This window comes from Medicago truncatula, chromosome 8 (genome assembly GCF_003473485.1).
Source record: "Medicago truncatula cultivar Jemalong A17 chromosome 8, MtrunA17r5.0-ANR, whole genome shotgun sequence".
Taxonomy (NCBI): Eukaryota; Viridiplantae; Streptophyta; class Magnoliopsida; order Fabales; family Fabaceae; genus Medicago; species Medicago truncatula.
The window spans coordinates 8,006,690-8,078,291 of record NC_053049.1 but is presented as its reverse complement, the minus strand read 5'-3'; the positions used below and the strand labels follow the sequence as shown (position 1 = coordinate 8,078,291).

General features: G+C 31.6%; 7 protein-coding genes across 10 annotated transcripts in view; 4 read left to right on the top strand and 3 right to left on the bottom strand.

Moving 5' to 3' along the window:
* Positions 1–2,617, top strand: part of LOC11444630 (ethylene-responsive transcription factor RAP2-2) — a 3,072-nt gene extending 455 nt beyond the window's left edge. The window contains exons 2-3 of the mRNA XM_003627371.4: positions 1,344–2,241; positions 2,336–2,617. Coding sequence (XP_003627419.1) covers positions 1,344–2,203 — 860 coding nt within the window. The 3' untranslated portion in view covers positions 2,204–2,241; positions 2,336–2,617. The remainder of the gene's footprint in view (positions 1–1,343; positions 2,242–2,335) is intronic.
* Positions 2,618–10,917: 8,300 nt separating this feature from the next.
* Positions 10,918–14,511, top strand: LOC11446154 (GDSL esterase/lipase 5). Of its 2 annotated transcripts, none has more exons than XM_013589033.3 (5): positions 10,918–11,247; positions 11,827–11,948; positions 12,708–12,938; positions 13,555–13,651; positions 14,052–14,511. In XM_013589033.3, the coding sequence occupies exons 1-5, from the start codon at positions 10,968–10,970 to the stop codon at positions 14,294–14,296; spliced, it is 975 nt and encodes a 324-aa protein (XP_013444487.1). In that variant the 5' UTR covers positions 10,918–10,967; the 3' UTR covers positions 14,297–14,511. The 2 variants fall into 2 exon arrangements, with proteins under 2 accessions (XP_013444487.1, XP_003627418.1); XM_003627370.3 differs by having other exon boundaries at positions 10,920–11,247; positions 13,555–13,810.
* A 4,360-nt stretch (positions 14,512–18,871) lies between these two features.
* LOC11445921 (GDSL esterase/lipase 1) lies at positions 18,872–21,204 on the top strand. Its single transcript, XM_003627369.3, has 5 exons — positions 18,872–19,247; positions 19,912–20,033; positions 20,150–20,380; positions 20,477–20,735; positions 20,837–21,204. The coding sequence occupies exons 1-5, from the start codon at positions 18,980–18,982 to the stop codon at positions 21,040–21,042; spliced, it is 1,086 nt and encodes a 361-aa protein (XP_003627417.1). The 5' UTR covers positions 18,872–18,979; the 3' UTR covers positions 21,043–21,204.
* Positions 21,205–22,875: 1,671 nt separating this feature from the next.
* LOC11440382 (54S ribosomal protein L51, mitochondrial) lies at positions 22,876–25,705 on the bottom strand. Its single transcript, XM_003627367.4, has 3 exons — positions 25,494–25,705; positions 23,365–23,471; positions 22,876–23,281 (listed from the first exon to the last, which is right to left on the bottom strand). The coding sequence occupies exons 1-3, from the start codon at positions 25,571–25,573 to the stop codon at positions 23,109–23,111; spliced, it is 360 nt and encodes a 119-aa protein (XP_003627415.1). The 5' UTR covers positions 25,574–25,705; the 3' UTR covers positions 22,876–23,108.
* A 15,935-nt stretch (positions 25,706–41,640) lies between these two features.
* On the top strand, positions 41,641–53,012 carry LOC11446910 (phosphoinositide phosphatase SAC2). Of its 3 annotated transcripts, none has more exons than XM_024773799.2 (16): positions 41,641–42,214; positions 43,785–43,989; positions 44,120–44,285; positions 44,964–45,189; positions 45,424–45,500; positions 45,789–45,976; positions 46,385–46,482; positions 46,595–46,728; positions 46,816–46,944; positions 47,129–47,498; positions 48,201–48,322; positions 48,465–48,578; positions 49,123–49,293; positions 49,421–49,573; positions 51,238–51,319; positions 52,525–53,012. In XM_024773799.2, the coding sequence occupies exons 1-16, from the start codon at positions 42,089–42,091 to the stop codon at positions 52,615–52,617; spliced, it is 2,454 nt and encodes an 817-aa protein (XP_024629567.1). In that variant the 5' UTR covers positions 41,641–42,088; the 3' UTR covers positions 52,618–53,012. The 3 variants fall into 3 exon arrangements, with proteins under 3 accessions (XP_024629567.1, XP_003627412.3, XP_024629568.1); XM_003627364.4 differs by having other exon boundaries at positions 46,813–46,944; positions 52,525–53,005; XM_024773800.2 differs by lacking the exons at positions 41,641–42,214; positions 43,785–43,989; positions 44,120–44,285 and adding an exon at positions 44,578–44,598 and having other exon boundaries at positions 46,813–46,944.
* Positions 53,013–54,967: 1,955 nt separating this feature from the next.
* LOC11446909 (F-box protein At2g27310) lies at positions 54,968–55,804 on the bottom strand. The gene has a single exon (XM_003627363.2). It carries the CDS (start codon positions 55,802–55,804, stop codon positions 54,968–54,970), a length of 837 nt encoding a protein of 278 aa, XP_003627411.1.
* A 946-nt stretch (positions 55,805–56,750) lies between these two features.
* Positions 56,751–57,685, bottom strand: LOC11443379 (17.4 kDa class III heat shock protein). The gene is made up of 2 exons (XM_003627362.3): positions 57,382–57,685; positions 56,751–57,287 (listed from the first exon to the last, which is right to left on the bottom strand). The coding sequence occupies exons 1-2, from the start codon at positions 57,574–57,576 to the stop codon at positions 57,030–57,032; spliced, it is 453 nt and encodes a 150-aa protein (XP_003627410.1). The 5' UTR covers positions 57,577–57,685; the 3' UTR covers positions 56,751–57,029.
* Positions 57,686–71,602: the final 13,917 nt, after the last annotated feature.

Here is a 71,602-nt window from a genome sequence, read left to right as displayed (position 1 = left end):
ATTATTAATCTTTTTTTTTTTTTTTTTTTTTGTGTGTCTGAATTTAATCTTTTTGGGTTTTAATGTTCACATGCATTTGTTATTTTGATGGCCCGCATTTTATTATGTTTTTAGTTGATGGAAAAATTATATTTTTAATTAAAAAAATTAATTTTGCCAAATTTAAGGAATTATTGAGATTTTTTAGTATGATTTATGATTTTGTGGTTGGTTATTTTTATTTATGTGATTTAATTTTATAGGGTTTGTATTGAACATGAAATTGTATTGATGGTTTTTTAGATCTTGAAAACTTCTTGAGTTTTTTTTTTTTTTTTTTTTTTTTTGCTTTGTGATTTATTTTTCTGGTTGATTGAAAAAGATGAATGATCCTTTGTATATCTTTTTATGTAATTTTTGTGGATTGGTGTTTATGAGCTTTGAATGATTTTTCAGATCCAATTTAGATTGGTAATAATAAAAAAAAAAAAAAAATCCAATTTAGATTGGTTGTAATTATTGGAATGATTTTATAGATCCAATTGAAGTTGGTTTAAGTTGCTTGTTAATTATTAAATTATCATAAATAAAGTTAGTTTAAGTTGCTTGTTAGTAATTGTTAAATTATCATAAATAAAGTTAGTTTAAGTTGCTTGTTAATTAATTGTTAAATTATCATAAATAAAGTTGGTTTAAGTTGCTTCTTAATTGTTAAATTATCATAAATAAAGTTGGTTTAAGTTGCTTCTTAATTGTTAAATTATCATAAATAAAGTTGTAACCTTCAATTTTTCTTGGGTTCTTGGTGTTAATACTTATTTTTTTTGTTCAGTCAAGTTGAACTTTCCTCTATTTTGCTGGTTGATAAAAAACATGTTTGTTCCTTTGGCTTTGCCTGATTTTTTTTTTTACTTTTAGTTCATAACCAATCACCACATGTGTTCGGTGATTCATTTCCATGTGATTTTTGAACTAATTTCGTGTTATTTAACTACATGCTTTAACTTCAATTCTGTAAATCCAGTGATTGTTGTATATTTGCATGAATTGGTGATCATTATGTTTGATTAACCTATCATTATGGTGATCTAATGGAACCAGTCTTTGTTTAATTGATCTGAACTTTTAAAAATTTGAGGACCATAATTGAACTTTTATCGTCTGTTTCATTAATTGTAAACAAATTGTTCATACGTAGGTGGTGATTTGGTGTTTGTTACATTAAATTTTGCTAGTCTTTTGCTTCTGATTTGGTTATAAATCCAACATGTATTTCATGAGATAAACAATGTTACCTGTGCTAAATTGCTCATTAATAATAACAAATTGCTCATTTATACTAACTAACTTTGAACGTGTTGTAGGATCAAGTGCTGCAAAATCTGTTGCTTTGAATTCAAACCAGCAAGCTGAAAAGGATTCGAAGAGAAAGAGAAAGAATCAGTATAGGGGTATCCGTCAACGTCCATGGGGAAAATGGGCAGCTGAGATCCGTGACCCAAGGAAAGGAGTCCGTGTCTGGCTCGGAACTTTCAACACTGCTGAAGAAGCTGCAAGAGCTTATGATGCTGAAGCTAGGAGAATCCGTGGCAATAAAGCCAAGGTGAATTTCCCTGAAGAGGCTCCGGTTGCTTCCTCAAAACGTCTCAAGAAAAATCCTGAGATGCAGCTGTTGAATGATAATCTAAACTCTTTCAAGCCGAACGGAAACCAAATGTTCAATTTCAGTGAAAATATGGAGAACTACTATTCTCCTATGGATCAGGTGGAACAGAAACCATTGGTTAACAACCAATATGCTGACATCGGAGCCTTCTCCGGAAACGGAGTGCAGCTTACATCTGCTGATGTTAATGCTTATTTCAGTTCAGAGCATTCAAGCAATTCATTTGATTATTCTGATCTATGTTGGGGTGAACAAGGCGCAAAAACACCTGAGATTTCGTCTGTGTTTTCTGCTGCTGCTCCTATGGAAGGTGAATCTCAGAAGAACATGCTGTCTGACAACACTCAGGATATGCTGCCTATGCAAAATGATTCTGCAAAGACCCTCTCTGAAGAGCTCGCAGATATCGAATCCCAGCTGAAGTTCTTCGAGAACGATAACTGGAGTGATGCTTCATTGGCTGCTTTGCTTAGTGGAGATACAACTCAGGATGGTGGAAACACAATGAACCTTTGGAACTTCGATGACCTGCCTTCCATCGCAGGCGGAGTTTTCTAAACAACGTCACCTGGCCGGTTATGTAAATAAAGCTACAAGTTAGTAACTTTTATTTTACATTCGGTTTTGGTTTCGTTAATTTTGTTTCTATAAGGTGGATAGTTGTTTAACCATACTATGAATCATTTTCAGGATTGTTGGTTTTTTTAATATTGTTGATGGAATCAGAACAAGAAGAAGTTACCAGCTTTAAGTAAAGCGTGGAGTTTTATTTTCTTGTGGCCAATAAATTATTTATAGATTCTTAGGTAATCCTTTTGTCTTGTCAAAAACCTTTTGAGGATTTTTAAGTTTGATGTTTATAAGGTTTATGTTTATGGATGATATAATTGTAAACTTGGTTGTTCTTCATTATGACAATTTTATCATGACTGACAAATTTTTCTCCCTTTGTTTGGTGGGGATGATTTCATATATCACATGAATGATTTTGCTTTATGGTGTGGTTGTGAAATAATTATCCTGGAATCATGAATAGATGATTTAGAGTTTTAGACATTTAGCTTGTTATAATTAACTATTTCTATGAGCTCTCACTATCAATCTGAGTGTTAATGATAATAGATAAGTTAAAATCAGTCAATTTAAACAGGCTTCAATATCACAAGATTTGGAATGTTGTGTTTATTGTCACTGTTTTTAGCTTCATGTTGGTTCTTTTTCTAGCTTTTGTTCTGAATAACTTCTTTTTTATAAGAGTAGAAAATAAATCTAGCAAATAGGAAATTTAAATAGAGACTTAGCGAGCAACAGTAAGACATAGTTTAACCGACAATGTTGATATTTTATAGATTGAACACCTTCACTTGGGTTTGATACCGGAACTTTAGAGTTGTGTGTGTTAGTTTCAGTTGTATTTGCCGCTTTGTCTCTCAAGACAAAAATAAAATAAAAAATAAAAAGAGATGAATGAGCAATACAACTTGGCATGCAATTAGGGATGGGAAGAGGTCAGGTCATTCGTCAGAGGTCTATGGTCCAGTCTACTGAAAGTTCGGTCCAACCGAGCTCATTTAAAATAGATCAAGCATGAACTTTTTAAAAAACCTATTAATTTAAATGGGTTAAGCTTAAGCTTATAAAAAAAGTCAATCAGATCTATCAGGTTGGCCCGTAATGAGTATATTATATTTTTTCACATTTATTATTTATATTGTAATACAAAAAAATAAAAACAGTTCCTTCAAATTCTCATATTAAGTTGGTGATTTTTATATCACATCGAAGATTTTATGCATTTTGTCCTGCTTAAGTGTTGAATTAGTTTTCAGTTTCTTCCTATTTAAAAGCTTGTTAAGTTATCATACTAATATGTTTAAAGTTAAGTATGGTTATCATTGAATATCCATCTATAAATTTTACGATTGTGTTTTATTAGTTTAATGTGTATCTAATTAATGTTTACCTATACATTAGTATGTTGCACAATTGAAAAGAAAGAAAAATGGATGAATAAACTCTATTTTAAATATGTAACATAAACTAGGCTTTTAGACAGATTAATAGGTCAGTTCAGACTTTTAAAAAAACTAGGCCAAGCTTAAAATAAAGCCTTTGACCGGTAAAAGGCCAAAGCTTAGGCCTTAGTTTTTTCAACTCGGTCCGACTTATTCTCACCCCTACATGCAATGGAAATAGAGAAATGATATTTGAACAGCTATTTTATTACAATTTTTGGAGAACTATCTTTGTCTCTATCATCTCTCTTCATTTTTCTCTTTCTAATGTTTTAGCTAATAAAAAAAATTGTCACAAAAATTATTGTTAAATGGTTGTATAAATATCATTAAGAGCATAGTCCTATTTGACTGCACCTGTTTTCACCCTCTACGTAGGACACCTCAAAGTTTTCACCTCTATGTTATGACAAAGTCCAAACCATGCAAAGAATTCGCAATAAACATGTCATTGTCAAAGGTAATATAGAGACTGCATAACAACCGAAAAAAGTAAAACGATGCACAGCAAAATGGTAAAATCAAACTTCAGTTCAAGAATTTTATTTTAGGTCTCTTTGATGTCTCCCAGGCCCCAAAAAAAATTGGGAGATAATTCCCATAATGTTTTTTTATTTTTATTTTGAAGTTTTAACACCTTTCTGCTCAAAAAAAAAAAAAAAAAGTTTTAACACATTTGCTAAATAAATTTTGAAGTTATAGCTCATTTAGGTTGGTTTGGTCGCATTGACTTGGATCTTTGGAATGTGTTCCTCTTCAAAGGAATCAAGGGTAAAAAACACTTTGCAATCAAGAAAGAGTGAAGAACAAGGTTTTGCATCAATGGAGGATGAAGAACAATGATGAAGTCGCAACATAAAACGGTTAGAAGAAAAAACGGTTAGGATCATAAAAGAAAGGAAACTGATACCATATGAGTGAATGAAACAATGATTCAATATTGAGAATACAGTTGCTATTTATACATGAGTTTTGTTAACGAGTGCATTCGGGGCACTCTTTAAGCATTCTAAAATAAACAAGTTATTCATTAAAAAAGTTAAATATTTTGATTTTGGATATATTGATTACACACATTTTCATAAATACTTTCTACTTATAATCCTTAAAAAAGTGCTCCGAAGACACTCCTTAACATTTCTCTTTATATATATATATATATATATATATATATATATAAGTGAAGTTCTACTCTAGCTTACGATACAATAACTTCACAAGATTGCTATATACTCCAAGCTTTAATATTGTTTTATGGGTGAGGGGGCACCACTTAAGGAGATAAAAGAGAAAATTTTAAATTAAAAATGTCACATTTTATACTTTTAAGACCTTGAATGCATAAGTTTCAATGTAGCATTACTACATTTGGTTTCCTTAACTGGTGCATCGGGAACACTGATTAACATTTCCCTTGTTTTATTCGTTATCACCTACTCCATCCGTTCCATAATATATGCAAAAAAACACTCATTTTCTTTGTCCCAAAATATAAGCAAAAAAAGACAAATTTTTATCTTATTTAATCTTGTTTTTTTAAAAAATATCTTTTCCAAGAATTTTTTTTTTTTATTCTCATAAAATTAAATGCAAATTACATTCAATTTTCTCTCTCTTTCATTTATCCATAACCAATAGCCAATGAAAATTGTTTTTACATCATATTGTAAAACTTTTTTCAAAGAAAATACAAAAAAACTATACTCCAAATTCTTATATTTTAATTTTTTTAATAAATGTAATTTTTTTTTATAATTTGGGATGGAGGGAGTGAATTTGTTGCTATAATTGTGAAAAATTAGAATAGTCTGACATATCGTAGAAAATAGTCCATCAAAGTTATGTAAAAAATGAAAAGTGATGTCGGCTCCAACATTTAGGCATGTTCAAGTTACGAAGTTTAGATCAACTATGGAGAGTGTGACACATAGAAATCCATGAATTGAAAAAAGTACTCCCTTCCTTCAAAATTAGTCACACTTTTTTTTGAGCAAAAAATGAGTGCAACTTTATATAAAAAAAATGTGACATTCATTTCGAATAATTTTATGAATGTCACTTTACATTTTCAATACAACTTTAATTTTTTTTTTTAAATTTTATTCTCTCCAACTTTTCTCTCAGACAATTTTCAATAGAACTTTAAATTTGTCTTTTTCTTACTCCCCCGGTCCTTTATACAAGAAACAAAAGACATAAAACATCAAGACCAAGGAAATACATTGAAAATAGTCCTCTTCATTTAATACACTTCTACATTTAAAAAAAATTCATGAATACCCCTAAATTAATTCCTCTTTATTCCACTAACTTATTTACTTTTAATTTTCTATCTCATAATAAATAAGGACACAAATGAAATTTAGTTTCAAACATACTTGAAACTTGGTCAATCTTCTTATAAAAAGGATCAAAAAAATTCTCATTTTTGTTTCTAATAAAAAGGACCGGAGGCAGTTTAATAAAAGTGCTATGTCTAATGATTATTTCATTTCATTCTTTAATTTGTGTGCAATTGACTAAATCGATACTCATTTTAAAATGGAGGGAGTACTTCTAGCAACAACTGAATACAAATTAAAAAGAATGAAAATATTTTGCTTTGGATTCAACAAAAAAGAATATATTTTGTTTTTGACGAATGACAATTATGGATAACCGAAATGATCCTCTTAAAAGATAATTTTTTCCTTTCATGTTGTTTATCGATTGTTATCAATCTCATTATGATTAAATGAAAAATAGTGAGGCGAGATATTTTTTATTGATATAAAAAATGAGAGTAAATAAATTTGATTGCGGAATTGGTAACAATTGAGAGGGACATAAATGAAAAAAATTGAGATGATACTTAACATATGAATCAAGATCCTCTGATTGAAAAATGAAACTGGAAAATAGTGTAAAGATTGTTACCATTGATAACATGAAGATCAATTATAAGATCTCCACATTATATAATTACAAAATTTGAATTGAGAGAATCCATTTTCATAGCACCCAGATAGATTAGGTTAAATGCATGCATGTTATTATACTGGATTTGTCGAAATTACACCTGAGTATAAACATAAATAATAGCAGTAAAAAATTCGATGTGTTTTCATGCGATCCTGTCCGATAATTTCATTATATTTTTTAGCTGTATGAGTTTGTTATATATATATATATATATATATATATATATGGGCTTATCAAGCTTTGATTTATGAGAAATAATAAGGGTTAATACCTCTTTTGGTCATTGCAATATGAGCGAATTCCAGTTTTAGTCCCTCTAAAAAAATGTTTAGATTTCGTCCCTATCATTTCAGATTCCTCCACTATTGATCCCTCACTTAAACTAGTCGGCAGAATCTGCTGACGTGTCTTGCTGACTGTGTACTTATATTTTTTTTTTCATTTTTTTTTTCATTTTGATACAGATGCCACTTGGATATTTAATCTATAAACAATTTATTTAAATGATAAAAATCAGAAAATAACGAAAAAAAATCAAAATATAAATAAAAAAATCAATAGGTTCATCATTTTCTTCAACGAGCCCAAAAACATTCATATCTATCTATGCCTCTTCTACAAAACATTCAGATCTAAAAAAAAAGAAAGGTTAATGACTTTTTAGATCCAAAAGCAAATCGAAAAAGAAAGAGTACAAATGAATCACCACTAATCTTCATCTTAAACTCAGTTTTGATAAAATGAAGTAATGGACCTACAAAGACACCATTCAACTTCATTGAATCTGCTACAAAATCCACATAAATGAGAGACCTACATGAACTATCTTCTCCACTTTCCTTTCCATACAATAGTGGCGAATGTGAGGTTGATTGAGAGGAAACTAAGATTTTGATTTTGATTACTCAGAGACACACAACAAGATTGAGAAAGAGGTTTTGATTTGAGTTTCATTGATTTTCTGGGTTTCCATATTAAATGAAGAACACGAAGAGGATGAGAGAATTAAGATGAACACATGGATTGGGGAGTAAGGATTGGGAAAAGGAAAACGAAATTAGGGATTCTGGACTGTAATAATTGAAACTTGAGGGGAAGAAAATTGAATCCGAATTTAAAAGGTTATATTCTGAATTTTGGAGGGGAAGAAAATTAGGGTTTAAAATTAAAGTTTGGGGCTTCTGATTTACAACATAAATTGTCTAAGTAAGATGGTGGTGGTGACTGAGGAGGAAGGTGTGGTGATTGATTGACGAGGGAGAGATGACGATGGAAAGGAGAGATGGGGAAGAGGAACAAAGAGATGATAGTGGAGGGTGCAGAAGGAGATGGAGAACGAGAGTGGTGGATGGTGGTGTGCTGCGATGATGAACAGCGTGATGGACGACAGGTGAGATGGTGGTTGGAGGTAAGAAAGACGGAGGGAGAAGAAGCTCGAAGAGAGATGAGGTGCTAGAATTCTGAAAATGTTTTTGTTTTTATTTACTTTTTTAATTTATGTTTTAGAATTTTAAATGGTGAAATTAATTATAAATTTTAAGTAGATTAAAAAAATATTAAAATCACATAGTCATCATGACATATCAGCATATTCTACTGACATGTTTAAATGAGGGATCAAAAGTGGAGGAATCTAAAATGATAGAGACCAAATCTAAACTTTTTTTTTACAGTGATTAAAACTGAAACTCGCTCATATTGCAGGGACCAAAAGATTTAGTAACCCAAATAATAATAACTCTCTATAATGCTCTTTAAAAATTATATGTGGAAAGTTTATATGCAGTAAAACTTAAATAGTTGGTTTGTTAAAGAATAGTTTTTTGATTTGAAATTTTAAAGAGTATCATGAGACACTCTTTTGTAAGTACTTCCTCCGTTTTAAAATATAAGTAAAAATAACTTTTTAGGTTCATTTATTTAATGATGTATGTGGTCCATATTTAAGAACGGATATAAGTAAAAACAAATAAGAATCTCAAATGAGTAAACCATCAATCGGTCATTTACTTTGCAAAACATTCTATTTGTTAATACTCTAAAATGATAGTTATCTTTGTCAAATGTTTCTCGGTATCCATTAATATTCATTATATAACAAAACATAAAAGACCTTAATCTCAAACTTGTGACAAGACTATTTTAAAATATTAATTTAATCAAGAACAAATTTAAAAGTGGTATACATAGAGATATAGACCAATTTAATGGTTTAATCAATCTCAAATTTAATCCAGCTGCTCAATGTAGCTAGCATAGAACAGAGTCCATCAACTAAAACTAAACTCTTTTTGCTGACATGAAATCCAATAATGCAGCAAATCACATAAGCAACACAACTCCAACTATTCACGGTTCCACGCCCCATCATACATGACGACTGCATTCTAAACAAAAATGACAATTTCTACTATCAATTTGTGATAATTTTTATGATAATTTTATCTCTCATCTTCACATTATAATTTTACTTTCTCTCCTTATCGCTTTGATTTTTATATCAATATTTATTTTTCTTTGTAAACTTATGTTTGTCTCATAAATTATCATGGAAAAGAATTGATTTTTTGTTGTTCAAATAACACACCTCTTTCTATAAATACTGTTTAGAAAATAATTGATTTTTTGATTTTGGGAGAGGAGAAGAGAGAATGATAGAGAGTTGGGAGAAGACACGGACCAAACAAAAATGGGGTCATCTTTATACGTACAAATTTGACGATAGATTTATCGTGCACGATAGCATTTTCTAAAATATAATTACAACAGCTCTATTGTTGGTCACATGCGTAAACACAATTGGCCGAACTTCATTAGCAAACATTTCACGTTCATTGTTTGTATATATCGTTTTGTTAATTCTTATGCACTAAATTGCTGTTCTAACATAAAACAATTGTTGTTCTAAGTTCTAACGATAACATGAACTAACCTCAGTGAACTCCTAAAGTCTGTAACCTCAAAGAATACCCACTTTCTAGAATAGTGGATCGGCTTCCATCACCATAAAATTGCATACAAAATCTCTTGAAGCTGTTTTTCATAGACTCAACAACAATGTTGTACCTCTAAAAGTAGATATTGAATAACCCCCATAATTGTGAGAGAAATTTATATTATTACAAGTTTACACAAATAGACAAAACCAAAAAAAGTAACGATAAGAAAATATTTCATGGAAAACGTCCTTAGCAAATCAATCTCCCCAAAAATTGTTATAATTCACTTATCCAACCTATTATAAAAAGAATAGTTCAACTTTTTGCGCATGGGGCAGGTAAGGTCATTAGTTCATCGACCCGGAAACGGTTTTCAGGCAATAGGCTCTGTAAATGAAAAGAGGCCTATAATAAAATAAAAATGTATTTTTTTCTTAAAATAATAATGTTATATTTAAATTTTTTAAAAGATAAATACAAGGTGCAGTATATATGCGGTACACCTAAAGGTGAAAATCATTACCGTATACATGAGGAACCTCAAACCCTCTTAAAAAAAACATCCACCTAACACCAAAAGCAAGAGGACCCAATTCTAATAGGCCTAATTTTTTTTTGAGGTCGATACATTGGGGAGACCCAGTTCTATTGAGCTCCTTGCACAAACCAAGGTCCAACCCTGAGGAGATGCTGCGTTTGTGATTATGAAAGACTTTTTCGCTCTAAATGGTATGTTCCTAGTGTGAAACATAAGTGACATAGAAAGTGAAAGGCCAAAACAAATTGTTCTTTAAAGGAGATTTGGCTAATATATTTACATGATTGAAGTGTATAAAATAAGTCTTTTTAAGTGATGTAGGAGAACTTACTGCACGAATTGAAGACGAAGTTACACGTAAGAAAGGTTCGACTAGAACATTTGGTTGTTTAAAAAGATCAAAAACTTTTAAATAGGAATATCATGTCGAGCATCACTACTTTTTGGGCAACACCCAAATTAGCAAGTCATGGTAGGTAAATGAATGTGAAAGCAAACACTCACCAATTTATAGGCAAATTGATCATTAGAGTGCAATTTGGTCGGCCAATTTAAAGCATTGCATACTCACCAAATTCAACCAATGTGTCAATTTTCAGCTTAATGGACAAAAATATCAGATATTGCAATCCAAAATATATTTTATTTGTAAGCATATATATAGGTAATCACCTTTAACTTAGACCACACATGCTTATTACAAATATATTAAATGAAGTAACATTTCAACCAATCAAACCGTGTTGACCAGTCCAAATATATATAATAAACATATGCTATTTGAATAGACTTACATATGTATAGAAATCAAGTCATCATATATATAAATATGGGTCAGATATGGCCTATTTGAGATTGAAACTGAATATATGAAGATGAAATTCATTGTGCAAAATCTTGGAGTCTCTATTTTCTTCAAAGTTTTCCTTATTATAGCTATTATATCTCAAACCTTTGGAAGCAAAACAGATTATTATAGAAGCAACAAAGCCTTGTTCATTTTTGGGGATTCATTCTTAGATGCTGGCAATAACAATTACATAAACACTACAACCTTTGACCAAGCAAATTTCTTGCCCTATGGAGAAACTTACTTCAACTTCCCAACAGGTCGATTCTCTGATGGCCGTTTGATATCAGATTTTATTGGTAAGATTTATATCATTATACTTATAATGAACTAATTATTTTGATATTTTCTGTCTCCCATCACAAAAGTAAAAATATCTAATGTGGTCATGAAAAAAAAAGTAACAAAGAAATACTTGACCGTTAAGAAGAAGGAAAATTATGTATGTTGTTAGTTAAGGGATATTAAATGTGGGTAATTTTTTAAGATATTTTAGTTCCTAGCCATTAGGATTATTAAAATTTAGACCAGGCAATTGTGTCCGAGTTTTAGGTTATATTTATCATTTCGTCTATGGAAAAAAACATGAATTAAAATTTGCTTAATATTTTCATTTCTTATAAACTAAAAAGCCATGTCTAAAGTTCCGTGAATTTATCTCAAATTTGTAGAAAAATTATATTATATATGCATGCGTCTGAGTTTGAAACTCAACCATCTATTTATTCAGTTTAAAAAGATAAGATGAATTTATAATTTATAATCACTAGACTACATAAACGAAAAAATCTATGTCCACGTAGTTTAATGGAAATCAATTTAATTATTTAAAAGAAGATTCTCTACTCATGTCTTTTGTCATACATTTTGTTTTCTAGCTGAATACGTAAATATTCCACTGGTTCCACCATTTCTACAACCTGACAATAACAAATATTACAATGGAGTGAATTTTGCATCTGGTGGAGCAGGTGCACTTGTTGAAACTTTCCAAGGCTCGGTATGTCTATTTCATTCACATTATAATTAGTCCTTTGTTTAATGCCACTTTTAACTAGTAAGATGTTTTGGAGAGATATATATAAAATGACTAAGTATATAGTGATTAATTTTTCGTCAAAAAAATGTATATAGCAATTACTCAATTATACTCATGATGTCTTTGCCAAAAAAATAAATTATATTCGTGTCAACTTTAGTAGGCTATGCGCATAGCATGGTTCCCACGTTAATGTCGGTGAAGCATTAATAATCTTAACTGAGGAGGAAGCAGTGCTATATTTTATTAGATTTTTTTTTTCTTTTCAAATAGTTTAATTAGAAATTCTATTTTTAAGTTAATAAGTGAAGTGTCTCAAATCAAAACCTTATATATATTATACAATATTCATTTTCAACTGTGTTAAATTCACGGACACATACTAGTAAATTAATTAGATATACTACATACACTATATTTCCCAACACCAACAACTTGTTACATCCAACAACTTGTTACATCTATTATATTATTTTCTTTTATTTTTTCTTCGTAGGTGTTTACCCTATGAGCAAACATTTTCCTTCTTTAATTATGTCCACAAGTTTATTGAGGTAGTTAGTAAATAAGTACTTAAAACAACAAACCAATAGTATATGATGAGTGAGAAGTCCTATATTAGATGAAAATGTAAATGTTAAACGATACATCACTGAGATAACTCATATATGTTAACTTAATTGTTAGGCAAAATCATGGATTTGTATGTCGATTTTTCAGGTAATACCTTTCAAAACACAAGCAATAAACTTCAAGAAAGTAACAACTTGGTTGAGGCACAAGTTAGGCAGTTCTGATTCCAAAACATTGTTATCAAATGCTGTCTACATGTTTAGCATCGGATCTAATGATTATCTTAGCCCATTTTTGACAAATTCTGATGTTCTAAAACATTATTCTCATACAGAATATGTTGCCATGGTGATTGGTAACTTCACTTCTACTATCAAGGTATAATGCAAATCTTCCTATTTACATACATTTTTTTTTTTAAATAGTCACTATTAAAAGAAAAAATTATTAAAATTAGAGATGAAAAAAATGTTCTCGCTAAGTTATTGCGAATCTCTAACTACGTGTTACAACCGAAATTCTATGTGTCAATATTTTGGATAAAAAGAGGATGATCGATTTGGGTTTCGTGTTTGATGTATCATCCTTGTTCCTCGTTGTGATCCTGCTCGTGGCCTACCAACTCGGATAATTGTTACCCCATATCCCCCACCTTCCTATCGTGCTCATTTTAGGTATGAATGAGTAAACACACATGTGACACCTTTTCGTTTGAGTGCGTGGTTGTTTTTGGTTTATGGGCTTTGCTACCCGGTGATGGACTTAGATGATAGGGGTGAGCTAATGTTAATAAATATGACGGTCCACAACCCTACAATCACGAGGCATGTAAAGGAAAAGTGTTTGATTCTATATTTTTAATCTTTATGTTAGTCCAATATCTAATTCCTTTCTTATTAAATATCGGACAAAATCAATGATATATTTCAATTTTTTCTCTCAATTTTTACTAATAGTGTATTCATAAGTGATTTTTTTTTTTTCCATATTTCAGGAAATACATAAGAGAGGGGCTAAAAAATTTGTGATTTTAAACTTACCACCCTTGGGATGTCTTCCAGGAACTAGAATAATTCAATCACAAGGAAAAGGTAGCTGCTTAGAAGAGCTTTCATCACTTGCAAGTATACATAATCAAGCACTCTATGAGGTTCTCTTAGAATTGCAAAAGCAACTAAGGGGCTTTAAATTCTCTCTCTATGATTTTAACTCAGATCTTTCTCATATGATCAACCATCCCTTAAAATATGGTACTCTCCCTCTCATTTCAAGTTTCCTTTTTCCTTTTTGGATCGAACCCTAAGCCTTAGGTTCAAGTCTTGCTAACATTTTTGTAAAATAGATTGTCTTATCTTACAAATGAGTATAATTAACATTTCATAGTACAACTAAAATAAGATTAAATTACACCTTCATATTCAAATTACTTTTTCTAAAATATGTAATTTTGTAAATTAATATGTGAAAATTGTGGTTATAAATTTGATGCAGGCTTTAAGGAAGGAAAATCAGCATGTTGTGGGAGTGGACCATTTAGAGGAGAGTATAGTTGTGGTGGAAAAAGAGGAGAGAAACACTTTGAATTATGTGACAAACCCAATGAAAGTGTATTTTGGGATTCTTACCATCTTACAGAAAGTGCTTACAAACAATTGGCAGCTCAAATGTGGAGTCCTACTGGAAACTCTCATACTATTGGGTCTTACACTATTAGAGATTTCTTTCAAGCAATGTGATTTGCTTCATGATTTATTATTATTCTCCCATATTTATAACATAAATAAAAATAGTTAATCTCTAGTATAACTTAATTGTGTGCATAAAATGGATGTAGCACCAGTGCTGCGAGCAAACTGGATTGTGTAACACCATAATTTTTCTTATAATGTACGTATGAACATATTTGAAAATAGTAGTCATAGTTGTGGTAATTTAGAGTATGTTTGTTTTAGATAATAGTGCTTTAAAAAAAAGTACCTTCCTTCAAAAAAATTAAAATACCTGACTATTTATTTGTTTTTATAAAATATTTAGTTTTGAAGTATTTTGGAAATTATATTTTGTTAATAGATGTGTTAAAAAAAATAAAAATTAATGTGAACTTAGCTCGGTTTGTAATGTTATTGGTTAATAAATGCAAGGACTTATATATGTTACGGTAAGAGAATGTAGAACGTTACAATTTTTTAATGTGTAAAGAATGTTGGTGATATTAATGCAACAATTGGATTAAGATTGGATTGTGTTACTAGATGAAACTCCACTTTTATAATGCTTCAGAGTGCGATTAATTATCGTCGTGCTTTTTATAGCTTAAGTTTTTGCGATTTCAATTTTAAGTGTTGTCCTACAAGTGATGAGTGAAGAAGGGTTGAAATAATGTGTGAGATTTTGAAGCCATTTTACAATATCACAAGCTTGATATCCCCGTCTTCTTATCCTGCATCAAATTTGTATTTTGGAGAAATATGGAAGATAGAGTGTATTGTAAGATCTTATTTGATAAGTGAGGATTTGTTGATTCAAAACATGGCTAGAACTATGAAGGAAAAATTTGACAAGTATATATTGAACTATAGTATGGTCGTGGCATCTGTGGCTATACATGATGCAACCAAAAAACTTAACTTTTTGAAATTTGCATATTAAAAACTTATCCTCTCAAGAAGTTGAAAATGTTTAAGACGACTTTGGAGAAGCTTTTTGTCGAGTATGTCAAACATGAGATTCCTTCTTCTAATCCAAGATCTTCACAAGTGCAACCTAGCTATGGAGAAGGAACTCGAATTATGTCATCCTGATATGATGTAAGTTCATATATTCTTTCTTTCTTTTTTAATTATTTTGTTGTTGTTGTTGTATGAATATTTTGCAATATGGTTAGGTCATTTGAAGAATTTAAAAGCCAAGTAAGTACCAACACCCAAAAATATCAACTTGATACTTATTTAGATGAGTTGTAGATGCCTCCATTGGTGGAATTTGATATCTTTGCTTATTGGAAGGAAAGAAGTCGTAGAAGTCCTAATCTTACAAGGATGACTTGCGATATATTGAGTATTCCAATAACAACGGTGGCATCAGAATATGGTTTTAGTATTGGCTCTCGAGTTCTGAATAAGTATAGTAGTTCAATGAAAGATGAATTGGTTCCATCTGTCTTTTGCACACGTAGTTAGTTACATGGTTTTAAAGGTACCATTTTTAATGTTCTATCATTTTTTAAATGGTTATATAGTTTATATATTTTTAACAACCAAATTTCTTATTTTGTAGAATTAGATGATGACAACAATGCTGATCAAGATGATGAAACTCGTGGAAGTGTACAAGCATCCAACAAAATAGTGAATGAAGGTGTTGTGATCAGATTATTTTAAAAATTATTTTACTTAAAACTTACATATTAAAATATAAAATTTAATTCTAAATAGAAAAAAAAAGCTCAAATTTTCCTCTTTAAATCATGTTCCTCCATTCTAAAAATTTATCATTTCATATTTAAAATATAACCTTTCTTAATAAAAAATAAAAAAAAAAAAAAAAACCTATTACAATTGTTTCATCCAAAATTTATCATCAAATCTCAAATATTTTAATAAAAAAAATAGACTTTAAAGGTTTCAGTGAAAGAAAATCGACTGAAGGAGTATAAATATTTGTTTTTAAATAGATAAACTTTTTTGACAAAAAATATAATAGATAAACTTGATCGGCTCGAAAACAATCCAATATCAAATGCGTACATAGTTCAAACTTAAGAATAAAAAACATAATTAAGTTAGGCTTAATACATCCCCTAGTCCCTTAACTTATTTTATTTTTTCAGTTTAGTCTCTTAACTATTAAGCGTCTTAATTTGGTCTCATAACTCTTTTACCGTTTACTATTTTGGTCCTCTCCGTCAACTCCATGTTCACATGTCATTTAAGATTGGTGATCAATGGCTGGATTTAGAAAGCACGCAAATATACAATAAACTCGCAACACATGATCATTTCTATTGAATTTCCTACAAATAAAAATTAAAAAAGAAATTAAAAAAAATTATCTTCTCTTCTATTCTCTGTGTTCCCTTCGTCCTCTTCTTTCTTCCTCTTCTCATGTGCATTCTCTTCCCTCTTTGTTCATGTTCACTTCTTCCAATCTTTCATAAAAAACTCTTTTTCGAATTACAATCCTTCATCATCAACATCAATCCTTTCATATTCCAATCTAAATCCATTTTTGGATCTAATCTAAACTCTTCCAAATCCCAATCTAAACCCTTTTATTTATGAACAGCAACCCCATTTTGTTGTTGTTGTGGTGTTGTTGGGGAGCAGATTTGGACCGGGTTAAAAGGGAAAAATGGGTTTAAACCTCTGATTCCTGATGCATTGTTGTTGCTGCGTTTTTGTTCTTGAAAAATTAATTTCAATCCAATTTTGCTGCACTGTTGTTCCTTTAGTTCAGCTGCGTTGTTGTTCCTTTTGTTATGCTGCACTGTTGTTCCTTCTGTTCTTTCCAGATTTACCAATTCAATTCTAGTTTGTTTTTTAATATTAATAATGGGTTTCAATTCATTTGAGATTTTGGTGAAGGATTTAATTAATTTTTCTGGGTTTATAAGAACATGGTATTTAAGATGATGAAGATCATGAGAAAGAAAAGAGAAGGAGAATGAGAATGTTTTTTTTAAGATGAATGTTAAGGAAAATGAAATGAAGATAATGATGATTCTGGTAGTATTTTTGATTTTCTTATTTTTTCTTTCTTTTAAGATGATGAATAAATTTGAGAGTTTTATTTGGGGATGATTTTGGGAAGAAGATGGAGGAAAAAATTAGGTGTTTGTGGTTTATTATAACCTACAATAGATCTCTCTTTGATCCAACGGTCTCCATTTGAAGAAAAAAAATCAAATGGTTAAAGATACAAGATTTAATAAGGTATATGGTGCATCACCTATAAAGTTGGTTCACCTTAGACATTTAAGATTAAAAACTAACGGAAAGGACCAAAATAGTAAACGACAAAAGAGTAATGGGACCAAATTGAGACACTTAATAGTTAAGGGACCAAACTGAGAAAATAAAATAAGTTAAGGGACCGGGGATGTATTAAGCCATTAAATTATTATGACACAAATGCCTTAGAAAATATTTTTGTTAAATAAGGCATGATTTTTAAATTCAGCATAGAATCTCAAAATGCATAAAATAAGTTTCCTTACAAACGAAGTATGTTGTGTGTGAATTTCTTTGTTCTTAGTCTTGATTTGATTTCGTGTTTGTGTTTTGTCTTATGCGTGTTGAAGAATGGGACAGAAGGTAGGGAAAATGGCTTTGTTTTTAGTATGCTTTTATACATTTGGCAAGAAAGAGTATCGAAGGTAACTATAAAGACTAGACAATTTAATCAAGGAGTAATTTTTTATTAAAAATAGCGTAGTTATTACTTAATCAAAAAGTCAAAACTTATAATTTCAAGATAAAATTGTTGTTTTCGTGTAGTTTTATCATATTATTTGTAGCATTTTGTCGTTTATGCTATTAACCTGGATGTTATGAGTTTGTTAGCAGATTCACCCTTTACGTTTTCAACGATGTTGATTCTGATATATTCTAGGCTAAAATATGGTTTTAGTCCTTGCAAATATGCCTCGTTTTGGTTTTAGTCCCCGGTAAAAAAAAAATTTGTTTTTGGTTCCTGCAAAATTTTGTTTTTGAAAAAAGTCCCTGGAGGGACTATTTTCAAAAACAAAAAAATTTGAAGGGACCTTTTTTAAAAACAAAATATTTTGCAGGGACCAAAAACTATAAAATTGGTTCAGTTATAATGTGTCACGTATGCAAATCATCACAAAAATGGGGTCAGGGACTATTTTCAAAAACAAAAAATTTTGCAGGGACCAAAAACGAATTTTTTTTTTACCAGGGACTAAAACCAAAACGAGACATATTTGCAGAGACTAAAACCATATTTTAGCCTATATTCTATCAATTCGAATAAATGAATATCGTTTTATTTTTGTAAAAAAATAAAACTTGATGTCATACAAAGAGTCTAAAGAGACTAGTCTACGAAAGGAAAAAGTCTCGTGAGTTAAGTACATTAAGCAATCTTACTATATACTAGCCTCATTTCTTGACAAAATCATATACTATTAATCCAATGTAAAAAAATTCTTTTGTTGAATAGTCCAAAATTAGAATGTTGTTATAATTAATTTTATTTTATTTATTGAGACGCTGACTACTGAGACTTGTTGAAAGAATTTGGTAATGAAGTGAGCTGCATAGCCAGATGTATAATATACCATAACTTGTATATAAATAACACTCACGAACTCACCACCAAGCTATAAATTGAATTAGCAATATTAATTACATATACCAAAGTGAAGCATAGGATTAATTAAGTTAAAGCTTGCAAACATGGGGGGTTTAATGTATCTGTTGGTATTGTGTTTGGGTATTATTATGCAAATTAATCACTGCCTTAGCAATAGCATGATCATGAAGTGCTTGCCTAAGAAACATGGTGCACTATTCATATTTGGAGATTCACTATTTGATAATGGAAACAACAATTACATCAATACAACCATTGGTAACCAGGCAAATTATCCTCCCTATGGACAAACTTTCTTTAGGTACCCTTCTGGTAGATTTTCTGACGGACGCATGATACCAGATTTTGTAGGTACGAGATTTTTCCAAAAAAAATTCAAAACCTATGTTTATTTTTTTAGGGAAAACATATGCTTATTTTGTTCTGTTAGTTAGTATATAGATTCAAATTATCCTCCCTACATAATTGATAGGAGTCTGGGGGAGCTTTGGGAGAAACAACGAATCAATATGTCTGGATAACAAGGGAGAGAAAAAGAGAGATCACACGTCTCTACTCAAAATTTTGCTCCATTCATAAGAGAGAGGGTGCCACATATTCTCCCAAAGTCTAAGATAATTTTTCATTCCGTCACATTTTTTCTTGAGGAGTTCTCATTCCGTCGCATGATGTAGAGATTACATAGATCGTAAACATTTTCATTTAACGTGTCACATGATGTTGTCTAATAGCGGAATTTAGCAAATGGACCATTTTTTATTAAAGGGTTACAATTTTGTAGACAAGATTGTTAATTCGTAAAAGTGAAAAACAAATTTGATGACAATTATAATTTCAAGAAAAAGGAAAATACAAGTAAATTTCGTCGCTAAATTCAGCTATGAGAAACAACATATGCACTATATGATGATTGTCAAAAGACCTGAACAGGATTTGTCTTATCGACTCATACTATTGTGTCCTTGATTTCTAAAAAAAAAACAAAACATAACAAATAATTGTCTAATTTTTTCAGCTGAGTATGCCAAGTTGCCTCTACTTCCACCATATTTGCATCCAGGTCATCCTGAATATATCTATGGAGTTAATTTTGCATCAGGAGGGTCTGGTGCACTCTCTCAAACATCTCAAGGAAGTGTAAGCTCATCTTTAAATTCATTGAATATCTTTTTCTACCTTTAAAATTAAAAAAACTATATACAGTATATACTAATATAAACATTATCTGAATTCTTATTGTTGTTAACATATAGGTGATAGACCTGAAAACTCAGTTGAGTTATTTAAAAAAGGTAAAGAATTTATTCAGGGAGAAATTGGGACATGAAAAAACAAAGGAATTGTTGTCCAAATCTGTATACTTATTTAGTGTTGGAAGCAATGACTATGGTAGTCTTCTGGATCCAAACTCTGGTAGTCTTCTACCTGTTGATCATCAACAATTTGTTGATATTGTCATTGGAAACCTCACAAATGTCATCAAAGTATGTAAAGTTTTATAAGCCTTGATTTTTTGTGCCAACAATATATATAAGATATTTCTTTTGTGCTAACAATATATATGATATGTTTATTTATAGGAAATTTATGACCTAGGTGGAAGAAAATTTGGGTTGCTTAATTTGGGTCCTTTTGGCTGCTATCCTAGCATAAGAATGTTAGTCAATAATGGAACAGAAGGTGAATGCATAGATGAAATTTCAGCAGTGGCAAGACTACACAACAATAAACTAACAAAAATGCTTCAAAAGCTAGAGAACCAGCTAAAGGGATTCAAATATTCAATCAATGATTTCTACAGTGCATTTTCTGAAGTGATGAAGTATCCTTTAAACTATGGTACACATTCATGAAAACTATTAATTATTATGTAGTGAGTTTTATGTGTGAGCATATATACTAATCATTGTTAATTTTATGTTTCATAAATTTTTGGGAAGGCTTTAAAGAAGCAAGTGTAGCATGTTGTGGAAGTGGCTGTGGAGGGAACAAAGAATATGAGTTATGTGACAATGTGAATGAACATGTATTCTTTGACACTCATCATCCTACAGAGAAAGCTAATCAGTATTTTGCCAAATTGATATGGAATGGAAATGGCAGTGTCACATGGCCTTACAATCTAAAACAACTATTTGAAATTTGAGTGTTCTACCATACAAAACAATGTGGATTAGCTTCTGTGTTCTACCATATATGTTTAAGTTATTATTGTTTAGAGATTGAGGTTTTAATAAATTTGTGCTTGGATTTAGGACTTTCTCTTTTTCTTTTGCCCTTATATAATAGATTTGAATTCCATTACTAAGGGAAACAATATCTGCATATATGGTACGTTTATATAGTTTGTGATCAACATCATGCTATTTTAATGTACTTCACTAAATTCTAATTAAATCTTTCATCTTAACAATTATCATTGACACAACTACGGATTAGGTGCTTAAGTGGCTCCCTATATCCACATCACTCATTAAAACCAATTTCATTTATTGATCTCTGCATGAAATTGAAGTGGCCAGCACTGTGACCAAAAGTAATAGCAATCCACAGAAGGTACTCTTTCAAACCATGATTAACTGAAGCTTAGAAAACTACAGAAAGATGTAAGAACTGATAACACAGCAGATTCTGACAAGTTTGAACACTGTGTTGCGCACTATGCTGCTAAGCTTAACAAAGGGAAGCAACACCATTACCTCGTTGATTTCCAGGATTCACTTTTGATCCTGGACATTATCATTCACTTTGATATTTCTTTTAAGTTGTTACATCTAAATTAGAAAACACATAGATGCTTATTACTGACTAATGTATCATCGATTGCAGCTCAATTTGTAAATTTGTAAATTCGCCTATACTTGCAACAAACCTGCAACATGGTGGTTTACTGATAGGACTAGTTTTGCATCAGCTGGAGAAAGAGTTCTCACTTACATCAATCCAAAACTAGTAAATGAAACTTCACCAGATAAATCTTCCCATTTGTGTCGCGTATATTTCATTTCTGATTTAATTTGCATTCTACTGATGCATAAATTGTTTCTACAACCGAAGGAAACTTTGCACATGACCTTTATAAGATATTTATAACAAGTTCTTCTAAACCCTTTAGAAGTGCTCATGAGATAAGAAAACCCACAATAAGTCCACTGGACGCCACTGTAGGCTTGCAAATGGGCACTTGATGATTATTTCCCTTTTCATATAAATCTTCCAAACCCAATTGAGCCATTACAAGGATGCAGTGAAGGCATTAAAGCAAACATTGGGTGATAAAAAAAACCAAGAGGGATTTGAACAATGGCGTATACTTGTTAAGTATTAGAGCCAGAGGCAGCGATTACTTTCTAGGAGGCAGGAAAATTGGTTTCAAAATGCAGGGCTTTTGGGTTGTGTCCCAAAAGCTAGAGCAATGAAGGCTCAACTGAGATGAATAGTGTCAGTAAGAGAACACAACAGAGCTCTTTCTATAGCACTAAAGAAGTTAAAAAGCACATTACCAGGATACAATATTCAACTACTATACTGCAGTTCTAGACAAAATCAACAAGCCTTTCCAATATGGTAGGTCATGGCTAATTTTAAACCCTAACTCAATACTGTGGTTTGAGTCTATTTTGATATTGTTGTCCACACACTGTAGATAATTTAAGCAAAGACAGCCTGAGGTGGAACTGGAGTATATAGAGCATCTGGGTGTAGAAGGATTAACTGGAATAGAAATTTTTTAGGTATGCAGTAACCCTGCTGAATATATATGGTCTGACGGATCTCATACAACTGAGAAAGCAAATCGCCATTTAGAAGAGCTAATAATGTTGAACTGGCCACCAACAATTATATGGCCTTGTACTGAGAAGCAGCTATTTGGATAAGGGGTTTTACAATATTTGTTGATTAATACATATTCCATTATATGAATAATTTTTCTTTGGCGAGTAAAGTATAGCATGGTTCTCTAACAAGATAAAAAAAGTATGAAGGCAAAATAATTTCAGAACTCTGATTAATCTGATAGCTATTATTACAAACTAACAATATATAAGGGAGTAAACAAACTCGGTTTCTTAGCCACAACCACCTGATAATAAATCAATCAAACACTTAGCCAACATGAGAACTTAAGCTCACTAGTTCACAAATATTTGACTAACTGACCAGAGAAAAGGATTGACTTAGCACTACTAGGGTAACTTTCTTTTTTTCATCCTAATATTTCAAAGCAGTTGTCCATGTACCTTGCACGCTAGGGTGTTTGGTTACATGTCTTGTCCTCAACTTAATTACTTTCCTTCCCAATGCATTCCTTAGCCTGGTTGCATGCAGAAGTATCTCTTCCGGATCCATATTCTTCACACACACCACTCGGTCATTATGGTTCTCTGTTTTCCACAAGAGAATCATCAATTACAATAACGAAAAAAATTCTTTGTAACAAAGTTAAGAGTGAGCCCAAGAATCTTACTGTAAAAAGCCTTTAGATGTGGATGCTGACCACGAATCATTTCAGTGTCCACCTCTAACTGAGGGTTCGCCTCCTTAAACGCTGGCAAATGTGACTCCATAAATGCCCTATCAAATATTTAAAACTAAAGGTAAGTATCCCCTATTCAAAATAGGTGAGAATATGAAAAAGATTATTCATAGCATATTGTTCCAACTTCCAAGCCTTTAGTACTACGTAAAATTCAAAGACAATCAAAAGTAGCTTTGTGGTTATCATAACTTAGATTAAATTTAAACCTTCTCTCGAACTTGATTGTCAAAAAGTTGTGATTTTGAAGTGACATGAAGTCACGGCCAATCAGGCAAAAGGAAAAATACAGGCCATCTACAACGTCATTCTTAGCATTGTTCTTAAACCATAAAAACAGTTTTAAAAAAAAAAAAAAAAACAATCTGCATCAGATTCAGAGTGTAATTACATGGCATTGACTTGTAGAACCGTTGCCACATCAGAATTGTTCTGGACCATTTTTTTCAACGTCCCTGATAGTCAAAGCAACTGAAAGATGGGTCCATTCAGGTCTCAAGTGGCTTCAGCAAAAACTATTTTCATAAATGTTTAGAACGCCATTTTGGTTCTAGCAATGAAGTCACAACTTGCTCTAAGAAGTCAGTAAAACCAAGGAAAAAAGCAATACTTTTGTAATTCATAAAACTTACTTAGTCTGAAGCAAATATGTTGAAACTCAAATCAATATGAAGTTCAGTTATTATGCTATGCTATCATATTAGCTAGACATTTAGAAGTAGCAACAAGCCAGGATTGATTTGAATGCAACAAATGCATAAACTAAATATCCATGACACCTAAATCACTAATATGTGCTAGTTTTTTCGATGATTGACTCCCAGACCCTAAGCCTTATTACGCTAGCAAATGCGACTCCATAAATTCCCAATCAAATATTTAAAACTAAGAGCAACAATCTCCTATTCAAAACAGGAGAGAATATGAAAATGATTATTCATAGCATATTGTTCCAGGCCTTTAGTACAAAAGGTGAAATGCAAAAACCAGCAGGAGTGTTGTGGTTATCAAAACTTAGATTAAATTTCAACCTTCTCTCAGACTTGATTGTTCAAAGATTTTGCTTTGAAGTAACCTGAAGTCACAGCCAATCAGGCAACAAGAAAAATACAAACCAACTACAATGCCGTTATTAGCATTGTCCTCAAACCATAAAAACAGTTTTTTAAAAATTTCTGCATCGGATTCGGAGTGTAGAACCATTGCAACAGCAGAATTATTCTTGACCATTTTATTCAATATCCCTATCAGTCAAAGCAACTGAAAGATGGGTCCATTCAGATTTTAAATGATTTCAAAACTCCAGGGAAAAAAGAAACTATTTCCATAAATGTTTAGAACACCGTTTTAGTCCTAGCAATCGAGTTGAAATTTGCTCTAAGAAAAAATCACCAATATTATAATTCATAAAATTTTCTCAGTCTGAAGCTATGTAGTACCGGCACTTCTGATCGAAGGTATGTCACCAATATTATATCTGTTTGATTTTTCTCAAATTAGTACCGGTGTCAATGTCGGTGTTTAATAGGTCTGAAAAGAATAGGTTTTTCTCGATATGAAGTTCAGTTATTAACCTATTCTATCATATCACCTAGACATTTAGAATTAGAAAAAAGCACAGTAATTCGAGTTTATTCTGACAGAAACCTTGTAACCAGTAACAAAAACAACCATATAAGACTGTAATCAATCTCAGTGTTGTTAAATAGCGCCGCTGGAGCGCTATAACATAGTCAAAACAGAATTTGAACAAATCGTTATTGTTCGGTAATACACTATTCAGTACAAAATATTGTCGTAATAGCTATAGCATTGCAATGTCACAGAATTCAAACAAACCGCTATTTTCCGCGATCCACTATCGGTAACACTGATCAAACTCAATCATTATGTACCACTATTTGAATAAAAGCTAGAAAATTGAAGCATAAAACCACGATAATTCAACAAACTAGAATACCCAAATAAAAAAATGACAACTTTAGGGTTTAAGAAAGCATAAACCAATGAAATTGAGATTGAAAATTGAAGAATGTAAAGGGATTGTTGTGTATGTATACCTAATGCCTCTGCTACTTCCACCCCAATCGCTAAAGCTAACAACGAGCTTCTTCAGTTGCCAAACTCCTCGCAATGCCATCTGATTAACGGCGGTTGTTGGACGGCTGACGGTGATCGGAGACGGAGACTCTGTGAGCTGTGCGGCGTTAGGGTTTCAATTTTTCGGTGTTGTGATTTTGAGAAATTCACAATCGGAGAAAACTAACGTGGGGTTCTTTTTTTCCCAACTATTTTAATTAAAAATAAATTTAAATTTATTTATTTTTTAACGATAAAATTTTATTCATTTCGAGTCATATAATAATAAAAGTTCTCGTGAGCTTAGCTTGGTTAGTTGCGACAATACACGTAAGATTTGGGATTCAAACTCCGACCACTACATAAAAAAAATATTATATGGAAGAGAAAAAAAAACACAAATAATTCCTTTTTTTAATAGAAAACACAAATCATTCTTTGAAATTATAAAAATTGTGACACATTAATCCATTTGTCAAACACTATTGTATAGAGTGAATGGACTTTTTTTATCCTTCAATTTACATGCATCTATCAATTTCATTCTCAAATTATTTGAAAGAACCAATACACTCTTGAATTTGGTTAATTTCAATCAATTTAGTCCTTCTGTCAGATTGATTCGTTAATGGTGATGATGTGTAACGTTAAACGTTTACATGGATTTTCAACTCAGATGTCACATATACAAAAACGAAATTATCAAAAAATTTGAAGTTTTTTTTACTTTTCTTTTGTAATGAAAGTCATTACAAATTACCTAAAAGAATCTGTTTATCTCTTATTCATTACCTTTTGCATGTTTGAAATGAAGTTTCATTCATGTTAATTACCTCCACAATCTTCATGCAAATGTGCTGAACATTACAAATTCTTAGTTTTCTACATCCATAATCATACCATATAATAAACCACATGCAACCTTGGCTAACAGCATGAGAAGAATACGCGGTGAAAATCTAAAATATATGAGTTATTGATATAAAAAAAAAAAAAACTTAGTAGATAGTTCATATAAATAATATTCCAATGATTATTGATGGGCACACAAAATATAAAGGAAATGCTGACATGTAGAGGATTTAGGCGTTGTAATAATATTCCAAGCAAGGAGATGTGACGTTGATATGCTCCCTAATTTTTTTAGTTTCCATTTTTTTCTAATCCAAATCAATAATTGAGTTGTGTACACTCATGAGGGAAGAAAAGTGTATGTGTAAAAGATACATATGCAACTTAAAAGAAGTAGAAAAAGGACAATTTAATTAAAAAAATTGGTGGACAATTTAAATTTACCTTGAATGAAATATACAATTTTACGGTAACTTATTGATTTATGAGATAAACTCACATCTCAGTTACCTTAGATATTGTCTTTTCATTAGGACCCATAAAAATTTGAAAGGGAGGATAAGAAATACATTCTGGAAAATGATGTTATTCTAATTTGTTTGGATTTTCATGTAACATATGTAAGACTAGGATCCTTTTAAATTTGCATATACATTGCATGTAAATTATTCATTAATGTGGATTATCTAATATAATTTTATCTTGTATTTTTATTTTTTTATTTGTATTTACTTATATGGGTTACACATTAATGCATACTCTATCTCGAACAGTTAACGTGTCTTCTTCTCATGCCGCTAGCCACATTTTTAAATAGTGAAGAGTTCTTCCATCTCCTCATTGTACTATCAAATCACTAACTGCCCTTCAATCACTAAGATTGGAGCTTCTTTAGGGCTTTCATATGCAAAATTACGTTTATAATATCATATGCCTGTGGACGTAGAAAACAGAATTTGAAATGATTTTTTTACACTTTTGCATGAAGACATTGGACGCTACATTAAGCATGAATGAAACATTATTTCAAACATCCAAAAGATAGTAAATAATAGTTAAACACATTTTTTAGGTTTTTAGCATTTATTTGACAATATCAGATATCAGTTCGATAGTTAAGATAAATAATTTAATGATCGATTTGATAGTGAGTGACATAATTCATGGACCATCTTGATTTTTAATGAGTAATCCAGTGATCGATTTGAAAATATAATAATTCGTAATGTCTTTCATTTAAAAAAAATCAAATTTCTGATCAACTTCATCTATGAGTATGTGGCATCAGAGTTGACAATCCACGTTAGCGTTTAAAGTAACATGTCATCACTGTTCCGTGAGACTTGATGGAGGAATCAATTTGATAGACGTTTCTAAAATTCAAAGACGTTTTAACTATTTCAAATAATTTGAAGACTCTATGCAAATTGAATGACCTTGTTAACATTTTTATTAAGGACCTTGTCAAAGAAAAAAAATCCTTAGAGACACATGGTAAATACAATTGAGAATTGAGATGGTAAAAAATTATAGATATGATCGATTCTTTTTTTTAAAGAAATATATGATTGATGTGTGAGTTGGAACTCATTATTTTTCTCTTCTGCACTGGTCTCGAACCGAGTACCTCTAGATTGAAGCATAAACATTCAAGCAAGAGATCTAACGTCGATGGATGTGTTAAGATTGATTACGAAATGTCATCTAAGTCTATAATCGTATATTGTATCATTGTTACGTCATTAATGATAATATCACATCATTTGCCGGAAAAAAAAATCTCAAAATTAAGTGGAGGTGAAAAACTTTGAAAGTTATAGAAAAAAAAACTCAATTTTAAAAATGATGGGGCCTAAAACATTAATTAATTTTAACATGGTTGGCATGAAACCAAACATAGCAATGCTGCTTAAGACATGTATGCTTGTAGGGGAAAGGAGTGTCACACAAAATACATGACACGTGGAGTACACATTTTTTTAACACGATTCTATATTAAACCGTATATTAAAGCATAATGTATGAATTTTAGTCCATTATTCAAAATTAAAAGCTTAGTCAAATAATAAAACTATAAACATGAACAGCCACAAGAATAAATATGAGACGCTTGTGGCTTGATTTATTTTGGAAGAAGTTAAATTAGTTCACCTGACCAACTGAATTGGATTTCTTGTGGCTTGGATGCTATCATAAACTCTTAGAAATCGTGGTTGGACCTAACACAACCTCACAAAACTGGTTTGTGAGGTGAGGTTTACCCCCACTTATAAATACATTGTTAGGCCATGTCTTGTTCGATGTGGGACTCTTAACACACCCCCTCACGACCAGCACTATTGGGCTTGGTTCGTGGACATAAATGGTGGGTGATCCAATAGCGAAAACCTGATAGCATGTGGCCCAATGGATCTTGGAGAGGCTCTGATACCATCTTAGAAATCGTGGTTGGGTCTAACACAACTCCGCAAAACCAGCTTGTGAGGTGAGGATTGCCCCCACTTATAAATACATTGTCAGACTATGTCCTGTCCGATGTGGGACTTTTTAACGTAGACCACAAGATATATAGCTTGTTTAGTCTTTCTTATATTAAAATAGATAAAAGAAAGATAGTTTAACCTTGCAAGCGTGGTGTGGTGTATACAAACTTACAAGCATCACCAGAATGAGATGAGTAAAAGCAACACCATGCATGCAGCACATGAAAAAGAAAATACACTTCACATAACTTGCAGGTTACTCTCCATAATAAAATATTAATATGTTTTTATATCATTTACTTTTGACATTTTTTATTTTTAAAAAAAATTAAAAGGTAATACGTATCAATGTTATGTCTTAAATTTATAGATGTTGTGTTTAAGAGGATTGATTTTGTCGTCTAAAAATAGTTAATGGTGTGATTTGTTGTTTGCATGTCTTCCATTCTTGTGTAATTATTTTTATTATTATCATTTATAGTATTGTCTTTCTATTTTAGTAAAAAATAAATGAACGTGATTTCAATCATTCCATAATTAAGATGACAATAAGGGAAAACGTAGTGAAGGCTTGTTGCCATTCATTATCATTTTGGTAATAAAGACATGTATTTCCCTTTAAGGTGGTTGAAATGATTATTCATTGAGTTTCATGCACACAAGTAGGTGGTAGTGGATATTAATGTACTTGTAATATCTTGCTAACTTTAATTATCGTTTTAGTTTCAATTCAATTAATAGTGGTGTGTAATAATTGATTAATAGTAGTTTGATATTGATCTCCAATCTCAATTCTCGACCAAAATTCAATAATATGTAACCCACCCTATCAATAATGTAAGAAGAATCATTGAAAAGCTTTGTTTCGACGTTATATGCCCTCCATTGGCTTTTGTCATTCCACGTTCTCAATTATTTGTATCTCTCCCTCACATCTCTATTGAAGTGCATATGTCAATTTTGGGTCATGTCAAACATGGACAAAGTCACCTGAAGTTGAATAAGCCTAAGACTAAAGTTAGCACAACGTACGGGGAATGCATTAAGGACGGGGTTTCTAACAATTATTAGGTGTCAATATTAAGAATATATAACAATATTATTTTTTTCCCGGCCATAAAGTTCTTTAATAGATTTATGATCATATTTAAAGTGTGTCAATCTACCGGCTTTGCTAATTTAGACCAACAAAAAAATATGAAGGTCCAAGTTAATAAGTGTGTATATTTTTTATATTATATATAAAGAGAATACATTGATTTTGGGATGACTTTTTCACTTTCAATTATACCCATAAACAAATTTACATATAAAAATGTTATATTTTTGTTGTCATTCAAAAAGATAAAAATTTCTATTATATTTACTAGGGTTAATTAAGTTTTTAGTCCCTATAAATATTTAGAATTTTGTTTTTAGTCCCTACAAAATAAAATCACACTTTTTAATCCCTATAAAATTTTTCATCAACATTTTTAGTCCTTATAAAATTTTTCATAAGCATTTTTAGTCCCTATAAATTTTTTCCATCAGCATTTTTAGTCCCTAAAATGCTTAAGGAAAATGTCACAGGGACTAAAAAGTGTGATTTTATTTTGTAGGGACTAAAAACAAAACTGTGAACATTTATAGGAACTAAAAACTTAATTAACCCTATTTACTATATTGTGGTGTCATTGAAAAATATAAGTATAATTTATTTTCTTGAACAAAATAATTATAGTTTATTGCAATACAAAATTGCAAAATATATAAAGGAAACACTATATCCTCTCTCTTCAACCTACCCCAGTACCCTCAAGATCCTTCTACCCTTAATCCAAATTTCTCAACCACCATGTAGCCATGATATTGGTGATGCAATTAGCCTCCACGGTTGCGTCATCACCAAACTCCTTCGGGTGTCTGTTTCTCTAGGTGTCGCAGACGTCCTTGGTGGTGGTACATTCTTGTTCTTAAACCTCCATCATCGTCCTTCCCGCCAGTGACCGATGGTTTATTGAAAACATGTTGTGTGTGTGATTCACCACAAAATGTGACAGTTCTGGTTCATCATCCAAGATCTGTTTGCAGGTTTCTCACTGTTGTTTGATGTTGGTTCGCTCTCGGTGGAAGTTCTGTTTCCAGATGCGTTCCTATTTGATGAGTTTCTGAAGGAAAAAAAACAGCTTTGATCAGCACTTTCTCAATTTTGATCTGGATCTGGTCTCTTAAAACCACCGTCGTCGCCACGGTGGTCAATCCTATTGGTTTACAGACTGTCGCCACTTGCCTATTGGTTAGGGGTGTTCGCGGTCCGGTTTGGATCAGTTTTGAGGCAAAAACTCATCTGATCCAAAGATACAATTTTATGCGGTTCAGTTTGGTTTTGGATGATTAATTTTAAAAAACTGATATGATCCGATCCAAATTAATGCGGTTTAATTTGGATCGGTTTTTAGATATCCAAATTGCAAATTGTAACTTTTTTTTTATTAATAATAATCTTATAAAAATACGATAAAATAATAGGTTTGATACAAAATATAACATATGATTTATAAAAAATTAATAGTACATAATAAGAATAATCGATTATCTTTAAAACATACGAAATAGAAACCAAAATGAATAAATTAAATTCATACATAGTATTAAAAGAATTAAAAAGAAGAAAATAATAGCTTAATATAATACATTATACTTGTAAAAATGGAAGTATGTATTAAAATATGTGAATGCGATTTGGTTCGGTTCGGTTTGGTTTTGAAAAATCTATAAAAAAAATCTTATCCAATCAGAGCGGTTTTCACAAAATATCATCCAAACACTTCCAATAATATTCCGTTTTGTGCGGTTTACGGTTTTTTGGATCGGTTTGCGGTTTTAATTTTGATCGGTTTTGATTTGAACACCCCTACTATTGGTGGTGGTGGTCTTGGTGATCCTGGTTTTGGTCCGAGTTTGGTTTAGTTTGACGTTGTTGGGTTGTGAATCTTTCAACTTTGGACTGGGCTTCGAACTATAATGCTCGAAAGGGCTATGGCTTTGCGATATAGGTTGTTTCAGGTCGAATCATGGTCATGAACTTGTTGTGGTCAAGTTTTCGTCGCAGTAAGTGGTGGATTAGTGGACTTGCATTCGTGTTGACGGATAGTTTCATTTCACACAATTTGGATACGAAGGAATACTTACTCTAATGATACAGAGAGGAGCGGTCATATACTATTTTCTTTTGAAATTTGGTTTTGCACCTCGTGTTGGGTAGGCTAGATTGTACCCGTGGTGGCTAAGTCAGTTTGCTTCAAATTTCGTTTATTTGATTTTATTTTGTTTGCTTACTCGATAGGATTCGTTCTAAAAAGTGTAGTTTAACACTAGTTGTATTACCCTTTAAGGGTTGTTATTACACTTTTGTTTAATCTCACTGGGTCAGGTTTACGTCCCTCAATCTCTTGATGTTAAGCGAAAAAGAACAGTATTTATTCGATGCATAGTGCCTATAAAATATGTGTTAGTGAGATTGTAGACAACTCTCGTTTACATTTACCAAGTTGCTGGCACTTAATTTGGAAGCTCAAAATTCCTCCAAAGATTAAGAATCTTGTAACACCCAAGGCTGACGAGGGCGAGGAGTGGTCGCCGGTGCACAAGGCACGACAATGAGCGGCTCTTAACAGCTTCTAGAGGAACTGAATCACATCGGAATGAGAGGGATCCTGAAGCCGTGTAGGTATGGGACTACATGGTTGAAGGAAAGCTGATAAGAATTGTTTGGTACTACCTATATCAACAAGATGCATTTTCTTTTTGGTAGCCCATTCCATAAGAACTTCACAGTTAAGCGTGCTTGACTTGGAGTAGTCTTTGGATGGGTAACCTACTAGGAAGTTTCTCGGTAAGCGTGCGAGTGAGGACAAAACACGCTGAAAAGACTCGTGTTGGTTTGTAGGGCCAGTCGACAATGCTTAAAGTCGTCTGGATGTTACAAATCTTGTGTGGCGTTTGTTGTCGGGATTGTTTTCCTACTAGAGCTCGCCTCATTAGTACATGTATGCATTGTCCCATAGATTGTGTGCTTTGTGGTAGTAATTTTGACGATAGTATTCGTGTCATATTAGAATGTCCTAGCGCTATGCACATATGGCGTGAGGTTAATTTATTGGACAAGATTGACAGGGCCCTCAGGCAAGATTATAATATGTATGCATTGATCTTTAGTTTGTTATCTCAGCTCACCTTGTCTCAAAGTGCACAATTTGCCACAATTTTGTGGAGCATTTGGAAAAGAATGAACCTAATGTTATGGCAACAGAAGACTGAAACGAACGCTCAAGTTTTGACTCGAGTAACGACTCTCCTAGAGGATTAGAGATCGACGCGAGCTATTAGAAGAGACGGTGGCGCAACTAGAGTCATGAATCCGCGGGAGCCAAACTGACAAGAGTTGATTCGGTGGGAAAAACCAGCTAGAGGTCGATATAAATGTAACATAGATGCATCTTTCTCCCCATCACTTAATAAAGTCAGTATTGGAATGTGTATGATTATGTTGGTGAGTTTGTGCTTGCAAAAACTGATTGATTTTCTCCCTAATGTGATGTTGTAATAGGCGAAGCAGTTGGGTTACATACGATACTGCAATGGATAACAGATCTTCAATTTGATAATGTAGACTTCGTGTTAGATTCTCAGCAGGTTGTGGACTCTTTTCATCCATGTGTAGATGATAATAGTGAACTTGGTTGTATCGTTAATGTCTGTAGACGGTTGTTTCATGATAGTTTTCAAAACTCTCATGTCGAGTTTAATGAGACAAACTAATTAAGTCGTTCATGAATTAACGAAGGTAGCCTCATCCGATACTAGCCCCCATATTTAAGATGATGTACCGCATGCGTTTGACACATTTTAGCCAACGAAATGCATTGATATGTTTACTTCACACACAAAAAAAGGAGTACTTTAATGTGGATGAACACTTACTTGACCACAAACCCAAATAAAAATATTTGAACATACACATAAAACCGAAAAAATATTAAAAGAGAATAACATTAAATGATATCAATTGATGTGACTTCCCTAAAAAAAAAATCAATTGATATGGTTAAATAATTTTCGATTAATTTTGTTAATTTTATGTGAGTGTTTTGTAATAATATTTATTTGAAGGTATGTCTATAAAATACTTTCTCCTTAATGTGAAGGTAAAATACTCTTTCAATTTAACTAACTCAAATGTATAATAGTAATAAATCTTTTGAGAAATTTTTTGTCACTTATTGTGATCATATCCAACTTTTTTTCTGTGATATTTAGGATTCAAACCACAAATTTTATATATATTATATATTATCTCTAACAATTGAAATAAACTGACGAAGACGATCATATCTGACTCTAATCTAAAGAAATGCAATTTAGACACACTATTGCGCAAGTGGGCAAAACGACGATAGAAAGACATGTGATATGGCAATGGTGTATGTGGATGAAGATGTTAAGATCACGTGGTTTGAAGATGAGATGTCCACACTGTGCCACATCATCATGCCAGCTGTCGACAGTTACGTTGGTTGAAAGAGATACTAGCCACGTTTATTACAAGGTCTTCATCTCCCTTAATACACGAGACTCTCGTTCTATACATCATGCGCCACCACCTTTTCTTTATTAATTAATATGCACATTAGTCTAAAGTATAAAGTAAAAAAAAGAAACTTTTGTTAAAGAGTAGCTCAGTTTCTTTTTTAGATAAACAAAAGGTTAATTTAGTAGAAATTTTAAACGTTTAAGGGAGACAAGAATAGCACGTTTAATATGCATGTGCTTTTTTTTTTTAAGTTTAACTATGTTTTTTTTTTTTAACCTTCGGGCTCTTGAAGGAAAAAAATCTCTCATAATTCATAGTTCGATCGAGAGAGATAAGTAAAATTTAATTAAAAATTATTTTTATTTTAAAATCGAATTTTTGTTCTCTTCGTCATTGATAAACCTTAACCTTATTGTTTATGTGAGCTTAACTCAGCTGGTATTGGTAAGAACAATGCATAATATATGTAAGGTCTGATGTTCGAACCTCAGATAAAAAAAAAAAAAAAAACCTTAACCATATTAAACATTTGAAGAAATTGCTTGGTTTAATTTAGCTATACTTTAATTTAACGTTAGCTATTGTCTGAAAATGAGCAATAATCAGCGGTTGTCCACACTTCTCCGACCACTATATTGTCAAACGTTATGGGAAAAAAAAATAAAGAAAGAATGATATGAGCACCAAACGAAAGAAATAACCATCTCTATTATTTATCTTAGAAAAGTCAAAGAAAATTTGTTTAATATGGTTCAAGTAAGTCAAGTGCATATCAACCCGTTAATATGATTATCTTAGGTAGCTCTGAAAAAAATGATTATCTTATGTAAAAAAATTAAAATTAAATTTATATATATAGATATAGATTGTTTTGACTTTAAACGAGCTCCATTAGTGAATAATAAATCGAGTTTTTCAAAAGAAAATAAACTTGGTACAATATATATCCGTATAAATTGTGGTTCATGTGTTGCATAAAAAATTCATCAGATGAGAGACCCTCATCAAAGCTTGGTTGGTTTAAAAGGAAACAATAGTTTGTACTTTGTAAGCCTTTAAAATGTGCCTAAACTCTCAAATCAAGGTCTATAATAAATTAAGAAGTACAAATCCTCGGTTTGTGCCTAATACACAACATGCAAAATAAGATGTATGCAACCATGTAATTGAGCTTAAGTAGTTAATGTACTTCATCAAAATTATCAGCCCTTGTCCTCAAGGAATCAGGGGTTAATGCAAAAAAAAATGTCACTAGCCCTATTGAAATTTTGTCTTGGTCAAAACCTTGTCAAATATCACTAAGAAACCAATTTTTGTACTAATCATAGTACAATTATGCATTATATTCAAGAATATAGAAATGGCATTCTTATGTGAAGTTTTTTTTTTTCTTCTAATGAGTTAGATTTATATCCCGTCGGTATTTTATTTTCTCATAAATGAATTTTTTTCCTTGAAAGAATGTTCATAAATGAATTTGCTCACTAGAAAAAAACATAAAACAAAACTAAAATTAAAAATATGGAAAATCTAACTAATACAGAAATATTATTTTATCATAGTAGACATTTTGGTTACACTAAAGTTTATTATTTATTAATAGATATAAGGATTAATTAAGTTTTTGGTCCCTATAAATATCTGCAATTTTGTTTTTAGTCCCTATAAAAATAAATCACACTTTTTAGTCCCTACAAAATTTTCTCTTAGTGTTTTTAGTCCATGTTAAATTAAAATTTGTTTAATTATGCTTAAACTTCTAAATTTTTGAAAGATTTTTTACATACATGTTCATAACATCGTAAGACACTCTTTTGTAAAAAAATTTAATTTTTTAACATGTAATGAATTAAATATGAATTTTTCTAAAAGCCAAATTTTCAAGATTATATTAATGAAAATTCGGACCTAATAATAAAATTTTAAGTTACTTTTTTGCGGAGGAACTTTGTATAATATTCTAAGTAAGAATGTGAAAAATATGTTACAAATTTAAAAGTTTAAGCACAATTAAGCAAATTTTAATTTTACAAGGACTAAAAGTATGTGTCGGTCCCTGTTATATTGAAATTTGTTTAATTATACTTAAACTTTTATATTTTTAAATGATTTTTAACAGACATGTTAAGAACATTATAATAATCTCTTTTATAAAAAATTAGAATTTTTTTAACATGTAATGAGTTAAATATAATTTTTTTAAAATGCCAAAAATTCAAGATAAAATTAACGAAAATTTGGACCTAAAAATAAAATTTTGAGTTAATTTATTGTGGCGGACCTTTTATAATGTTTTAAACAAGTATGTAAAAAATCATTAAAAAATTTAAAATTTTAAGCATAATTAAACAAATTTTAATTTAACAAGGACTAAAAACACTAACGGAAAATTTTGTAGGGACTAAAAAGTGTGATTTATTTTTATACGGATTAAAAAAAAAACTGCAGATATTTATAGGGACCAAAAACTTAATTAATCCTAGATATAATAGATAGATTGTATATTTTCTAACCCATAGAAAGAAAAATGTTAGATTTGTACAAGAAAGAAGAAATGAAGGATGTGTAAGAAAGAATGGAATATATATTGAGCTAAGACGTGGTGAAGAAGGAAAAGAGAATATGCGCAAATGATTGGTGTGTGATTATACGATGCCATCAAATTTGCACATTATTTTCAACTTGGATATTCCCTCTCTGCGTGGAATCAACTCAATATATTTTATTTTTATCCAATTTATTATTCTTTGCCATTATTGAAGTAAACGCTTTGTTTATTTACAATGATAGTTATAGTGGATGATTTTAATAAGACAAATAAATATTGGAATCAGTCCTTTGTGTTGATGTTAAACATTTACAAAAAAAAGATCTACAATTAAATGGTTTTTATTTAAAAACTATTGACCAGTGACCACAATAAAAATAGAGTTTAAACCACGTATGTTTTATCAATTCACACTTGTAACAACTAAAAATCAATATCACACTTCGTCGTCTTAATTTTTATACCGTATATATAATTGTAAGAAATGATACTATTTTTATAAGTGAATAAAAATGTCATGTGCTAAGTAAGTAAGTCATGAACAAAAGTATGAAGCACAAACACAAAAAAAGTAGTGAAATCTATTCTAAATTAAATGACATATTTATAAAAATATATATATATATTTGAATTGAAATGATGTTTTTATTTCCGGTATTGAAATGATGTTAACATGTTAGAACAAATATCACGTTTCTCTTAATTATGGTATTATCAGGGATTGAAGTTGATGATTCTGTGTGTGTAAATTGTACCTTTTATACTACTTTTGGCAAGGATCACATTGTATCTTTGCTACTATACAACGTCTTTGCTATATTTTGTCTTCATAAATATTACACGTTAAAGATCTACTTTATTATTTTTAACACTTTTAACACGGTTGGAAAATGCATACTTTTTAAATTCTATACATAGATTACACTAGCTACTGAAATGCATTTTCCTTTCTTTAACAATACTACCATTTTCTTTTCAATGCGTTTTTCATAATTTTTATTTAAACATTTTCTTTTCAATACCTTATACTACATGATACATGTGAGTTGTGACTACTTGAGAACGTTTTTTTTTTTTAGATTTAGAACGTTGGAAATATTGATTCTCGTGACAATTATATTAAATTTTAAGAATTAAATAAAAGTTTCTTAGAACAATTTAAAATCCATTAGTTTGACTAATATTTGAAAAGATGACACCTGTGTAATTTGTTTAATTTTTTAATAATCATGCATAAAATGTTAGAGAAATGATATTTGTACAACCACTTTATGACAATTTTTTAACAATTTTATATCTCATACTCACGTTATACTTTTATTCTCTCTCTTTCTTTTTTCTCTCTATTGTTTTGAACCAATAAGAAGAGAGAAAATGAAAGTTGTCATCAAAGTTGTCAAATATGATTGTACATATATCACTACTCAAAATGTTAACCTCTTTTAGCATTTCTGCTATCTTCCTCTTTCTCGGTTTCTGTGCTCTCGTCAGACACATATCCATGAAATTCAATTCAAACACTTAATTGTAACATGAAGAAGATTTATTATTGGAGCCAAATTCCATACTTAATAACTTCATCGTTTTCAGACCTAATGAAAAGTGGTGTATCAGTATCAAAATTCAAAAGCCATCATATTGGTTTGATGAATTTTGATATTGATATTAATGCACCACTTTTAAGCTATGAAGAATAATGAAGATATCAGGTATGAAATTTTTTTGCAACAAGAAATCTTCTTTGTGTTACACTTGAGTGCTTGAATTGAATTTCATGGATACATGTCTAATGAGAGTAGTGGAACCAAGAAAGAGGAAGAAGGATGAAGCGCTAAAGGTGGTTAACATTTTATGAAAAATTATTATTTTTGACCAACTTTTATGAAAAATTATTAAAAAATTATATAAGTGTCATCATTTCACCGGAGAACATTAAAAAACAAGGCTTAGTTATACTTTTGGTCCTCGTGTTTTGGCCTATTCACGAAAATGATCATGTCCTTTTAAAACAGAACAAAATCATCCTTCAATTATCATTTTGTTGCATTTTACGTCAAAACCCCCATTTTACCCTCCAAAAACGCTGATATGGTAAAGAAACCTATGTGGCAGTGCCAACTGGGAAAATGACATTAACATGTCATTAAAACAACATTTTTTAATTTAAAAAACAAACTTAAGCTTTTCAAAAAATAAAATTAAAAAAATTGAAAGGAAAAAAAGGAAATAAAATTGAAAGAAAGACAAAATTCAAGAAAACCAAAATTCTGAAGATTTTGTAGGGACCATTTACTTAATTAACCCTTATTTAAAATCACATTTTTTTGTCCCGATAAAATTTTTGTGAATATTTTTGGTCCCTAAAATGCTTAAGAAAAATGTCACAGGGACTAAAAAGTGTGATTTTATTTTGTAGGGACTAAAAACCAAAATTCTGAATATTTATAGGGACTATTTACTTAATTAACCCTTTAAATAAAAGGGAATGAGAGAAACGATTTAAAGAGGTGCTGGGATAAAAATTGACCATAAACCACCCATTTTTGGTGGATGAAGGAGAAAAAACTAGGTTTTTAGGTGACATTTCACAAAAAGAGATATCTTACGTTTATTAAAATGAACTTTGATTTTGTTTTTTGGTTAAAAATAAAATGAACTTTGAATATATGCTTTCAATCTACTAAAAAATGAAGGACATTTCATAACAACCTAAGTTGTGCGGTGTATGATTTGTAAATATGTTTTAGAGATTGGAGAGACCAGAGGCAATGGACATGATAAAGACTGAATTTCTTGTCATTCACGAGACCACATCATAACTTTTTGTGTCACGTATAAGTTGTCTAAAATACCATTTTTTATCTACAAAAAGCTACTACCTCCGTCCCTAGTTATAAGACCCTTTTGAGAGAAAAATTTGTCCCTTTTTATAAGATCTGTTTGCTATTTTCAACTACATTAATTATTTCTTTACATACATGCCCCTATTTATTATACATATTTTTCTTCAATCAGCAATAAATAACATGTTGAAAACATAAACCAACTCTCTTTTTTAAAGGATAAAATTGTAAAAACAATAGTAATTATAAACATATTTAATACAAATATCCACTATCTTAATTCCCGTTATTTTTTCAAAAAAGCCTTATAATTAAGGACGAAGGTAGTATATAAGACACAATTATTTAATACTATAAAAGTTTACTTTATATTGTTTTAAACACAACCTTTTTTTGGGTAATGCCCAAGGTTCGAACCCCGGACCTTGTATATATTATGCATTGTACTTTACTAACTGAACTAAACTCACGGGGACTTAAACACACGTGAGAAAATATCCGGATATAATTTAACCGCTAAATAAGTTAATTTCTTTGCAACGTCATTGTATGAGTGTTATATAGATGTCAGACACCAATCCAAAAAAAGGAAAATGTTAACAAGGGCACATGTTAAGAATTCCACTAATAGAAATTATGTATTGAAAATTGTGTTAATTTATGGTTCAAAATGTTTAATATTAATTTTTTTCATTAAATTCTTACCATTATTTGAATGAAAATAATGCTTAACATGTGCCCTAAGGGCAAAATTAACATGACCCATAAAAAAATATATTTTTAGAACATTTAGCTGAGTTATCCGACACTTTTTATACGAGTGTCATTGAACTATCGGACATTGCGTCATGCCAGGTCCTAAAGGTATACTTGCTTTAACTTTTTTAAATGATGCAAAAATGTAGGAGTACTATCAAAATAAATGTATAAACTCCTTTTACTGCAAATAAAAAAGTGTGTATAAATTTGTACCAAAAAAAAGTGTATATATAAACTAAAAAATCAAATAATACATTTACTACATATTATTTTTACATTCTCTTGACCAAAGTCATGAGTACATTCTCTTGACCAAAGTTATGATTACATTATTTTTACAACATATTAAAAGAAACCGAAAATTCTTGACTCAAAAATATAAAATAATAAAAGAAACCGAAAATTCAAACACAAAAATATGTATTGGTAATATAAAAAAGAGAAATGATATAAAGACATTAAAATTTTGATATAAAATACAGTTTTCTTGACCAAAGGCTATTATTACAACAAATTAAAGCAAATACAAATTGAAAAAAACTGAAAAATTCTTGAGTCAAAGTAAAATAAAATAAAAAAAAAAGAAACCGAAAATTCAAAAACTGTAAAATGGTACTGTAATAATCAAAGAGAAATAATATTTAAAAAGTAATATCTTTGATGTATAATTTCAAAAAATACATACGAGTTCTGATGCGTGTTTGATATCTCAATAAATTCGTAACTACAGTAAATCATCATAATGTTGTAAAAATTATAGAGTGAACCTCATCATATACACGCTCTCACTCATTGTATCAATATTTTGATGTTCAAATAATACGATGATAATAATTTAACAAAAGATAATAAAAAGAAAATCAGTGGACTGTGACAAAAAAAACTGCTGCCAGGTAGATAAAGGAAAAGATGTACACACACAACACACGCAAGTGAAAAAGAACCTGTTATTTTTTTTGTCTTTTTTATTTTGTTTACATCATTACATTGCATTTTCACATTTCTCATTATAATATAAAGTCCTATATTTATATTATTTTTCATTTTTACATTTTTTTTTTTATGTGGATGCTGTTGTACAATGTACTAGTTCTCTTCTTCTGACAAATCTCACATTCACTTTCATTTTCTGAAACTCAAACTCAAACTTAAAAGCTGTTCCTGTTTTTTTCCATTTCCTAAAACGAAACACCTTCTTCTGATTCCTTAAAAAAGCTACTTTTTTTCTTTCTTCATTTCAACTTATTTAGATTTCATTCTTTTTCTGAGATTTTTTGTTGTATGTGTAAAAAAAAAAAAACATTATGTGTGGACCATTGATGTAAAGTTTTGAGCTTTTTCTTTGTACTTGTTTTTGGGTCTGTTTTGTTTCAAGAGCTTCTGTTTTAATCAAACAGAAGCTCTTGTTTTGTTTTTGTTGTTGTAGTTTTTGTGTTGAATTTTTCTGTTGGTCATCTTTTTAGAACAAAAAAAAAAACTTGAGCTTTGTTTTGAAGCTCAAGGGATCTGAATTGTGATGATGGAGATTGAAGAAGAGAAGGTGGGGACAAGTGCTGGTGTTGAAGTTGGTGCTGGTTTTGAAGATGGAGTTGACTCTAAGTTTTGCTACATGCAGAAGTTTAGGCTCTACGAAACTTCTCAGGTAAATATGATCTTATTCTATTCTTATCATTGATGCTTGCATTTATCTTGCAGTGTTTTTTGAACATGATCTGAAAGATGAGATTTTTCTGTTTTTGATTGTGCTGCTATGTTTCTAGGATGTTGTTTTGTTTGTGTTTAGTTTTCTTGTTATGCTGGTTTTGTTTTTGTGTTTTATTTTTGGTCAAATTCATGTTCATATGTTTTGTTTGTTCAATTATTCATTCATGGTTCATGAGATTGTTTCAATTGAGCAAAGGAATCAAAAGGGTTTGTAAAGATTTTATTTTTGTATGGTTTTGTTTTGATTAACATGAATGGTTTTTTAATGGGGATTTAGATGCTTGTCAATGTCATCATGATGGTGAGATTGATGAGTTTTTTTTATTTTTGTTTAATTGGATTCGCGTGGATTCTTCATGAAATCATGGATCCATCCAGGTTACCTGCTTTGCCGCTACTGCGCAGCTTGAATGATTATAATTCAGTTGTAATGTAATTTGTGTTCTTCATGATACTTGTGTGATTATTTTGCAGCAAATGGCTTATTTAATCCTCTGGGGGCATTTGGATGTACAACTTAATCAAGTGCTTATTAATAAGCACTTATCGTGTAAGAGCTTATGTATAAGCTGTTTCTCAAATTGAAGAGAGTTAGTGTTAAATCTTCATTAGTTGAAGACAGCTTATGCCAATAAGCTATTTGGAGGAGCTTATGAAAATAAACTGAAATCTTCTGTTGTACATATCATAAACTATTTTCATAAGCTCTTTCGAACTTGTACGCAAGTGCTTATGTCACAAGATAAGTCTGAATAAGTTCGTCCAAACTCCCCCTATCACTTTTTGCCGACAAATCTGTCTGCTTTTTTGTTCATTTTCGTCCACATTTCTCTTGAAAGATTCTTGTGATATTACTGAATACTGATGAAGTGTTTTTACAGGAATTCAGTTTTACTACTAATCTATAAATGGGAAAATAGGGTTTTTGTGTTTTTATTTTCCACCACAGTGTCATTCATGCATGTTGAAACATCGTTTTTTTCCTAAAAGGATAGCTTTTACTTTTCTTGTCTTATTCTCCTCATTTTGGTAAGATTGAGGATATCCATGTGACTATATCCAGAATCTTTGGCTGAAAATGGGGAAAAGGCTAATTAAGGAATTAAAAGTATTAGCTAAAATGCCGCTTTCTTCTTCTGGAAATGGGTTCTAAAAAGTCTCCTTTTTCTCCCACAGATAATATAATGATAAGCTGTTGATTTGGAAAGACATTTAAGTTTGGTTTATGACATTACGTTGCCATGCATGACGTGCAACGTCGCACGAACCCTTGTCGCACACTCGCAATGTGCAATAAATGACTATTATGATGCTTTCTAATTACCGGCAATGGACTTCGTTTGTTTTTTTATGTTAACTTAAATAGGTTTGAGCTATAAGTAATATGCATGAATATATGTGTTATATTTTCTTTTTTCCTTCTGAGAATATCTTGTCACTTTTGTGCATGCGTATAATATACGAAAGAGCACTATTGGTGTGGTCTCTTACCATTTTTCTATGCTCAGAGATTCTATATGATTGGAAGAGACAAAAACAGAACATTTTGGAAGGTCTTAAAGATTGACAGATTGGATAAGTCTGAGTTAAATATCTCTGAAGATCAAACAAAATACTCAGAAATTGAGTGTTGTGAAATGCTGAAGCGTCTACAGGACGGAAACTTGGCCACAGGGGGGCTTAAATTTGTAACAACTTGCTATGGAATCATCGGTATTTCCTATCCTCTATATCATAGCAAAACTTTAATCACTACACTAGTGTTTATTCCAACACTATTTACCATAATCCGTTTATTCCAACACTATTTATCATCTGTCTTATGGCATCTCTTTTTATTTAGGGTTTATCAAATTTCTTGAGCCATACTACATGCTGCTTATAACAAAACGGAGGAAGATTGGCACAATATGCGGACACACTATATATGCTATCACAAAGAGCGAAATGATACCAATTCCACATCCAAGTGTGCGATCAAATTTGGCATATTCTAAGGATGAGAACAGGTCTTTAGTCAATTTTACATGTACCTGTAATGTGTCTATGGTACATTTCAGTAAACATATAAGAGTAGCATTCAAAACTATACCCTGCCCATTGTACTTTATTGTTATGAACTACGGTTTTTTTATCGGAGTTCATTATATCTTGTAGTGAAAACATTCTGGTAGATCATCATTATTATACTCGTGTTGATGTTCCACATTTTAGTTTTTCTCTTTGTAGTTTGTACTATATATTTGTTGATTTGTCTCTCTCTCTCTTCAGTGCGTATGCACAATGTGGGCTTCCTCAAGTCAACCCTCTCATCTTTCTGTGGTACTCTCTAATTGTTTCACTCGAGATAGAATTCTTAAAGCTTCTTCTAGATTTCGTAGTCGTGTAATATGTATAGTATAGTAGATAGTAGATTCCTCCTTGTTGTTTTCATTAGTTCATTTTACGGAAGTGTACAGAAGCAATCTTTATTGCTGTTATGATGTAAATGTAACTATTTGAGTAAAACAAGGTATTTCCAGGGTTCACATGGGAGACGGTTTTCTTTTCATTTTTTAATACACATTTGGTTAAAGTTATTGGTTTCATAGTTGGTTTTATGTTAATTTTTTATTTACTTATATTCCTTCATTTAATATAGACCATCTCACTAATAGACTTTTTTTCTTTCTTCTGTTGTGACTTAGATACAAGAAGTTTCTATGCAGTATGGATCTTACAAAGGACTTCTTTTTCAGCTACTCATACAACATTATGCTTAGTCTTCAAAAGAACTTATCTAGTCAGAATGTCAGGGGACAATCACTATATGAAACACTGTTTGTTTGGAACGAGTTCTTAACTCGTGGAATCAGGAATAATCTCCAGAATACTTCCTGGACTGTTGCCTTAGTCTATGGATTTTTTAAACAGGTACATACAGCTTCTTAACTTATGTTTGAAAATTCATTCCTTGAAGTTGAACCACACAAAAAGGCTTGACATACTTCTAACATCCTATTGCCAGTTTACTTTTCATGTTTTCCGTATTGCTGGCTTCAAAACTTCCTTTGACAGCGCCAGAAAAGAGCCTAGTGATATGTGTTTATTAGAAAATATTTGGTCTTTTCTTCTTGACAAGTGTGCATTACATGGTATCACGTGTAGGTTAACCTTTCTATATCTGGCCGCAAGTTTGACTTGATTACCATTGCTAGGCGCTCACGGCACTATGCTGGGACCAGGTTTGTGCTTTTCTTTTTAGTCTTTATTGAGTTTACGATCTAATTAAGATTGCATGTTATTTCACACCTTTGCATTTGTGATCCTGGATTAATTTCATATATCATGAGTGTGCCTATACTATACCGGTTTATGTTAATTTCACGAGTTCCTAGACGAGATTTGGCTGCCATTCCTTACTGCTATTTTTATGTTAATTTGTCACCATAATACCTTCTCTTATGTATCTCTTGTCATCGATTATTTTATGTTTCTACACATATTCAAGGTTTCTTTATTTTGTGTTGCAGGTATTTGAAACGAGGAGTCAATGAAAGGGGTAGAGTAGCAAATGATGTTGAGACAGAGCAGATAGTCTTTGCAGATGCTAGTGATGGATCCCCAATGCAAATCAGTTCTGTGGTGCAGATCCGGGGTTCAATCCCTCTCTTTTGGTCTCAGGAAGCCTCTCCATTGAATATGAAACCTGACATTATATGTACGATATATAACAATCTTTCCTTTGTTTCTCACTTATGTTTGGATAAACAACTTAGGCACCTTAGATAAGCTGTTTATATAACAAAAGATAAAATAAAGTCAAACTGGTTTTATATAAGTTATCATCTGTTGTTCACGAGCTATCTTGTAGAGTTTATTAAAATAAGCTGAAAACAACTTATGGACGTCATAAGCGATTTTCATAATGAGCTATACTGTAGAGTTTATGAAAATAAGCTGAAAAAAACTTATGGACATGTCATCAGCGATTTTCATAAGCTCTCCAAACTAGTCTCCCAAGTGCTTATGCCACCAGTAGATAAGTTGAAATAAGCTAATCCAATTTCCAAACAGGTCCATATTACGTTATTTACACTGACTGCTCATTTTGGTTCTTTTTCTGTAGTATTTAAGAAGGACGCAATGTTTGAAGCCACTAGACTTCATTTTGAGAATCTTGTCATGAGATATGGAAACCCAATTATTATACTGAACTTGATTAAGGTAGGCATTTCTACATGTGTAAGGAAATCATTGACCATGTTTTATTTTTCCATCTTGTGTCTAAACTAAAAGATTTTCTACCTTTTATATTCTTTTATCTTTTGTGTTTAAGACTCATGAAAAGAAGCCGCGTGAAACTATTCTGCGAACCGAGTTCGCCAATGCTGTTAAGTCTATCAATAAAACTTTGAGTAAGGAGGATTGTCTGAGGTATCTTCATTGGGATCTGACTTGGCATTCGAGACGGTAAATTTCTCTTCTTTTTTGGTCCATGCTCTATAGGTTTTTTCCCGGGTGTTATTTTGACATTACTAGATCAACATCTTTTAGCAGCAAGGCCACCAACGTGCTATCACAACTGGGAAAAGTGGCTATGTTCGCGTTGAATCTGACTGGCATTTTCTACTGTCCAGTGACACCAAACATGAGTCCAGAGGGATTATTCCCATATTCCTACTCTGAGTAAGCACCATAACAACACATTTTGACCCTCTTTGCCGTTGTACTAATGCAAGTTTAGATTTTACTTGATTATTTTACCATTGAAGATCAAACCATCTGTCCCAACCACAATTGGAATGTGAGGTTTTTCTTTATACCTATCATTTTCTGATAAGTTTTTTTTAAAAAAAAAAATGTAATGCAGCAATAACAATGTCATTGATGAATTTCTTGTTGAACAAGATACTGTAAAAAAGTATAATGCTGATAAGGAAACAGAAGTTGGAAATGGTTATTGCAATGGTGATGGTGAGAACAAAGATTACAATGTCAAAGCCAAGACGGTTCAATCAGGCGTCTTGAGGACAAATTGCATAGATTGTTTAGACCGCACCAATGTTGCACAGTATGCTTATGGACTAGTCGCACTAGGACGTCAGCTACATGCATTAGGGTTTATTGAATCCCCACATATTAAACTTGGTAACCCTTTGGCAAAGGATTTAATGAAAGTTTATGAGTCTATGGGTGACACATTAGCCTTTCAATATGGGGGTTCTGCAGCGCACAACAAGGTAATCTTTCTACCTTTCAGGGTTTGATTTTTTTTTTTGGAATGGCAAATGTTAGTATATGTAGTGCAAATGTTGGACTTTATGGATTATGAAATGTAATATGCAATCAGAAATCCAATGCTATATAACGATTGTTTCAATGATAGTGCTTATTTTAACGATCTATTTTAGGTAGCAAAGTTGATTTGTTATTTGAAAGGGATGCTTATTTTTAATTATTTATGGTATCCCCCTAGTGAGTTGAAGATCATCATTTATTGTACACTAACCACTTCACATGCCAATAATAGAAGCTCACACACCTTTTTTTTTTTTTTCTTTCTGTTACACGTAGGTTTTATGCAGTTTTTTAGAGACGTGATATTCAATATCCTACTGTTTTCTTGATACATTGATGTTGAAAAATATTAGAATAGTATTAGAATGTTCTTAGCCTTTATTTATCGATATCAATTTTATTTTATTTTTATTATATCATCACTTCTTGATCTGAGGAGTTTTCTTTATTAACTCCTCTTGTAAAAGGAGCACTCCTTTACTGAAATACTAGATCTATCTGTTTCTATAATATATTCAACAGGTGACTAGAGATACCATCATAATTTTCCCTGAATTTTGAAGTGGAAAGTTATCTTTTCTCATTTTACTTGGGTGAAAATTTGATCTCATTACGGTTCATTCTTTTGGGTATTATGTGTTCAGATATTTTCTAGAAGTAGAGGTCAATGGAAGGCTGCGGCACAATCCCAAGAGCTTATTCGAACCCTACAGCGTTATTACAACAATACATATACGGACGGGTTTAAACAAAAAGCAATTAACATGTAAGTCGACTAAGACCTTTGTGTAATATTACATGCATAGTTGCTTCCATAGGTAATCTGAAAGTATACAAAAGTTATATATTTTATGGTAGTTGCATTAGAATGACTTAGTTCCTCTCTTGTTTGATATTATTTTGTTCAGATTCTTGGGGCATTTCCAGCCACAACAAGGAAAACCAGTACTGTGGAAGCTTGATTCAGATCAACATTACCTTCTTGGAAGTCATGGTCCAAATTTAGCAGATGGAATTGATGGGTATGATTGGTTTTTTCAGTTGCAAAACTTTTTTGTCATTTTCATTTAAGAAATTGTTTTGTAGGGAGGATAATTTATAGAAAAGAAAAATTTTATGACCTGTGAATATTTTATTTTCAAGATAACTGAGTTTAGTTCATTTTCATTAGAGGTACTAAATTCAGTTATATACTTTACTATTTTGATCTGTCCGCTGCTTTGAGTTTAATTCTCAGATTGAAAATATTTTCCAACCTTATAACTTGATGATTGGAGTAGTACCAAATGCCATTGTTATCGTGTTGCTCCACACCTGAAGTTCTTAAATTATAAAGCATTGAAAGCTTATCTTGTATATCCTCAAAATTCTGAGTACTTTTTTTAGATGGTATTGTTCATAAATCAAAATGTTGTTAACTTTAACTTCAGATCTATCGAAGGACAAATATCACATAGGAAAAGAGAACTCAAATTCATCCTCCTTTTTTGACGATGAAAGAAAATGAGAATTATCTGTTCTTAACGTTGTCTGAATATTGAAAAATGCTATTTCTTTGTTTGGTAGGTCATTCATTAGAAGATCACAATCTGATGGCAATATTCTCGGTGAAAGTGACTCTACAACTAGGAACTTGCATGCACCAGACTGTCCGTACTCATCTGAAAATCCTGATAAGCAATCTCTTTTGGAGCCTCTGTTGAAGCCTACTTCTGGAACTTCTATTTGTCAATGCAGGTATATGCTTAGCTCACACTTTGCATGACGCAAACTTGTGTAATTGGATTCATAGTTTGACTTTATATGATTTATTACTTAAGACATCCACATGTTTAGAAACTTACGTGTTATCAATATTATACAGGCAAGTTTATGGAGGAACGGGCAAGGACCAATATTGTGAAAACGATCACATTTGTTATGATGAACATGAAGATGCAAATGACTGCTCCAATTTCCTTGATGTCGACTGGCTTTCTTCTTCTGAAAATTCTTGTGAAGAAGAACTACTTGACAGGTGTAGTTCCGAGACTTTGTTTGGTAAACTTGCATGTATGCTGTCATGTTGCTTTCTTCCTAAATGAGAAGCGGTTCCGGCCAAAACAAACTTCTAAGTGAGGCTTTTTAAATGTAAAATACCAAAATGGAATACTTGGTATAGAGGATTTTAAGACTAAGTATTTTATACGTTATTTATCGAACAAAGTTGGTTTTGCTGGTTGTTTTGGTGGGAAACATATATACCTGAACCTCAAAAGTTGCGTTCAAATTCGTTGGATGATATTTTTTTTGCTGTGCTTTTAGTATTTTCTGTTGCGAGTTAAAATAATTACATTAGTTGTGCTGCTGATTGAACTCGAACTCATGATCCATAGATTTCGTATTGCGCTCTCAACCACTACAAATATTGTTTTATTGTTTCACCTAATATTTTTCGGAGGCCTAAAGCAACTTCTTAGGCCACCTAATGCTTGTGCTGGCTGTGATGATAAGAATGTTTATCAGTCTATTTCAATTATTTAGGGAGGTTCATCCATGATTTAGAACACGGACAAGGATTGAAGACTAAAGTTATGTTACCTTTTTGTTTATGCTATAGTCCGCTCATGCAATTTTGCGAAACAATAGCTTGAATTTTGTATTTTGAAGACACGAAAAAGAGAGTGGGAAAGCATTTTAACCAGAGCTTAGCAAACACCTTTAGTTGTCTAGCCAGCAATATATCGGGAAGCCTTCACCCAGTTCCTTCAATTAGCATATTGAAAGGATTTAGGGGGCTGTTTCAATCGACTTATATGAGCTTATCCATTGACATAAGCACTTGTGGTGCTGTTTTGGGGAGTTTATGGAAATAGCTTCCGACGCATTCATAAGCTATTTCCAGCTTATTTTCATAAACTCTCTAAGATAGCTTATGAGAACATCTTATAGCTTATATGAAAACAATTTGACTTTTTTTTTATCATTGGTTATTGAAATAGCTTATAGATAAATGCTTATATGATAAATGCTTATGCTATAAGTGCGTAATAAAGAGTTTATGGAAACAGTTTACAACGTGTCCATAAGATGTTTTCAGCTTATTTCCATAATCTCTCTAAGATAGCTTATGAAAACAGCTTATAGCTTATACAAAATGGCGTATTTTAGCATAATTTGACTTTATTTTATCATTTGTTATAGAAAGGGTGTATACATAAACACTTCTATGATAAACGCTTATAGTGTAAGTGCTTAATTAAGTTGCTTACGTTATATAAATGGCGTATACATAAGCACTTCTATGATAAACGCTTATAGTATAAGCGCTTAATTAAGTTGCTTATCCAAATACAACCTAATCCATTTTGACAATTTTTTGTGAACTCTTATAACATGTTAGTCAAGAGGTTTTTATACTGAAGTGAATTCTCAAGTGGAACTAGGAGGGAATGGATTTCATTTTTTGAGCATGGAATAATATGTGGAAGGGACTAATAGACTTTTTGTTTTTGTTTGATCCAATATAATTATTTGGTTAAGGTGTCTATATTGTGATCTTGCATTTAAATGGCACACTTGAGTAATTGATGTTGCCTAATGTTAATACTGTGGTGTAAAACCCTAGTTCTTGAGTTAGGGTTTGGTTTAGAACTTTCAACATTTTGTTTGAAATTGATGCCAATATTGTTGATGATACAGGTCAATCAGCATCTCCTCAGAAAATATTGTGAATGAACTAATAACTGAGGTGCCGGCAAGTGAATCTGGACCTATCTTTAAGGTCAGTATATATTGTTAGTTCTAGAATCATTATGGAACAACATAACTGCCTTTTCAGTTAGGAAATATTAATGAGTTATAGTTAATTAAGAAGAAGAAAACAAAAATATTTAAAGCATTCCATTTAAGAAACATTTGTCTCTTTCTGGATTTCAAGGCCTGTTAGTAAGACTTATTGATGTATTCTTTGTAAACTTGAAGTTGGAACATCTACTTCACAATGCAAACTTATTGGCAAAATATTTGAAAACATTGTCGATCTTTATTTTGTTGTCCTAGGTGTTAAGAGTCGCACATTGGACGAGATATGGCCCCGAAAATGAATTTATAAAGTGGGAAACATCTCTAATCTTACGAGCCGATTTTGTAAGGTTGAGTCAGGACCAATACAAATTATAAGATGGTATTAGAATTTAGAGTCTAAGATTCATTGGGCCAAAGCCTATCTGGCTACATGGGTCACATTCCATATCTCTCACCTTACAAGCTGGTTTTCCGGTTTTGTAGGATTAAGTTAGGCCTATACCAAATTTCGAGACTAGGTTTAGCAGTTGACAACCTTAAGGTTGTTTGGGCTCAAAAATCATTTTTTTTTTCTTCTGTTTTGATTATAAAAATATCAACTTATTTTCATTTCATATTTTCCAAGTTTTGTATAGAAACCAGTAATCTGATGTGTGACAATACACGGTGAATGATGGTGTAAAGAAATTAGCTTCTAGATCTTTTGATTTTTTTCTCTCCAAAAGCTCTCTTATTTAGCTTCTTTATAAACATCTACAAGCTTAGAATAACTTTATTGCAAGTAAAAATCCGCAAACTTATTGTAGCTGATAATCTCATAAGGTAGATTATCAAAAAATCTTAGTGTTTGTTTGGATTGACTTATTTGAGCATATCTATTGACATAAACACTTCGAAACTGTTTGAGAGAGCTTATGAAAACAAATTATGGAAAGTTCATAAGTTATTTTCAGCTTATTTCCATAAGCTCTCTAGGATTGCTTATGAAAACAGCTTATAAGTTATAACTTGTATAAAAATAGTTTTACTTTAATTAATGCTTTAGTATAGAAATAGCTTATATATAAGCACTTATACCATAAGCTCGTATGCTATAAATGCTTAATTAAGTTATTCATTCAAACATTCTTTTCTAGGCTGCAACCAATTGGTAAACACAATTTTGCTTTCATTGTATTTCAGGAGAGGCAAAGTGAAGAAGAACTCAACAAAAATGGAAAATATACTGAAAGCTTTGAAAATTGGGTTACTCATGGTCAATTGCTTTATGTTTGAGACTAGTCCTAATGTCTCCTGACCTATATCAACTTATCCGAAGGATGAGAATTCATGACTTTGCTGTACAGAAATAAATGGTAAGATAAAATACAAAAGCAAATAGCAGTGGCAGAAGCTAAGAAGCTGATTTTTGTTCAAAAGAGCACTTGAGTTACATATTCATATTTTCATTTGGGAGGTAGTGGTAGAGATGTTAATAAGTAATTAAATTTTTGTGCCTCCCCCCAATTAGGTACATTATCAAGCATTCAAATATTACCATTCATGTATATAATTTAATTTTCATTGAAAAACTATATATAGAAAAAGGGTCCTGTTGACTTGTGCTCTTAGGGCACAAGTTAAGGAGCTTAAAATGGAAATAAAAAATAAGTTTTATATTAAATTTATAACTTTTGAGACTTTTAAGACATTGAATGCACAATTTCCAAGCAAAAACTTCTACATTTGGTTTCTTAACTTATGCCTCAAGGGCACAAGTTAACATTTTCCATAGAGAAATACATAGCTGGTATTGGAATTATTACAATCGGCTTGACCTTTAAAATATTTGCGCATAAATTTTAGTTCCTTGGAGGAGTGATCATTTCGTATATATTTTTAGGATAGACAAATGTCATCGAGTAAGTAATTGTTTTTTTTGAAGAAGCTAAACTAGCTCACTCAAATTGACATCAGGGAGAATGGAACCTGAGACCTTGAGGAGGATCACACTCTCACATGCCAAGTCAATACCATCAGGCCAACCCAAGTGGGTTGAGTAAGTAATTGTTTTACTTTTCAGGGTTAGAACCTTGGACCTTCAATGTCCCTTAGCTCACCAATTGAGCTATCTACTTGCAACATGATCATTTCATATAAACTAGTGAGATCAGCAAATGATAGCTTGACATGGTATAGTGTCTATGTTATGTGTTCTCCAGCAAAAATAAAATCAAGTGTTAATGGTGTATATAGTTTGAAGTCTTATAGTGTATGCTTATGTTGTTGGGGCTAACAGTTTGCTTTTAAACCTTAGTTTGGGTCGGGCGATCAGCCAATCCACCTCTTATGTGCATCAATTATTTAATCTTTTTGTTGGCAATGCGTTCGTGGTCTCGACTGATCAAATTTGTGTTGTGTGAATGAGTTTTCATGGTTGATGGTATGATATACTTGATGAATGAGGTCAAGTTTTTGGTTTTCCATTGCAACAATTTGGTCTAGGCAAGGACAGGTTGTTTTATGGATGATGCATGATAACTAGAGAATAATATTGATTCTATTTGGTCGTAAAATAAATTGAGGTTGTGGATATATATTATATTACTCCTTCCGTCACGCAATAGATGATCAATTTGAAAATGTGTAATTTTCTTAACTTATTTTGACCATATTTTTTTACTAATATACAAAGATAAATAATATCATATAAGATGTCATTAGATTTGTCTCGATGAGTTTTTTTTTTTTTTTTTTTTTGATAAAGGCTAAAAATGCATTAAAAAATAGGAGAGGGCCTGCACCCTATTACATATGAGAGAGTCTAAAACAGAAGACTAAAAAGTGTCTGATAAAAGAAAAGGGGCGAAGTAAAGATGGCAATCCATGTAAACTACTGCCACATACAACAAATCCCTAGCAAAACAGAAACTAGACTAGCATATCTCAAACAAGGAAAGGCAAAACAAAATAATGTGGATCTTCTGAACTGCCTCATGGCTTGATGGCCTGCAAGCTAGCAATAGCATCTGCTGATTGTGATCCCGACACTATAAAAGGAACCATAGGTTCAGGTCTGAAGTTCCAAATAATTGAACTTTATTGAGAGGTATTACTGGTGTTATGTGATTTGGACCTGGTACACACCATGTCAGAGTCCGCCTCAAGAACCTCAATAGTGGCCTTGAGAGGGAGTATAGCTTTCAAAATATTTAAATTCAAAATTATGTATTGGCATGCGTAATAAGGTTAACTGTGTCAAGTATTATGGGACGAAGGGAGTATAATGATTTAATCATTGCAACTATGCTCATGTAATGATTTTTTGAAGGAGTGTTGGATAACATATGTTGCAACAATCATGGAATTGGGTTTAATCAAAGGCAAAGTAACTAATTAACATGGTCATATTCTACTAAACCCATGGCAAAAATATATGTAGAGACTAAAGTTCGAATTCCGGATTCTTCACTAATTCACCTTAAAGTGAAATCTAGTCACTAAACTACTTGATAAGAAAAAACCACAAGAATCTAAATATATTGACATGTTCCATTACAAGACCTAAAGAAACCTCAAACCAACTTAATAGATTAAAAAGTGCAACCACTGCTTAGTCTTTCTCTGATCTGGAATTTGTCAAACATCAACGTTCTTTCTTCTTCCTCTCCCCATTTTCAATAACATTCAGCAAAACTTTGGTACCGTGTTTCTCCCACACAGATTTTCCATTCATGTCTTTCATTTGAAGCTCAAGATTATTCACGTAGAACCCATCATCTCCACCTTTCCGATGGCACGTGACCTTCACCTTACACTTCACCATCTCCGTATAATCCTCAGATAGCCCCGGCATCATGGTCTCGTACACTACCTTAGTCTCTAAAGAGGCTGAAACATGTTCAACTGAAACAGGTTTAACACTAGAACAAAACAAGCTCCCTGCACGCTTTTGATGAGTCTCGATAACCACCCAACTCAACCTCAAATTTTCTTTCAAGTATTCCTCACACCCTTCTTCCTTCACATGCATATATTTAAAATTCAAATTACCCCACGGGGAATCATACTTACTATATACTTTATAAGGAACATCCGGGTAACATTCTTTTATGATGTTAAGGTCAATAGATGCAAACAAAGGTTCTCGTTCTCCCTGTAAACATACATGAAAGAGGCAGATGAAACTATACTCCTGAGGAGGAGGAGTATAATGATTACGATGGTGAATGGCAGGGAACGCGTCGGAGAAGAAAGAACGATAACCACTGAAGAACTTGGAGATGATCTTCTGAATAGGAATACAAAGCAAGGAAGGCCAGGTGGAGGTGCAAGTGTTCCACCATAGATCCTCGTTGTCGTTGCAGATCATGTGGCGGAATTCAGAAGACACTGAGGATAACATGATCAAGGTTTCACCGCCGAGGCGTGGAAGAATGTGAGTTAGAATGATGTCTGGACATAACCTACTGAAATTATTCATGATGGGAGAACCGTGAACGACCAAATTGTAGATGAAGCAGCTAGGTATTCAACTAAGGTTTAGAGGGGGTGAATTGAGGCAGTTAGGTTTTCATGTTATGATATATATAGGCGCATTAGGTTAAGAAAGAGATTTAAATTTTGATTCTGATTAAAAGTATAAAGAATAACCTCTTTCAATTCTTTTGGCCGACTTTTTTCTCTTTTCAAACATACCTTTAATTTTGAATACAACAAATGACACATTTAACGAATATTTTTTTTTTTTTTTTTTTTTTTGATAAAGCTAGAAAATCAAATAAAAGCCAGGAGAAGCCTGAACCGCATACAAACCAATTCAAACAAAACAAAAACCAACTTCAGAACTCAAAACAAATAGAAAAACTTAGGTCACATCTATTCTAGTGTAAGGTAATCCAAGCCTATCTCTTAGGAGAAGGTGATATATGAAAGGAGGTGGAGAAGTCCACAACTGTGTGTAGTATGAAGAAAGATGAAGTATTTGAATTGGTGAGAGAAGAAAGATGAATATTCAGAGTAAGCCCAAAGAGTGCTGGCGTGACAGGGGTGTAATGCGAAAAACTCATATCTCACGTCGGATAGATAAGATTGGAAAAAACACATGTCCCACATCAGATAGATAAGACTCTTGATAAGTGTTTATATAGAGGAGACAATCCTCAATTTCAGAACCGATTTTGTAAGAATGAGTTAGGCCCCCAATTTCTTTATGGTATCAGAGCCTGTCGAATTCAAGGGCCACCTATCGATTCACTCACCAAACCCAAAGAGCGCTGCTGGGCGTGACAGCCGATTCACACACCAAAGCCCAAAGAGTGCTGGGCGTGACAGAGGTGTGTTGAGAAAAACCCATGTCCCACATCGGAAAGATAAGACTCTTGATAAGAGTTTATATAGAGGAGGCAATCCTCACATTATGAACCGGCTCTTAAGGATGAGTTAGACCCCACATCATATAGATAAGACCCTTGATAGGAGTTTATATAGATTGACTGACAAAAACTATTGTTAATATAATGTTGTCTTGTCTTGTCTTCTCTATAATGCTGCTATTTAATGTTGAGAACATAATAGCTAGAAACATGATTTAACACTTCAATTTCCACCTAAACATTCACAAAACTAAAAGCACTTGTCTAGACAACCAAACAAAAAGCTAAAAAAAAAGAAGATCTAGCACCCAATCTACTACAGATTATAACCCCTTATGCAATAGCAACTTCAACTGTTTTCGATTTTGGAGGTGGAGTGTGCTTCTCAACATTCACAGTTAGAACACCATTCTCACATTTGGCTGTGATTGCTGACACATTTGCATTCTCTGGCAAACGGAACTTCCTCAGCAGTTTCTGAGGTGCTCTCCTCTCCAGCCTAATGTACTTGCAGCCTTCATCCTCACCATCTTGCCGTTTTCTTTTTCCATTGCTCTTTATGACAAGTGTGTTCTCATCTTCAATTGTCACCTGCAGTAAGACAGACACATTCAATGAGCACAAAAAGTTATGTGTATGTTTGAATGCTACACTATGTGTCAAATATGGTGGGTGAGAAAAGTACCTGAATTTCAGACTTGGAGAGACCAGGAACATCCAAGAAAAATATATACTCTTTAGGAGTATCCAAAATGTCCACCGGGATACTAGAAGCCCTTCTTCTGCTCTCATGATTCTCATGATCCCTTGAAGGAGTTTCATGAACATGATTCAAGAAATTGTTCACTACACTACTCAAATCCATGTCAAACAAAGTCATCTTCAAATTCACTCCACACAACTAAATTCTCTTGTTTGATTATTTGTAATGATGAGATGAATGTTTAAGGATGTTTTTGTTTTGTTTGGTATTGGTGAGAAGCTTTTACTTTTGGATATATATAATAATATGATAGAAAATGAAAATGAGGGAGTACAGAGAAAGTTCGAGAGTGATGTCCAAAATTCCAAATGTTCCAGAAAGATCTATCTATTGTTACAAGTGTTATTTCTAGATTATTGTGGAATAAAAACATAGGTTCTAGTGTCTATGATTTATATACGTGTCACAATTACATATGTCTCTACAACTAATTACATATGGAATGGATGAGTTTTATTTAACGGATTGATTTTTTTTCTTCCTTTCTTTATTAAGATGTTTGAATGAATTTTTAAAACTAAATTTGATAAAGATATCAAGCTTTTTTTTAAGCCTTTTTTCTCTTTCTCTTATCTCCTTCTCAAACCCTAGCCGTCACTCCTTTCTTCTTTTCGTTGGAGGGGTGATTTAGGGTCAATTTTTGACCCAAAATTATCCCTCTAACTCGTTTTTCTATTTCCCTTATATTGAAATAAGTGATTTTCACATCTGTTACGTTTTTTTATTTTGTGATTTCGTCGTCTTCGTGCGACGTTGGTTTGTTCGTCGTCTTTGTGCGACGTTGTTTGTCTTTCTTGTTTCTCTCAGGTATTTGATCGGTTCAGATTGTCAGATCAGCTTCGATCCAGTGCAGATCCAATCAATGACTTTGGCGTCATCCACTTGCAGATCCGGAGACATGGCTATTCCGAAGATTTAAATATAGTCATATGTGTAGGCATTTGTACCTTGCCGTTTTATGCTATTAAAATGGATGTTGTGAGCGGGTTCACATATTCATCCTTTTTGTTTTTAGCGAATTTGTATTATATCGATGTATTCTATCAATTTGAATGAATGAATATCATTTATTTTTGTTAAAAAAATTATCTCAATAGAGATAATGAGTTGAATTAATTATAAATCAATTAAAAGGTAATATTGAACAAATTAATTATCAATATATTGATTTAAAAATGAATGTAACAACAAATGTTGGTGTTCGACACCGATAAATGTTAAAACATTGGATACATGAGTGAATACACAGTTCTCTCAAAAAAAAAAAAAAGAGTGAATACACAGTTCTCTCAAAAAAAAAAAAAAAGTGAATACACAGTGGTCCGTTATTTGTGATCATTAATCAATCAATTTCATCCACGTGACTCATGTATTTTAGGTCATTATTATAAACAAAAATGTACCTTTTATATTTATTTATTAAATTATGTATATGGTTTAAATTATATGTCACATACATTATTAATTGAATGAACATAAAATGTGGATTTTTTCTTGTAATAGTGACATAGTGTAATTTGATAGGCAAATTTGACGAGGACCGATTTGAATGTCAAATTTCACGGCATAAAAAAAAAAAAAAAAAGCAAATCCACCCAAAACAATCTCAAGAAATTCATGAAAAATCCATCTTCTCTCAATCAACCTAACCTTTTAAACTCCAAGAACATCAATCAAATCCTCAAATCAAAAGCTCACATCTTCATCATAGATTTTCATCAATCAAGGGAGGAATGTAGTCATGCAAACTGTTGATAATTTTGTTAAAAATAAATAAATTATAACGATAAAACAAAATCAATACGTTGGAGTATTGATTGTCATATTAAAGTAGTTTGATTTCTACAATTTTCTACCTACATTACTGTCAATAGAGCTCTTGTCAAACACTCCAGAGATAGTCAGCTAGTTATTGGAGATGCAACTTAGCGGCAAGGAAATTAGTGACAAATTAAATTTTGCGGCAATGAGTATGTTGGGTTGATTTCTCAAAAAGAAGAGATTTTTTTTTTAACAAATCAAAAAGGAATAAATTATTCAAAGGTAAGATGATTCACCCCGTACAAGGTGTATTAAAAGTGATGAATCATCCATTATCAATTACAAGTCACAGACGCCTAAATAAAGATGCCCCCTCCAAAGAAGAGATTAAAACAACTTTTTCTCTCACGTTTTAAATATCATTTGATTGGTGAAAGGTTTTAGTTTTTTATTTAGGGATTTGATGTTGTTGGAGTTTATGGTAAGATTGAATGATTAGAGAAAAAATGTAGATAATTTTTTCATGAATTATTCTTATGAAGTTATGAGTTTTTGGATGAATTTTTTGGACTTTTTATGGTGTCAAATTGGATAATGTCGAATGTGACTATCAAATTTATCCATGCATACATGAGAGGTAACGTGGACAGGCACCTCAATGTTTAACAATGTACTCCATCATGTCTAAAGGTTGTATAAGAGAACTTATTTAATAGATATGAAGCAATAAGTTGAAGGATGATTTAGCTATTTCGAAACATTCAAGGATCAAATTGACTAATAATCACATATTCAAGAATGATTTAGCATATTCACATTAAGATACATCTTTAAAATTAGCCTGCATAAAGAATCAAAATATCCATCCTTTGTGCTATTATATTACTCACCATTTTTTTTTATTGTTTTTGAGAAGAGGATCACTTTCATGTTTCCTATATTTTGCATTTCATGTGACAATTTTGTATTTTAAAAAAGGAATTCACACAATTTTTAATTTTATATTTTTATACGTTATATAAACTTGTTATCTCTTTTAAAAATTGAGACTATATATCTGTAAAATTAATGAGACTATATATAAAAATTGGTTAAGTAGTTTAAAGACTAGAATTTTATCTTTAAAGTGAATAAATAAAAAATTTGATGTTTGAACTTTAATCCCTATTAACTAAAATGTATTGTCTCTATCAAATATCAACTAAATTATGCTTAAGATAACATGTATAAAATATCATTAATCAGATGATTCTAGGAAATTTAGGTGATAGGTGAATAAGCTGATGAATCAAAGGTAATTCTAGATATTGATACTCAGATGGAGTCAAAGGAACAAAAAAAGGCCTCAAAACATGGTCCCTTCTTGAAGCTGACATTGAACAATTGATGAACTATGATGAAATGCATGATTGGCTTGTCAAATACTGTTGTGGTCCCCGTGCCATTCACAACTTATACTACATTGTTGATCTTGTTGGTAAGCTATATGAAGAAAAAAAATTACAAAAAATTATATATTAAAAATAGGGTAAATATGTTTTTAGTTCCCTACAAAATTACAAGCTTTTAAATTTACTCCCTAAATTTTTTTATTCACTTTTATGTCATTAGAAAAATTCTATGTTGAGAAATTCAAATTTGATATTGAATAAACTAAATAATGTCGAATTCAAACGAGTAATTAAATATAAAAAAATAGGAATAATGTGACATCTATTAGATATTTACATAATTATTTTGCAAGTAAATATCCATGTTCAGAGGTGATTTCTAAATCAAGGAAAAAAGATATTCAAAGAAGCTAAGTTACGAATACGAACATAAATATTAGAATATAAAATATTCATTGTATAAATTATTAATATATTATACAATGAATATTTTATATTCTAAAAGAAATATGTAATGAACTGTAACACAACTATATATGAGTGTCAATTTTATACAATGGATATATATGTGGTTATTACTCCATTTGAAACTACATAAGTGTAAATTTTTTCTCAGCGAGTACGAGTATGGGGGAGAATATATCTCTTTGATAAAATTTTGGAAAAGATCATGCCCCCTCCCTACAGGCAACCTTTATGTTATGTTTGGTTGGAAAAGGAAAGTGAAAGGAAAGATTGTATAAGGAAAGAAAATGAGTCAAAAGTAAGAAGATTGATTTGGTTGTTTGGTACAAGAGAAAGTGGAGAAGAAAGTGAAAGGAAATAAACATATATTTTTAGTAATTGACATATATAATCCTATATAAATATAATTGATTGGTGAAAAGAAAGATATACATTCATAATTATATTTAGTTATTTACTTCTACATATTTCTTTTGAAAAATTTAAATACAGATACATATATTAATTTTATAAAAAAAAATAATTTTATATAAAAAAAAAAATTAATTTGAAGAGCATGGGTACAAGCTACTAGTGCTACCACTATGTTTAATTACTAACATACAACAAGGACTATATTATCTTTTTGATCAAAAAAGTTTGCCACCTCCACTTTCTCCTCACATGTGAGCGGAAAACATTTTGATGTGGGACCCATGATGTCTCATTCTTTTTTGGGTGAGTTTCATTTGTTCCAAACCATGGAAAATACTTCTTTCCCTTGTCTTTCTTTCCTCCTCACTATCTATCCATGGAAACAAACACAACCTTAAGGTTGATCATGAGATTTTTGTGGCTTGCGTCGTGCAATATTTTAATTAATATTGTGAGTTGATATACAACTTGCTTGAATTATTTTTTAAAGAGAATCATTTTTCAAAGAGAATCATTTTAGAAATCTACCAAAATTTGACGAATGCATGCTTTGTTAAAAGTTTGAATATTAGATAAACCACACAATTGATTTTCTCTCATGCTCATGAATTAAAAATGACTTAGGAGTACTGCATTTCAATCACAAACCATATGCGTGAACCACTAATATATTTTGCAAAAAATACATTCATTTCAATCACAAACAACAACACCAACTACATGCATGGACCACCAATATATCTCTCAAAGAATACACATTTTTTTAATTCTTCATGTATTAAATCTCTTTGAGTCATGTATTAAATCTGTATTACATTAATGTATTATGTTTCTATTTTCTGTCCAATAACTAACTTAATTTTTACAAATAATCGCATAAGATTTAAAATTCTTGTATTGTTTTATGGAAAATTATAAATTACATTATTTAGTAATTTGAGATTAGTCAGGAAATATCAGTAAAATTATTTATTAGTTTTTCCCTTTGTTTTAATCTATTTTTTTATTTATTTTTTTTCTTTTTTCACAAATACGCAAAACAAAAGAGACTTTTGCGATCACGATCAATTTTTTTTGTTATACCCTCTGATTATTTAACATATAATATTAAACAAACATTGATGTTCTTGTGTCTCAATTTGATGTTCTTTATGGATGGCCCCATGCGAGGTAGCCCATCTTAAACTTTGCTTAAGGCCACCACTAAAATAAGACATCAAATTACTCTTGTTCCTAAAAATTGTAAGTAAATTGTAGTACATGTATACTTTTGTGATTCGAAATTTGTTATTGGCTATAGATGTGTCAAGTAAATTGTATGATCAATAGAGAAAAACATGTCTCCTGTGTATCGGACTACTTTTGAGTATTGGGAATCAATTCATCTGTCATATACATGTCATCTTTTCCAAATAAAAATGTAGTGAATTCAAATAAACAACCTTCTTATAATGTACATGTTAATAATATATAAAAGTAAAACTTAATCTCCTGGGTGCCCTATTTCTTATGTGTTATTTATGTCATTTACAAATTAAATAAAGGAGGATTCTTATAAAATATTTTTTTAGTAGAGGTATTTTTAATATTAGAGTAAGACCTTCAATTTTACTGGAACGACTTTGAGTAGCAATAATAATGTTGTGGTTGATCTCACGATGTAACAATGATAATTTTGGATAGTACGGAACATTTTAGTAAATTACTCATCTTTATAACAAAGAAATAATTAGATATTAGAGTTTGGATAATATTCAACATATAATAAAATCAATACCATAAATTAGATATTATAGTGTGTTTGGATGAGGTAATTGAAATTTTTTAAAGAATTTAGAGTTCTATGTAATTCAAATGATTCAATTAAAATGTTTTCATTTATCTATACTTTTGTTTGGACGAAGTAATAAAAAAATTTCAATGTCATCATTTTTGGACAACCTTTGTAAATTTTAATTATTTTTGGGCCAAATATGAAAATTGAAATTAGGGGTCAATTTGTAAATTTCAAAAATTTTGAGGGGTCAATTTGTAAATTTCAAAATTTTGAGGGGTCAAACTATAACAATGAAGAATTTTGAAATTCTTAACTGTTAAGTGTCATTGAAGTTCTCTAAATTTAACTTGAACAAAATACTTCATAAATTTCAATCATTTTGAAAATTCTTCAAATTATTATCCAAACAATGAAATTTACCTCAAAGTATTTGAATTCCCTCAAAACATTATATTCCCTCAAAACATTCCCCCTCACTCTTTTTTTGATAGTCTATCTTTTTTATCACCATATGAAGTAGTTGAATAGCTTTTGGGGAAGGAGTTTGACCAAAGGCAATTGCATAATCAATCCCTCGAAACAGGGAGACGCATAGTCTACAAAATATTGAAGAAAAAGTCGCTGATTTGGTTGCCTGGTTCGAAGTACCAAACTAAGCACTCCAAAGCTTTGGTGATTCTATACAAGTTGACGTCTAAGTCATACAATGGGTTTGTGTTCCATTCGACACATATAAATTCTGCAATGCTGATGAGGTGTTGGTTTCCATGGTGGTTTTTGGCACATCGGAATCCGGTGAGTAATTGGTTCCATTCGACGCAGCGGAATCGGATGAGATGTTGGTTTCCATAGGTTGTTTTTGCCGAGAGAAAGAAAATAGGTCTTTGCCCTAACGACTCCTAGGTAAACAAACACGGATATATGTAGGGTTTAATACAACGAACAAATATTGCATGTTATATTAATATATTGATACCGAGGACATAAATAAATATCAAATCTTTTATTTTTGACAGGAATCAAACAAATATATTCATATTACTTGATTTGGATTTGGACTAGGAATAACTCTAGGTATATCTTTTCGTTGGAGGTGTTTACAAGAACCAATCAAACATACATAATTTAAAAAAAAAATTCAAGAAAATATAATTAAATGATATTATTCAATACTTAACTCTAGAATTTAAAATTTGAGCACTTTGAGGTGATATCAAATGTTTGGCGTGGTATTATGGAATGGCTACAATAATAAATTATCACTCCACCAAATCTTGTTATTCAGCTTAATTGTTGGACTAATGATTTGTGCATAAAGAAACTCAAGAGGGGTGCGTGGATAATTTGGCTAGCTTAAATTGTTTAGTACACTACTCAAATCCATGTCAAACAAAGTCATCTTAAACACAACTAAATAAATTATCTGTTTGATAATTTTAATAATGCTGTTTGATAATTTTAATGATGAATGTTTAAGGATGTTTTTGTTTGGTGAGAAGCTTTTGCTTTTGGATATATGTATTGATAGAAAATGATAAATGAGTGAAGAGAAAGTTCCGGAGTGATGTCCAAATGTTCGAAAGATCTATCTATCCATTGTTACCTACACGTGTTATTTTCTGGATTATTGTCGAATCAAACCCAAGGGTCCAGTTCTATCATTTATATACGTGTCACAATAAGGTGTCAATTTGTCATGCACATGTCTCTACAATTAATTACATAATAATAACATGGATGAGTTTCATTTAACTGATTGATTTGTTTTTTCCTTTTTTTTTTTTAGATGTTTGATTGAATTTTTAAAACTAAACTTAATAAAGTTATCTCTTAAAATTAGGGGTGGCAAAAAATTCGTGCCCGCAAATATCCGTGGATAAAATCCGTCATAGACACGGGACGGGTAGCTAAATGCGTATCAGCAGGTATAATAAACGGGTATTTAACTATCCGTTACTTTATGGACATGGACATGGATTTGATGATACCCGTGTCCGCGGGTATCCGTATCTGTTAATAAATTAAATAAATTATTAAAATATTCATGTGTATAAGAGTTAGGTGTGTAAAAAAAAAAAAACTACTTTACTCAAGTCTCAAACCCTAAACTCTATAAATAAATAAATAAATATATATAAGATTTTGGATGATTTTATTCTTTTATTTTATTTCAAAAATTTGTATGGATTATGTAAGAATCGTCAATTTTGTATGCTTTATGGTATGGTAAATTTGCATGAGATTATGTAAGATGAATTTGTTTGGATTATGAAATTTAAATGGAACATTTTATGTATGGATTCTTAAAAGTCAAAGTTTGTAGGTAATTAAAAAAGTATTTTTCCTTATACAAAAAAAATCAACTAAAAAACCATGGATACCCGCGAATATCCGTAGATATCTAAATACCTGTGGATTATCTGTCTAGAGATACCCGCACGGGTATGGAGACCGGCACGCACAAATACCATACTTATCCAACAGGGCGGGGATAGATATCATACTACCCGTACCCATGGATACCAATTGACATCCCTGCTTAAAACTAAACTTAATAAAGTTACCTTAATAGAGATAATAAATTGAATGAATTATCAATTAAAAGGTAATATTGAACAAAATTAATTATATTGATTTAAAAATAAATGTAACATTTAAAAATGAATATATGCAACAAGTCTTCCGTGAGCATAGTTTAATCAGCAGGACAATGCATTGTCATATGTAGGGATTGGATTCGAACTACGTATATCCCGTTTATTCATCTTATAAGATGAATTCTAACTATTAAGCTATTTGATAAAAAAAAAAGAAAAAGAATGTAACAAGAAATATTGGTGTTAATCAATTTCATCCACGTGACTTATGTATATAAGAACTAATTTGATAGGCAAATTTGACAACGACCGATTTGAATGTCAAATTTTACGGCATAAAAAAGATCAAGAAAATCCACCCAAAACAATCTCAGAAATTCATGAAAAATCCATCTTTTCTCAGTCAACATCAACCTAACCTATATTAGCTTGATTTCTACAATTTTCTACCAATATTACTGTCAACAGAGCTCTTGTCAAACACTCCAGAGATAGTCAGCTAGTTATTGGAGATGCAAGTTAGTGGCAAGGAAATTAGTGACAAATTAAATTTTGCAGCAATGAGTATGTTGGGTTGGTTTCTCAACAAGAAGAGATTAAAACAACTTTTTCTCCCACATTTTAAAATATCATTTGATTGGTGAAAGGTTTAAGTTTTTTGTTTAGGGATTTGATGATGTTGGAATCTATGGTAAGATTGATTGATCAGAGAAAAATGAAGATAATTTTTTCATGAATTTTTTGGATTTTGATGGTGTTAAATTGGTCCCAGTCAAACGTGACTACCAAATTTATCCATGCATACACATGAGGTGACCTGACCAGACACATCAATGTTTAACAATGCATGTCATTATGTCTAAGGGTTGAAATTGACGAGAGAATTTATTTGATAGACATGAAACAAATTGGAGGACGATTTAGCGTATTCACTCTTAGATACATCTTTAATATTACGCTTGCATAGAGAATCAAAATATCCCTCTTATGTGCTATTATATTAGTCACCATTTTTTTTATTGTTTTTGAGTGATCACTTTCATGTTTCCTATATTTTGCACTTCATGTGACAATTTTGTATTTTGAAAAAGGAATTCACACAATTTTTAATTTTATATTTTTATACGTTATATATACTTGTTATCTTTTTTAAAAATTGAGGCTATATATCTGTAAAAATAATGAGACAATATATAAAAATTGGTTAAGTAATTTAAAGACTAGAATTTTGTTTTGAAAATGAATAAATGAAAAATTTGGTGTTCGAACTTTAACCCCTACTAACTAAAATGTATTGTCTCTATCAAATACCAACTAAATTATGCTTAAGATAACATGTATAAAATATCATTAATCAGGTGATTCTAGGAAATTTAGGTGATAGGTGAATAAACCGATGAATCAAAGGTAATTCTAGATATTGTCCGTTGGCCTTCTCTAGATCTGTTTGGACGCAGCAACTGTTTGGGTGGTTTACACACCGTGGGTGTTTCCTTAGCTTCCGACGGCCTTTTCGACTTTGGGTGGTTCCTGGTGCCTTAGCTTCCGTCGGCCTCGATGGCTTTGGGTGGTTCCTTTCCGACAGCCGTTTTCAGCCTTAGCTCCGTCACCATCTCTGGCGCGGCTTGGTTGTTGTGTTCGACGGCGGTTTCCTTCGATGTCACCATCTCCGACGTGGCTTGGTTGTTGAGTGTGACGGTGTTTTCCTTCGTTGGTTGTGTTGCAGCGGTTCCGATTCCTTTTCTCTATGGTGGTGGTTTTGCTCCGTGGCCGACTGGGTTGATGTTTGTTGCACGTCTCCACCGTGTCGGTTAGGGATGAGGTTGTTGTTATACGTTCGTGGGTCGGGTTTTGGTCGGTGGTTGTGTTTCGTTTTGCTCCAGATCTGGTGTGTTTGGTAGTGTTGGGGTGGTGTTAGTCGAATTTGGTGGTGGCGAGGGGGTTTTGGTCATGTTTAGGAGCTCCGAATCTTCTATGTGTTTAGCTGTTTTTTTTTTCTCTGTTTTGTTTGTGTTTGTTTTGTTGTATTTGTGGTTTAGGTGTTGTGTTCTTTCAAGGGACTAGGGTCGAGGTTGTTTAGATCTCCCTCCGTCTCTTGATGGTTCTATGTTCAGTTGTCTTTTTGTTCTGTTTGTGTCTGTATTTTAGGTGTTTTGTTCTATCAAGGGTCTAGGGTCGAGGCTTCCTAGATCTCCCTCAACCTTTTGGTGGTTCACTTTCTTCTCAGGGTTGGTTTTGGTGTGTTGTTGGGGATGTGTTTTGTCGGTGTTTCCATTTTGTTCCTCGGAGCCTTGCCCCTGGAGGCCTCCTGCTCTTGGGTTAGGATTTGGTTGCTTGGCTGATATTGCTCGAAAGAGTTAGGTTTGCAGATGCTTCGTGTAGACAGAGTAGTCATTTGTTGCACCTTAAGTCATTTGTTGCATCATTTTTCAAAGAGAATCATTTTAGAAATCTGTCGAAATTTGACGAATGCATGCTTTGTTAAAAGTTTGAATATTAGATAAATCACACAATTGATTTTCTCTCTTGCTCAAGAATTAAAAATGACTTTGGAGTAATGTATTTCAATCACAAACCATATGCATGAACCAATAGTATATATATTTTACAAAGAAAACACACATTTCAATCACAAAAAACAACACCAACTACATGCATGAACCACCATTATATCTTCCAAAGAATACACATTTTTCTAATACTTCATGTATTAAATAAGGTCTCTCTTTGAGACATGTATTTTATGTGAGAATAAATATTATATATATGTTAAAAGTACAAAGATACTCTCAATTTTAATCCTTATTACATTTATGTATTATGTTTCTATTTTCTGTCCGATAACTGAATTAATTTTTTTTACCAATAAATGCATAAGATTTAAAATTGTTGTATTATTTTATAGAAAATTATAAATTACATTATTTACTAATTTGAGATTAGTCAGAAAATATCAACAAAGTTAATTATTTATTTATCCTCTCATTTGTTTTAAACTATTCTTTTATATTTATTTTCTTCTTTTTCCACAAATACGTAAAACAAAAGACACTTGCGAACACACGAGCAACTTATTTTGGTATACCCTCTATTTATTTAACATATAATATTTAAACAAACATTGATGTTCTTTTGTGTCTCAATTTGGTGTTCTTTATGGTTGGCCCCGTGCGAGGTAGACAATCCTGAATTTTTTTTTTTTTGTGGTGGTTGGAGTTTGAACTCCGAACCTTGCATATATTATGCGTTGTACCTATCAACTGAGCTAAATTTACGAGGACATCCATTCTGAACTTTGCTCAAGGCCACCACTAGCTACCTTTATGAGTATTTTACTTAAAAAAGAAACATAACTTAAAATAAAATAAGACATCAAATTACTCTTACTCCTTAAAAAATTATAAGTAAATTGTAGTACATGTATACTTTTGTGATTTGAATCTAATTATTTAACATATAATATTTAAACAAACATTAATTTTTTTTGTGTCTCAATTTGGTGTTTTTTATGGTTGGCCCCATGTGAGGTAGCCCATCTTGCTCAAGGCCACACTAGCTACCTTTATGACTTAAAAAGAAACATAGTTTAAAATAAAATAAAACATTAAACTACTCTTACTCCTAAAAAATTATAAGTAAATTGTAATACATGTACACTTTGGTGATTTGAAATTTGTAATTGGCTATAAATATACCTATCATATATCATTTTATTAATCAATGAAACACTCTTTAAACCCTACATAACGATCGATGTTATATGTGTCAAGTAAATTATATGATCAATCAAGAAATACATGTCTCCCGTGTTGTCCAACTTTTAAGTCAGTGTAAACTTTTTAATCGGACTGCTATTGGGAATCAATTCATCTGTCACATATATGTCATCCTTTTTCAAATAAAACTTTTGTGAATTAAAATAAATAACCTTCTTATAATGTACATCTTAATAATATACTTAATCTACTAGCGTATAATATTCAACATATAACAAAATCTCTTATAGTTTTGTATAATATTCAACATATAACAAAATCTCTTTTACTAGCGTATAACTTTTGTGAATTAAAATAAATAACCTTCTTATAGTTTTGTATAATATTCAACATATAACAAAATCTCTTTTAAAAAAAAAAATATAACAAAATCAATACCATAAATTAGAGATTAAAGTTTTGGATAATGTTCAACATACAGCAAAGTGGGAGGAGTAATAATAATAATGATGGAGACTAAGGATGACATTCGATCACATCCGGCTTATCTTTCAAATTATTATTATTATTATTATTATTATTTTGAAAACTCAGTATCCGATCCAAGAACCGATTAATTCAAGGGACCAATCCCACCGTTCATTTGCGGGGACCATTAAAAGCCAGCAAACTCTGTATGGACATAGCCCACCAAAATTGGCACCATCGAACCTGAGACTTTTGGAGGAGCAAACTCCAAGATCCCAAGCCAAGCACTAGGTCAACCCCAAATGGATTTTATCTTTCGAATTATTACTCGCATGAGAGCATTAATCCTAGGTTTCCGGCACACTAACGATGTCAAAAGAAGATTGGCGTGTTGCATAAAGGTTTCAAGTTAGTGATGGGTTGTCTTCGATTGAAGGATTTGGGGAATGGAGGAAAAATGCCCGAACAGTGATAGTTCATCGCTGTTTTCGATGCAACCGGGGTTTTCTGTACAACAGAAACTAATTTGATGTAACTTAGGAAAGCCAGTGGGGGGAATCTCTCTCGAAGTCATGCTAATGTTATGTTGAGCACAGTAACAATGTTAATATGTCCAAACATAGTGCTTCCAATAATAGACCTTAACACATTTAGTTTGAATGAGAGAGTCAATCTACTGAAGAAAAAAACTGCTTCTTATTGTTTGATAAGTCTCCTATCTCTCTCTCTCTATGTGTGCGTGCGTGTGCACTTATACGTGTTCGAGTGAATTAATTTAAGCTCAGTGAAGTTTTTATTAGTTAAATCTAACTATTCATTATTCAATTCCAACTTTGAGGGGTCGTAGAGATGGACACAATGTAGATGCACCGGGAAATAAGTAGGTTCTGAATTCAATTCTGCAACTCTGGACCCACATATCATCCAATACTTACAACAAAGTTCAGATTAGTCCATGCATGGGATGAGTAGTTCTGGAGATCCTTTTCAAATGAGAAATTTTTCCGATGCTTCACAACATGGAGACTTGGAGGGACTTCGGAAAGCATATCTTCAGACTTTTTAGTCAACAAAAGCAACAATACGAACTTCCACTTCTTAGGAAATCTGGGCTTCTTAATCAAGGGTTATTTGGGAGTCAGCCATATGGTCTTGGAATGCCACATTCGGGAAAGAAAATATCAAATTCCTCACTTCCTTCTCTTGGATTCGGAAATCCTCTGTTTGAGAATGAACGAATCTCACACATAAATTCTACGATGAGAAGTTCTATGGGAGGTTCTGGCAGCTCATGGCATGCTGATATTGACAATAACATGGAGACTTGCTCGATGAGTTCAAGAACAACAAAACCAAACCTTTTGAACTTTTCAGATATCACTGATCATCAGTTCATATATGATTTTGAACCTCCAATGTTGTTTCTAGTGGCATGGCTTTGGAAATCTAAATCGATAATCTATGCTATAATGCAGTAAATTAGAAACAACTTCGGTAGAAGAGAAGACCAAGATATTTCCTAAGATTATTCCTCATGCTCGTGCCTTGATGACT

Excerpts from the sequence above, each read along its gene's own strand:
- LOC11446909 (XM_003627363.2), bottom strand. The coding sequence starts at position 55,804 with ATGAATAATTTCAGTAGGTTATGTCCAGACATCATTCTAACTCACATT.
- LOC11446154 (XM_003627370.3), top strand. The coding sequence starts at position 10,968 with ATGAAGATGAAATTCATTGTGCAAAATCTTGGAGTCTCTATTTTCTTC. Across the intron at positions 11,949-12,707 it reads TTGAAACTTTCCAAGGCTCG|GTAATACCTTTCAAAACACA; the intron begins GTATGTCTATTT and ends TCGATTTTTCAG. Across the intron at positions 13,811-14,051 it reads CAACCATCCCTTAAAATATG|GCTTTAAGGAAGGAAAATCA; the intron begins GTACTCTCCCTC and ends AATTTGATGCAG.
- LOC11443379 (XM_003627362.3), bottom strand. The coding sequence starts at position 57,576 with ATGACTTTGTTTGACATGGATTTGAGTAGTGTAGTGAACAATTTCTTG. Across the intron at positions 57,288-57,381 it reads TCTCCAAGTCTGAAATTCAG|GTGACAATTGAAGATGAGAA; the intron begins GTACTTTTCTCA and ends GTCTTACTGCAG.
- LOC11446910 (XM_003627364.4), top strand. The coding sequence starts at position 42,089 with ATGATGGAGATTGAAGAAGAGAAGGTGGGGACAAGTGCTGGTGTTGAA. Across the intron at positions 45,977-46,384 it reads TATGAAACCTGACATTATAT|TATTTAAGAAGGACGCAATG; the intron begins GTACGATATATA and ends CTTTTTCTGTAG. Across the intron at positions 46,483-46,594 it reads TTATACTGAACTTGATTAAG|ACTCATGAAAAGAAGCCGCG; the intron begins GTAGGCATTTCT and ends TTTGTGTTTAAG.
- LOC11445921 (XM_003627369.3), top strand. The coding sequence starts at position 18,980 with ATGGGGGGTTTAATGTATCTGTTGGTATTGTGTTTGGGTATTATTATG. Across the intron at positions 20,381-20,476 it reads ACCTCACAAATGTCATCAAA|GAAATTTATGACCTAGGTGG; the intron begins GTATGTAAAGTT and ends GTTTATTTATAG. Across the intron at positions 20,736-20,836 it reads GAAGTATCCTTTAAACTATG|GCTTTAAAGAAGCAAGTGTA; the intron begins GTACACATTCAT and ends ATTTTTGGGAAG.
- LOC11440382 (XM_003627367.4), bottom strand. The coding sequence starts at position 25,573 with ATGGCATTGCGAGGAGTTTGGCAACTGAAGAAGCTCGTTGTTAGCTTT. Across the intron at positions 23,472-25,493 it reads GGAAGTAGCAGAGGCATTAG|GGCATTTATGGAGTCACATT; the intron begins GTATACATACAC and ends AATATTTGATAG. Across the intron at positions 23,282-23,364 it reads ACATCTAAAGGCTTTTTACA|AGAACCATAATGACCGAGTG; the intron begins GTAAGATTCTTG and ends TGTGGAAAACAG.